The following is a 72089-nucleotide window of genomic DNA, read 5'->3' as shown; positions in this document are numbered from 1 at the left end:
GTTCCACAAAAGTTCTTATAAGGACTGGTAACTTGGTATAGGGTGCTACGGTACATAGGCTTGAGTGCGGTACAGTCTGCTGTTCTGTAAGGACCGCTATCGGTCCACAATAGATAGGGTTGACGTGCACCACTGCTGACCGCTCACCTATACTGCAGCAGTCCTTCAGCGGTATAGGGACTGACGTACAGTCTGCTAATCACTAACACACAACCTGCTTGTTCCACAAAAGTTCTTATAAGGACTGGTAACTTGGTATAGGGTGCTACGGTACATAGGCTTGAGTGCGGTACAGTCTGCTGTTCTGTAAGGACCGCTATCGGTCCACAATAGATAGGGTTGACGTGCACCACTGCTGACCGCTCACCTATACTGCAGCAGTCCTTCAGCGGTATAGGGACTGACGTACAGTCTGCTAAACACTAATACACAACCTGCTTGTTCCACAAAAGTTCTTATAAGGACTGGTAACTTGGTATAGGGTGCTACGGTACATAGGCTTGAGTGCGGTACAGTCTGCTGTTCTGTAAGGACCGCTATCGGTCCACAATAGATAGGGTTGACGTGCACCACTGCTGACCGCTGCCCTATACTGCAGCAGTCCTTCAGCGGTATAGGGACTGACGTACAGTCTGCTAAACACTAATACACAACCTGCTTGGTCCACAAAAGTTCTTATAAGGACTGGTAACTTGGTATAGGGTGCTACGGTACATAGGCTTGAGTGCGGTACAGTCTGCTGTTCTGTAAGGACCGCTATCGGTCCACAATAGATAGGGTTGACGTGCACCACTGCTGACCGCTCACCTATACTGCAGCAGTCCTTCAGCGGTATAGGGACTGACGTACAGTCTGCTAATCACTAACACACAACCTGCTTGTTCCACAAAAGTTCTTATAAGGACTGGTAACTTGGTATAGGGTGCTACGGTACATAGGCTTGAGTGCGGTACAGTCTGCTGTTCTGTAAGGACCGCTATCGGTCCACAATAGATAGGGTTGACGTGCACCACTGCTGACCGCTGCCCTATACTGCAGCAGTCCTTCAGCGGTATAGGGACTGACGTACAGTCTGCTAAACACTAATACACAACCTGCTTGGTCCACAAAAGTTCTTATAAGGACTGGTAACTTGGTATAGGGTGCTACGGTACATAGGCTTGAGTGCGGTACAGTCTGCTGTTCTGTAAGGACCGCTATCGGTCCACAATAGATAGGGTTGACGTGCACCACTGCTGACCGCTGCCCTATACTGCAGCAGTCCTTCAGCGGTATAGGGACTGACGTACAGTCTGCTAAACACTAATACACAACCTGCTTGGTCCACAAAAGTTCTTATAAGGACTGGTAACTTGGTATAGGGTGCTACGGTACATAGGCTTGAGTGCGGTACAGTCTGCTGTTCTGTAAGGACCGCTATCGGTCCACAATAGATAGGGTTGACGTGCACCACTGCTGACCGCTGCCCTATACTGCAGCAGTCCTTCAGCGGTATAGGGACTGACGTACAGTCTGCTAAACACTAATACACAACCTGCTTGGTCCACAAAAGTTCTTATAAGGACTGGTAACTTGGTATAGGGTGCTACGGTACATAGGCTTGAGTGCGGTACAGTCTGCTGTTCTGTAAGGACCGCTATAGGTCCACAATAGATAGGGTTGACGTGCACCACTGCTGACCGCTCACCTATACTGCAGCAGTCCTTCAGCGGTATAGGGACTAAGAGTTTTGTCACAGGGTCATTTAAAAAATGACATGCAGAGGAAGAGGCAGGCCCTTCCGCAGGGGTGGTAGGGGTAGGGCAGGAGCAACAGGCTTGAGCCAAAGTGGGAAGTTGCAGAAGGTGCGTTCAATTACTTTAAAGGATGCACCAGACTTGGTTGAGTGGCTCGCTCAGCCTTACTCTTCTGCACCCTCCTCATCCTCTCGATCTGCACCCTCTTCTTCACTCTCTGCTATGTGCACCCCCAAAGACACTACCACCAACAACACGACCACCACCACCACCACCACATACCTTCCGCTTGAGTCACTGGAATTATTTTCCGATCCATATCAAGAGGACATTTCTGATGCGCAGCCACTCTTGGTATTGGATCAGGAAGAGGAGGTAGCAACAAGCGCTACTCAGCAGTCTGACGCCAGTACCCAGATCAGCCCAAGGAGGAGGTTGGTCCCCGGTGTTGCTGCCTACTCCGAGATCTCTACTTATAGCGGTGGGGAAGGTGACGTTGATGATGACGTGTCTAGTGATGTCACGTGGGTGCCCACAAGAGAGGAAGAGGAGGGGAGTTCAGAGGGAGATATGGACCAGCAGATAGGGAGGAGAAGCAGCAATGACTTACATTGCACAGCAGGGACAAAGCAGACTGCAAATGTATCAGGAGCGAGTCATCGACCATGTACGGTCACATCTGGCGCTCCCAGGACACCGGCACATGGCTCCGCAGTGTGGGCTTTTTTTAACGTGTCCGCTGCTGACAATAGCGTTGCCATCTGCAATCTTTGCAGTCAACGCGTTAGTCGCGGTAAGCCCAATACTCACCTAGGGACGACCGCCTTAAGAAGGCACATGAGCAGCCATCACCGAGCCCAGTGGGAGCAACGGAACACACAAAGCCACACTGCAGGCTCTCACCGTCCAGCCTCGTCTTCTACTTCTCCTTCTCCTCTCTCCTCACAATTGTCCTCCACTCCACCTTCCATCACGCCAAGCTCACATTTTTCTGCAAAAAGGCAGGCTTCCGTGGGCCTAATGTTTGAGCGTAAAAAAATGATGATGCCGGATAACCCTCTTGCCCAACGGTTGGCGGCTGGCTTGTCAGAACTCATAGCCCGCCAACTACTGCCATATAAACTGGTGGACTCGGAGGCCTTTCGCAAATTTGTGGCCATTGGAACACCACAATGGAAGGTCCCAGGAAGGAAGTATTTCTCAGAGAAGGGCATCCCAGAGCTATATGGCCATGTTCAGCGGCAAGTGAATGTATCTCTGGCACACAGTGTCGGTGCCAAGATACATCTGACCACAGACACGTGGTCTAGCAAACACGGGCAGGGAAGGTATATCAGTTTTACTGCCCACTGGGTGAACCTTCTGACGGCCGTCAAGCATGTAACCCGTGGCACCCGTGTAGATTTGGTTTTACCGCCACGGATTGCATGCAGGCCTGACTCTTCTTCTCCTCCTCCTACTCCATCCTCCTCCCTCTCCTCCTCAGCTGCCTCCTCCTTTTCCGCTGCTAGCGTCTCTTCCACTGCACCGCCCAAGCTCCCCAGAACCTATTCCACATGCCAGGTGAGACGTTGCCATGCCGTGCTGCGTCTGTTGTGCCTGGAAGCAAAGAGCCACACTGGCCCGGCACTCCTTTCAGCTTTGCGTTCACAGGCAGATGAGTGGCTAACACCGCTCAATTTGACAGTTGGTAAAGTGGTGTGTGACAACGGTGCCAATCTGCTTAGCGCATTGAAACAGGGCAAAATCACGCACGTGCCGTGCATGGCACACGTCTTAAACTTGGTCGTGCAGCGATTCCTTGTCAAATACCCTGGGGTCCAGGACATCTTGCGGCAGGCAAGGAAAATCTCGGCCCATTTCAGAAGATCTTACACGGCCATGGCTCGCCTTGCTGACATTCAGCGGCGACACCATCTGCCGGTCAGACGTCTTATTTGCGATTGCCCGACGCGATGGAACTCAACCTTCTATATGCTTGATAGGCTGCTCCAGCAGAAACGTGCAGTTAACGTCTACCTGTATGAACTCTGCGAAAGAAACGGTTCTGGGGAGCTGGGTTTTTTTTCACCGCGCCAGTGGCTGCTCATGCGCGACACATGCAGACTTCTGCGGCCATTTGAGGAGATCACCAAACTGGTCAGTCGCAGCCATGGCGCCATCAGTGACATGGTACCTTATGCCTTCTTTCTGGAGCGTGCATTGCGTCGTGTCATTGATCAGGCTGTGGAGGAGCAGGAGCGGGAAGATGAGGAAGTCGCAATGCTGGATGAATTCCCAGGGGGGGCTACTCTATCTGAGACAAGTCAACAACAGGAGTCTGATGAGGAGTCAGAGGAGGATGGTGCCGGGGAGGATGAGCAGGAGCAAGAAGAGCATGCTTTAAACCTTTCTGGGATCCCTGTTGTGCGAGGATGGGGAGAGGAGAATGAAGAGGACGACATTATCCTGGATGATGAGCAGGAGCCAGGCCACCACACCGCTTCCACTTTAGTGCAAATGGGGGCCTTCATGCTCCAGTGTTTTAATAGGGACCCCCGTATAAAAAGCATGAGGGTCAAGGACCAGTACTGGGTGGCAACGTACTTAGACCCCCGGTACAAACACAAAATGGCGGAAATGTTACCGCCGTCGCAGAGGGCTGTCAGAATGCAGCACTTCCAGGCCTTGCTTCGAGAAATGCTGCATTCTGCTTTTGCGTGCGCTGGCAGAGGAGCAATTCCCACTCCCAGAGAAGGATTTGCGGGTACCAATCCAACAGCGCCTGCAAGAAGAGGCCGGTTTGAAGATGTGTTGGTGACTTCGGATATGAGGTCATTCTTTCAGCCGACCCATCGACAGGTGTCATCCGGATCCAGCATCAGGGAACGCCTAGACCGTCAGGTGTCCGACTACATTGGGTTAACGGCCGATGTGGACGCTCTGAGGAGTGATGAACCCCTAGACTACTGGGTGGGCAGGCTTGACCTCTGGCCAGAGCTTGCCCAATTTGCAATCGAACTGTTGGCTTGCCCCTCATCCAGTGTCCTGTCCGAAAGGACGTTCAGCGCAGCAGGGGGGATTGTGACCGATAAGCGTACTCGCCTAGCTCACCACAGTGTTAACTACCTCACATTTCTAAAAATGAATGAGGCATGGATCTCGGAGGAATTCAACACATGTGACCAGTAGACCATGTATATGTCTATAAACTATTTTTTTAATCAAGCACACAGACCTTCTTAATTCATTTGGCTCACTTCCTTGACCCAAAAAAGCACACCGTACTATATGCCCCTACCCTCCTCTTTGAAGAGGTTGAGCGGTGTCATATTTCTACTGGGGCTGCTTATGATATCCCTGTGCTGTGCTGACTTCCTCCTGGGGGTTCTTATTATGAAGGGATCACACTATCCCTGTGCTGTGCTGACTTCCTCCTGGGGGTTCTTATTATGAGGGGATCACACCATCCCTGTGCTGTGCTGACTTCCTCCTGGGGCTGCTTACGGTGCTGCTGTCAGTGCTGTATGTCACGGTGCTGCTGTCAGCGCTGTATGTCACGGTGCTGCTGTCAGCGCTGTATGTCACGGTGCTGCTGTCAGCGCTGTATGTCACGGTGCTGCTGTCAGCGCTGTATGTCACGGTGCTGCTGTCAGCGCTGTATGTCACGGTGCTGCTGTCAGCGCTGTATGTCACGGTGCTGCTGTCAGCGCTGTATGTCACGGTGCTGCTGTCAGCGCTGTATGTCACGGTGCTGCTGTCAGCGCTGTATGTCACGGTGCTGCTGTCAGCGCTGTATGTCACGGTGCTGCTGTCAGTGCTCTGTATTACGGTGCTGCTGTCAGATGCCTCTATCACGGTGCATGTGTCATTCCGGTATGTCACGCTGCTGGTGATCATCTCCTGCACCCTCTTCTTTGCCTACCCTGGTCCCTGACCTTCCCTCTCCTCCATTGCCTTCATTAGCTCCATAGTCCTGAATTGTTAGAACAATTTCCCAAATAAAATAAAAATGCTTGTAGTTATCGATCCCAAATTCACCTCATACATGTATTATGTCATTGTCCAGATGGTGGGACTACGTTTTACCCCCTAATAATTACCACGTGGCCGCAAATTCGACATGAAGGTTTGCAAAGTTCGCCTCCCATTGAAGTCAATGGGGCCCGCGGCGAACGGTCGGTTTCGCGAACGTTTGGGTCCGTTCGCATTTCGCGTTCGCGAAACGTCCCGTCGGAAGTTCGTCCATCACTATACACCAGTATCTACCCTTTAATTCCTGTTCTATAATAAAGGCATCGTGCAGGAGTTAGTGGGTGTTGTGTGCCTCCAGCACAATATACACTACCCAATTGCTGGTTTTCCCATCTCCCTTCAGGCCATTACCATGTCTGGAAGGCCAACAAGGAGAGGCAGACAGACGCGAGCCGATAAAAGAGGGCAAGCAGGCTCTGTGTCTAGAGACAACAGTGCTGGTCATGGACGCGGTGCATCGTCATCATCAGCACGTGGCCATGGGACACGCTTGTCCTTCTTTTCGGCAGCTGGACGCATTGAGCCGCATCATGCCAAAGACTTGGTAGGGTGGATGACCAAGCCCCCTTCATCCTCCTCATCCTCTCTCACCCAGGCTCAGGGTACTAGCAAAGCAGCTGCCAATGCATTGCCTTCCCTCATCTCAATGTCATCATCAGTGACTCCTTCCTTAGACCTACCATGTCCTCCTGAGGAGTCCCCTGAACTCTTTGAGCACAGTGTTGGGTACATGCTCCAGCAGGATGCCCAGTGTTTTGTAGGCTCTGATGATGATACTCAGCTAGAAGAAGGCAGTAGCGTGAGCGCAGAGAGAGGGTATGCTCAAGAAGGACAGCAATCTAGAAGTCATGTTCCACAAGCTGCAGCATACTGCCAGGTTTGCTCCAGCGATGAAGAGGGAGGGGATGATGAGGGCACTGACTCCACGTGGGTGCCTGGTAGGAGAGAGGAGGAGGAGGAGGAGGCACATGTCCAACGAGGCAGGATGCCCTAGGAGGCCAGCTTAGGGGCAGCACACCGACTGAATCCCACCGCAGAGCTCTGCCTGTGCAGGGCGCTGCCTCTGCGCGTTATTCTAAAAGTTCTTTGGTGTGGGCCTTTTTTGAGACGAGTGCATCAGATCGCACCGCTGCTATTTGCAACATATGTCTCAAGCGTATCTCGCGTGGCCAAAACATCAGCCGCTTGGGCACCACATGCTTGACCAGACATATGTTGACCTGCCATGCAGCTTGTTGGCAAGCGTACCTCAAAGACCCACACCAAAGAACAAAGCTGTCAGGGAAATAGGCGCATCCCTATGCGCAACCTCGCAAGGTACGTTCGTGGTAATGCGCGTCAGTGCAATGTGTTTCCATAACGAACGCCCGACGTTGCGTCTGATCGAGCGCGTGTACGCGATGGTGATACGAACGCATAACGTTACACGTCGTAGGCACCTTGCCTATTTAAACGTTCACCTGACAGTGCTGCATCGCTGGATTATCGTCAGCTTCTCCTGTGTACCTGTGTCCGTGATTCCTGCTGTCTGATCTCCTGTGTACCGACCCGGCTTGTTTGACCTGCTCCTGTTGTTCTCCTGGCTCTTACCACTGGCTTGTACCCGACGTCCCTTGTCTGCTCCCTACACCCGATCTCGGCTTGGCTTGGACTCCTATTCTCCGGTCTTCAGCTCAGGACCCGTTGCTCCGACCTCAGGACTGATCTTCTGTGTTTGACCCCCGGCTTGGCCTTGACCCTGCTATTGGACTTTCGTTTATCCCTCTCTTGGACTTTCTAGCACGGTTGCCCCCGGAGACCTGTTTTACTCAGCTCCTGTCATCTGCTGCTGCTACCAGGCAACCTGTGCTACTGTGGGCACTGCATCCCTGTGTCATCTTCAGGGTTGTGCTGCACTCGGCCGCAAGGGGAGCCCTCTCAGCATCTCGGCCTCCCTCCAGATCCTGACAAAAGCAGACCTCTCCTTTCTCCTCATCAGCTGGGATCTCCAACCCCACTAGACCTTCAGTCCTCTCTGAAACCTGCTCTGAGAGGAATGAAGGTGTAGAATTAGGTGTGTCACAGCCAAGTGCTTCCGGGCACTCTGCTAGCAGTACACCCATGTCTGATTATAGCAGGCAAATTTCCCTGCCCCAGCTGCTGGACCGTCAAAAGAAGTTCACTCCCAGCCATCCACATGCCCAGCGGTTGAATGCTAGCTTGGCTAAATTTCTAGCACTTCAACTGCTGCCTTTTCAGTTGGTTGACTCGGCACCCTTCCGTGAGTTTGTACAATGTGCATTTTTTTCTCAGGGAAGGCGATTCCGGCTCTCTACCGGCATGTGGAAGGCAATGTCCTTTCCTCGCTGGACAGGGCGGTCAGCGGTAAGGTGCATATTACCACTGACTCATGGTCCAGCAGGCATGGACAGGGAAGTTACCTGTCTTCCACGGCCCATTGGGTCACTCTTCTGGCAGCTGGGAAGGATGCAGGACAAGGTGCAGTAGTGTTGGAGGTTGTTCCGCCACCACGCCTCCAAAATGCTACTACTGGTTGTGACACACCTCTCTCCTCTTCTTCTTCCTCCATGGCCTCTTCCAGTGCTCTGCCCTCAGAACCAGCGGTGCTCCGTAGGCGTTCAAGGGGCTAAAACGATGCTAAAACGATGCCATGCCGTGCTTGCGCTGGTTTGTTTGGGGGACAGGAGCCACACTGGGGCAGATATTTTGTCAGCTCTGCAGGGGCAGGCCGAGAGGTGGTTGACGCCATGCCAGCTTAAGCCAGGAATGGTGGTTTGCGACAATGGCACCCACCTCCTCTCCGTCCTCCGACAGGAACAACTGACCCATGTGCCCTGTGTGGCTCACTTCCTTAACCTGGTGGTGCAGCGGTTTTTGGGCAGGTACTCGGGCTTACAGGATGTCCTGAAGCAGGCCAGAAAAGTCTGTGTGCATTTCCACTGAACATTTAGTGGCTGTGCTCGGCTGGCTGAGCTCCAAAAGGAGTTGAACCTGCCCAAGAACTGCCTTATATGTGACATGCCCACCAGGTAAACTCAGCGTTGGCCATGCTGCAGCGGCTGCACACGCAGCAGAGGGCCATCAATGAGTACCTGTGCGACTACGGCACCAAGACAGGGTCAGGGGAGCTTGTTTTTTTCTCACCACGCCAGTGGGGCATGATCAGGGATGCATGCACTGTCCTGTCACCGTTTGAGGAGGCCACAAGGATGATTAGCAGTGACAGTGCATGCATCAGTGACACTGTACCTCTTGTCCACCTGTTGGAGCATACGTTGCATGGAATAATGGACAGGGCACTTGAGGCAGAACAGAGGCAGGAAGAGGAGGACTTCCTTGCCTCTCAAGGCCCCCTTTATCCAGACAGTGTTCCTGCTGTCCCACACATCACAAAGGAAGAGGACAAGGAGGAGGAGGACGAGGATGATTGTGTCAGCATGGAGGTGGAGGCTGGCACTCAGCATCAGCAGCAGCAGTCTTGTAGGGATGATTTACAGTCCCAAGAAACCCGTGGACTTGTACGTGGCTGGGAGGAGGTAGCTGCGGATCATGTTGTCCTTAGTGACCCAGAGGACTCCGGACTGAATGCCTCAGCTAACCTATGCTGCATGGCCTCCCTGATCCTGCAAATCCTGCGGAAGGATCCTCGTATTCTTCGGATCAAGGAGAGGGACCATTACTGGCTGGCCAATCTCCTTGATCCACGGTACAAGGGTAAGGTTGCCGACCTTATCTTGCCATCGCAGAGGGAGCAGAGGATGAGACATCTCCAGGAGGCCTTGCAGAAAGGTCTGTGCAAAGCGTTCCCAGAGACTGGGAGGTTATAAACTCCTGGTCCTGGACAATGTGTTGCTGAGGCATCGGTCAGAAGGAGCAGTGGAGAAGGTGGCCTTCTGACCAATGCGTTCAGACAATTTTTTAGTCCACAGCCCCAAGGTATGATCGGTTCCAGCAACCATCGCCAGCGTCTGATTTACATGGTGCAGGAATACCTAGGGGCAAGGTCAGACTTGGACACCTTTCCCACTGAAAATTCTCTGGCTTACTGGGTATTGAGGATGGACCACTGGCGAGAGCTTGCACAGTATGCAATTGAGCTAATGGCCTGTCCTGCATCCAGCGTTCTTTCGGAAAGCACCTTCGGTGCTGCTGGTGGCTTTGTTACCGATCACAGGGTGCGCCTGTCCACCGACTCGGTTAATCGACTGACCTTCATAAAGATGAATCAGTCTTGGATCACCCACAGCTACCAAGCACCTGAAGCTGATGTAACCGAATATTTATTTTTTTGAAATATCACATCCCTTCAAGATTGCCTATGCTGATGCTGAGTGACTGTCCTGTTATGTTGATTTTCTATCCTCTATATGTTGGAAGAACATTTTTGGTTCTGGGTGATGCCACCAGCCCAATTTTTCAGCCCCTGTTTAACAGGGGCATTTAATTACAATTTTTGATGCAATGCTTTGCAGCAGGGCTCATTCCTGCACCACAACTAGAGTATATGGGAGAGGTTGCAGTGTCTTAGCACCAGTGACACCAGCCCAATTTTTCAGCCCCTGTTTAACAGGGGCATTTAATTAAAATTTTTGATACAATGCTTTGCAGCAGGGCTCATTCCTGCACTAAGACTAGAGTATATGGGAGAGGTTGCAGTGTCATGGCACCAGCACCAGTGCTTAATGCCCAATTTTTCAGCCCCTGTTTAACAGGGGCGTTTAATTACAATTGTTGATGCAATGCTTTGCAGCAGGGCTCATTCCTGCACTACAGCTAGAGTATATGGGAGAGGTTGCAGTGTCGTAGCACCAGCACCAGTGCCTAAGGCCCAATTTTTCAGCCCCTGTTTAACAGGGGCATGTAATTACAATTCTTGATATAATATTTCACAGCAGGGCCCGTTCCTTTGCCCACCGAGAGTAACTGTGAGGACTTATAGTGTTGTGGCACCAACACCAGCACCACAACAACCAAAGGCCCAATTTTTCTACCATTGTTCAACAATGATATGTAATTACAATTCTTGATATAATCGTTCACAGCAGGGCGCTCCAGCGCCCACCAAGAGTCACTTTGAGGGCTTACAGTGTTGTGGCAACACCAACACCTTGTTCTGCCATTTCTGCAGAGCATATAGGGCAGGCCCCTACTTTCAAACATTCAACTTACAAACGTCTCCTACTTGCAAACGGAAGGAGACAACAGGAAGTGAGATGAAAGAAGACGGACGGCAAAACAAATTATACAGGTGTGATAATCCTTCCCTATGTTTTCCAAAAAGCTTAAAAATTGATTTTTTTGACTGGAGCTACACTTTAAAAATGTACCAGTTCAAAATTACAAACAGATTCTACTTAACACAACAAACCTACACAGTCCCTGTCTTGTTTGCACCGCCTGTATACTGCTGTTCTGAGTATATAGGGCCTGGGGGCCCCACGTCTTTCCTTTTTTTAATATGGGTACGGGGTTCCCCTTAATATCTGTACAAGACCCAAAGGCGCTGGTAATGGGCAAGGGGGGCTACCCATGCCATTTTTCTCAATGATTTTCATCCATATTGTCGGAACCAGATATTACATTAAAAACGCAAGCAGTTTTAAATGACTTTTTTTCTGTTAAATGTCATTTTGTGCAGGGACTGTTCTAAACACGGGAAACATGTGGCACTTCACAGGCATACTATAGACACCCCCCAGGCACGATATTTAACCACTTTCAGACCGGACCATTTTGCTGGTAAATGACCAGAGGTCTTTTTACACTTTGGCACTGCGCTGCTTTAACTGGTAATTGCGCGGTCATGCAATGTTGTACCCAAACAAAATTTGCGTCCTTTTCTTCCCACAAATAGAGCTTTCTTTTGATGGTATTTGATTGCCTCTGCGATTTTTATTTTTTGCGATATAAACGTAAAAAGACCGCAAATTTTGAAAAAAAATGATATTTTCTACTTTTTGTTATTAGAAAAATCCAATAAACTCAATTTTAGTCATACATTTAGGACAAAATGTATTCAGCCACATGTCTTTGGTAAAAAAAAAGTCAATAATTGTATATTTATTGGTTTGCGCAAAAGTTGTCACATCTACAAACTAAGGTACGTTTTCTGGAATTTACGCAGCTTTTAGTTTACGACTGCCTATCTCATTTCTTGAGGTGCTAAAATGACAGGGCAGTACAAAACCCCCCCAAATGACCCCATTTTGGAAAGTAGACCCCCTAAGGAAATTGATAAGAGGCATGTTGAGCCCATTGAATATTTTATTTTTTTGCCTCAAGCGATTGAATAATGACAAAAAAAAAATTTTTTTTTTTTTTTTACACAAAGTTGTCACTAAATGATATATTGCTCACACATGCTATGGGCGTATGTGAAATGACACCCCAAAATAAATTCTGCTGCTTCTCCTGAGTACGGGGATACCACATATGTGGGACTTTTTGGGAGCCTAGCCGCGTACAGGGCCCCGAAAACCAAGCACCGCCTTCAGGCTTTCTAAGGGCGTAAATTTTTGATTTCACGCCTCACTACCTATTACAGTTTTGAAGGCCATAAAATGCCAAGATGGCACAAAACCCCCACAAATGACCCCATTTTAGAAAGTAGACACCCCAAGCTATTTGCTGAGAGGCATGTTGAGTCCATGGAATATTTTATATTTTGCCACAAGTTGCGGGAAAATTACAAACTTTTTTTTTTTTTTTTCACAAAGTTGTCACTAAATGATATATTGCTCATGCATGCCATGGGCATATGTGAAATGACACCCCAAAATAAATTCTGCTGCTTCTCCTGAGTACGGGGATACCACATATGTGGGACTTTTTGGGAGCCTAGCCGCGTACGGGGCCCCGAAAACCAAGCACCGCCTTCAGGCTTTCTAAGGGCGTAATTTTTTGAGTTCACTTCTCACTACCTATTACAGTTTTGAAGGCCATAAAATGCCAAGATGGCACAAAACCCCCACAAATGACCCCATTTTAGAAAGTAGACACCCCAAGCTATTTGCTGAGAGGCATGTTGAGTCCATGGAATATTTTATATTTTGCCACAAGTTGCGGGAAAATTACAAACTTTTTTTTTTTTTCACAAAGTTGTCACTAAATGATATATTGCTCACGCATGCCATGGGCATATGTGAAATGACACCCCAAAATAAATTCTGCTGCTTCTCCTGAGTACGGGGATACCACATATGTGGGACTTTTTGGGAGCCTAGCCGCGTACGGGGCCCCAAAAACCAAGCACCGCCTTCAGGCTTTCTAAGGGCGTTACAGTTTTGAAGGCCATAAAATGCCAAGATGGCACAAACCCCCCCCCCCAAATGACCCCATTTTAGAAAGTAGACACCCCTAAATTTAGGGGTACACTAGTGAGACTAGGTAATAAATGGCGGGTGCCCTGAAACTATAAAAAAATAACTAACCAACCAGCGTCACCTGTAACAGTTATATGGTGATCACTGGTGAAAGGGTTAACTAGGGGGCAATCAGGGGGCTTTATGCGGTAGTATATGGGGGTCCCTGGCGCTATAAAAAGCTGCGGCGAACCTAAATACCTACCTGCCTAACTAGCGTCACCTGTGACACTAATACAGCGATCAGAAAAACGATCGCTTATTAGGCTGGGTTCACACTGGAGCGATGCGGGAACGCCACGAATGCGCGGCGGGTTCCCGCATCGCATGCCTCCCGGCGGCAGTTCACACTGCCCTATGCGAACTGCTGGGAGTGTCAGTGAAATGTTAATGACACCCCCAGATCAGTTCGCATATCGCAGTGCGATCTGCAAACTTGGATCGCATGGTGTGAACACCCATGCGATCCGATTCTGCTGCGGACCAAAAAAAGGGTCCCGTGCGAGTTTGCGGCGGGTGCGGCGGGTGCGACACGAATTCAGCCATACTATCTGTATAGCTGAACTCGAATCGCACAGAGATCGGATGTGATTTGCACTGCAGTGCGGTGCGAATCACATCCGTTCTCATAAACCGCTGCAATGTGAACCCAGCCTTAGTGACACTGGCAACGGGGGGTGATCACGGGGTTAAACCTTTATTGGGGGGGTTAGGGGGGTACCTTAGAACTAAAGGGGGCTAACCCTAACTGCCCTAACAGTTATTAGTCACAAATGACACCTGCCGGGTGATCAGGGGGTTAAACCTTTATTAGGTAATAAATGGCGGGTGCCCTGAAACTATAAAAAAATAACTAACCAACCAGCGTCACCTGTAACAGTTATATGGTGATCACTGGTGAAAGGGTTAACTAGGGGGCAATCAGGGGGCTTTATGCGGTAGTATATGGGGGTCCCTAGCGCTATAAAAAGCTGCGGCGAACCTAAATACCTACCTGCCTAACTAGCGTCACCTGTGACACTAATACGGCGATCAGAAAAATGATCGCTTATTAGGCTGGGTTCACACTGGAGCGATGCGGAAACGCCGCGAATCCGCGGCGGGTTCCCGCATCGCATGCCTCCCGGCGGCAGTTCACACTGCCCTATGCGAACTGCTGGGAGTGTCAGTGAAATGTTACTGACACCCCCAGATCAGTTCGCATATCGCAGTGCGATCTGCAAACTCGGATCGCATGGTGTGAACACCCATGCGATCCGATTCTGCTGCGGGCCAAAAAAAGGGTCCCGTGCGAATTTGCGGCGGGTGCGGCGGGTGTGGCGGGTGCGGCGGGTGCGGCGAATGGCTGAACTCGAATCGCACAGAGATCGGATGTGATTTGCACTGCAGTGCAGTGCGAATCACATTCGTTCTCATAAACCGCTGCAATGTGAACCCAGCCTTAGTGACACTGGCGACGGGGGGTGATCACGGGGTTAAACCTTTATTGGGGGGGTTAGGGGGGTACATTAGAACTAAAGGGGGCTAACCCTAACTGCCCTAACAGTTATTACAGTCACAAATGACACCAATGCAAAAAAAAAAAAAAAAAAAAAAAAAATGACATTGGTGTCACTGTGACTGGGGGGCAGGGGTAATTGGGGGGGTGATCGGGGGGTAAAGGGGGGGTGTGAGTGTGCCTGGCATGTTCTACTGTGTGTGGGATGTGTTGGTGCAACTCACTGATCCGCTCTCCTCCGTGTCGGAACGAAAAATACCGACACGGAGGAGAGAATACATCACTTCCTCTCCTGTGTTTACATTACAGGAGAGGAAGTGATGTCACCGGGGATTTCCATTCGTCGGGAGCGATCGCGAGGGGGTGGCCATGAATGAATGGCCGTCCCCTCGTCCGGGATCGCTCCCGAACGAAAACCGACCGCCGCAGGCACCGGGCGGGGGCCCGATCGGGCCCCCGACCCGCGGGAGGCAAATCACGTACATCTACGTGCTTATGCCTGCCCGTGCCATTCTGCCGACGTACATCGGCGTGAGGCGGTCGGCAAGTGGTTAAAGGAATATTTCACTTTTTTTTTTCACTTTAATCGTCATTAAAATCAGTGCTCCTGCCAAAACAGCCATTTTTAAAAACATTTTATGCATTGACCCATGTCCCCTGGGGCAGGAGCCAGGTCCCCAAACCCTTTTTAGGACAGTATCTTGCATATTAGCCATTAAAATTAGCACTTTTTATTTCGAACATTCGAGTCCCATAGACTTCATTGGGGTTCTAAAGTTTGTACGAATTTGCGGTTCGTTCGCAAGTTCTGATGCGATCCGAACCGGGGGTGTTCGGCTCATCCCTACTCCACACCAATGATGCACACAAAAACGACAAATCCAGGTGAGAACTCCTTGGACCCCACACCCTCTTGTCTTTACTACTCCTGCGGCTATAGTTTTGCTCTGCTGCATGTTTTTGCAGCAGATACTCTAAAATTTTGTGGTGTGTTATACCCTCAGTGATGAACCCACATGTCTGCTACAGCATGACATGTTGATTCATGCATATAGTTTTACATCTTTTATATTTTTGTGACCTACATTGCCATTTTACAGATTTTGTATTATTTCTCTGTATCAGCTCTGTCTCCCAATCTGTTTGGTCGATCCTTGTGAGCTTTGATGTGTTTTTTGGCGACAGGAACTCTGCATGTTCCAACCATACATATATTGTACTTCCATTGCTCTGTTATGGGGGATCCATGCACTATCAGTGTTGTGAGGCTCTCCTACATAGCCCCATGTGTGGACCCCAGAGCTCCCATATTGTGTGATTGAGCAGGTTCAGAGATGAAAGCCCCTCTTACATGTGAATCCTGATGTGTACTATACTTTAAAAAAGACACAAACTTTGTGAGTACCATTTATTTCCATTTCCTCTCATCATATGCTATTCTATTTCAACTATTGTTTTTTTTTTATACTTATATACTCACCCGTGTATCATGTATTACTTTTGTTCTTTATTTTTTTGTTGTTATTAGAAAAAACAGCTTGCTTTCAATTCAGTCCCTGAAGAAAGAATTAAGTATTTATACCTATATTTCGAAACATGTTGGGAGTATTGTGATTACACACTCCACCTGATCTCGTTTTGAGATGACCTGTGTGTTCCAGAATCTAGCTGCTGCTTATTGACCAAATCAAACCTTATTATCATTTGTACCCAATACATTTTGTACTTTTTTACACAATGTTACGTCTTCAAATTCTGGTTTACCTCCTTTTGCCTGTACCATCCCTGGGGCACCTCTCTGCATTTTCTTTTGAAATTGGGATGTAGCAAAGGTTTCCAGTGTCACACTTACTGGTGGTTTCACGCCATATTCTCTTACCTATACAGATGTGGCATCTGGCTTGAGGCCTTCCACTGTATAGCTGTCTACCTATAGAAGTCTCAGAGTCTTTATCATTGCATCCACTCAAGAGTGTCCTGGCCCTAACCCGCTCTCCCCAGTTCTACGAGGAGACAATAAATCTCTTGTTTGCATTCAAAAAGGGACTGGTGCCCATCATTCTTCTTACATTACAACCACCATGCCTGGTAACCCACTCTACAAGCAAGGATGTCAGCTCTCCCGAAACATTGAGGTCACCATTAGGCCTTTGGGGGCCCGGGACCTTGATACACATTATATATACACAGTGAGTATATATATCTATGAGTAGAGTGTACACAGAGCTATGTGCAGTACAGTATACATTATATATACACACAGTGAGTGTATATATCTATATATGAGTGGCGTGTGCACAGAGCTATGTGCAGTATACATTATATATACACAGTGATTGTATATATATCTATATATGAGTGGAGTGTACACAGCGCTATGTGCAGTATATATTATATATATATATACACACAGTGAGTGTATATATATATATATATATATATATATATATATATATATATATATATATGAGTGGAGTGTACACAGAGCTATGTGTAGTATACATTATATATACACAGTGAGTATATATATCTATATATGAGTGGAGTGTACACAGAGCTATGTGCAGTATACATGATATATACACAGTGAGTGTATATATCTATATATGAGTGGAGAGTACACAGAGCTATGTGCAGTATACATTATATATACACAGTGAGTGTATATATATCTATATATGAGTGGAATGGAGTGTACACAGGCTCCCCATCCCGCCACAAGAGTGTGCCTGTGAGATGTTTGCACACATGCTCGTTGTTCATATATTTTCCTCAGTGTGGAACCAGAATGAGCCGGTATGGTTATGAAGGAGTGTGGAGATGAGAGCGCGGAGCGGGAGCGGAGGATCCGGGGATGAGGGCGGAGGACGAGGATGGAGTGAGGCGGCGGTGTCGGCTCTCCTGCCCCCTGTACACTATGGACTCGTATAGAAGGAGCGGGGCGGCCGGGGCTGTAGCCGGGAAGATGACGGGCACCGGAGCAGCCTGTGTATGGGCGAACATCTAAGGAGCGCGGAGCGGGCACCGGGGAGAAGGTAAAGAACAGGTACAGAGCGGGTATAGAGAAGGCACAGAGCGGGTATCGAGAAGGCACAGAGCGGGTATAGAGAAGGTATGGAGCTGATATAGAGAAGGTACAGAGCGGGTATAGAGAAGGTACAGAGCGGGTATATAGAAGGTACGGAGCTGGTATAGAGAAGGTACAGAGCGGGGTGACTAGTCCGGGCGAGGAGGTGGACACCATGCGTGGATCGGTGTGTGGCACAGTCATCCATGCCACGTACCCGGGGAAGGAAGGTTGCACTGTATATGTGTACACTGATCTCACCTGTATGGAGATCCTTTGTATGTAAGGGCCCTTTGTGTAAATATCAGTGTGTGCTGTAATCAGATCTGCCATATACCGTGCTGGCCTATTGTTTACTAATAATATGTGGATGTTGTTTTCCTCATCCTGCAGCTAGAAGATCCCTCTGGGTAGCAGATGAGGATATGCTTTGTGTGTGCACATATCAGAAATCATTGTACTGTATGTGGTTGTTGTGGATGGAGAGGTTTCCTTCCCCTCTCTGCTGATAGAAGTGCTTGCTCTGATTGTGTACATTGTGGAAGGCTGGATCTTATAGGAAGACTGGATCTCCAGTCCCTGAGCTCTCCACCAATAGGAGCACAGCACTGTGAGGTTACTGTCGGTTAAGGGAAGCTTTGTATACAGATGGCATTGGCACAACTGCCTTTCTTTGTGGATAGAGCAGGTTTTCAGTGCCCTATTGTGTGCAGGGGTTTACCTCCAGGACGTGAGCGGGTCATGTATACCAGGTCATGGCCATGGTCTGTGTCAAGGAGATTTGAGGCAGAAAACTGAGCATCAGCTGGTATCATCCTGCATGCCCCTAACCTACAGCACAACATGCTTAGATAGCCCCATTATTCCATTTATTTTTTTGTGTCCAGAGCTCAGTGTGGAATCTTGAAGAAGTGACACTAAACTCTGGCCCTGTAATCTATCTTCATTTAAATTGTTACTTACTGTGTTTTTCTGCCTCCTGTAACATTCCTCAGTCATCATCTGAACCTCCTGCTTTTCCTCCTCACTTTCATTTGTTTGCAATGCATATTAGCTGCAGTCACATGAACTGCTCTACAAATCCCATAGTCCATCTTTAAGCTGAGCCATGTTTATTAAAAGTCAGCAGCTACAAAAAGTGTTTTAATAAACACCCACTCACCAGCCATCTGAAACCTCCGTTCTCGCCCCCCCCCCGACGGCATTGACATTGCAGTTGTGGGTACCCAGCTGTGACAGCTTGCAGCTTCATAGTGCACGTGAATGGCTGGGAAATCTTCTGGGACCTGTGACGTGTCCAAGAAGACTGCAGGGAGGGAGGAGTCACCTAGGTGGCACAGATAGAAATGGGGGCTGGCTACCCACCCCCCCCCCCCCCAAAAAAAAAAATGACAGGCCAAATGTGGCATTTCAGGGGGTCAGGATACCTTAAAGCGAAAGTTACACTTTCGGGGGGAACTCCGCTTTAAGAGTGAGAAAGAGAGGGATACTGTGTTCTACATACAGTGGGAGCATAGGGAACAGACATAGCCACCCTCTAATAGGAATTTAGATCACAAAAAAAAAGGAATTTGGGGATTTGGAGGGACTGAGAGCAATAGAAGGTAATTTTTTGGTTTAGACTGTTACCCTTAAAAAAAAGAAGAAAAAAAAGGATCCTGTTCCTTTAAAGCATGAACAACTGCTTGTGCTATGTAATTTGGCCCATTGTAAAAAAAACTGGCTGATCCTGCCTGGTTCTGCCCCCCCCCCCATAAACTGACCACAGTTTATCATGGCTGCTGATCCCTGACACCATGGTCAGTTTACTTGCCTTTGTCATTCGCAGATCTTCTGTGTCCTCTCTACTCCCCTCCCTCCCTGCCTGTGAGCTACTGTCAGTGCCCACCCCTCCCCTGCTGCTGAAATAACTTCCTTTTTTGGGCAATCCCCTGTCTTCCATAATGCATAGTCTCCACTGTATATGCTTTATGTAAACAATGCCATTATATATCCTAGCGCTGCTCGGCACTCATGTGACCGGGCGCCTTTCTCCACCTCTTCTCCTCTCCTCTCGGCTGACGTCAGCGTAGGATTCTTGGCCCCTCCCACTGTAGCAGTCAGATCAAGAGAGTAGAGAGGCGGCTGGTCACGTGAATGCACTCTTAAACCTGGGGAAAGCCACCCCCGCCAGGAGATGACAGTAATTATCACTAGGGGCTCTAGCAGCTACTTGCAATAACTGCGAGTCTGGCAGGCTGGTTGCACCCAAGTTAATTGATCAATCAACTTGGTACATTCAGCCTACCCATTAGTGGTTCAAATTTCGTCCAGTTCCTGCTTAACCAACCAAGTTTCGAACAGTCTTTGGCTGTCCTTATGTACTATGCTTATTCAAGTATATTACAAGGAGTCAAAAAGAAAAAAAACATAAAGGAAAGAATTAATGAAAACTAGATTGCAGGGCCATTCAAATGGTTGTAAAGGCATAAGGGTTTTTACCTTCATGCAATCTATGCATGAAGGTAAAACACCTTCTGTGCGCAGCAGCCCCCCCAGCTCCCCTAATACTTACCTGAGCCCCCTCTTGATCCAGTGATATCCATGAGAGCCTTTCCTCTCTGGGGACTTTCACTCCTGATTGGCTTTTGGCAGCAGCGGGAGCCACAGGCTCCTACTGCGGTCAATCACAGCAAGTGAGCCAATCAGGAGACGGAGGGGCGGCTCTGTGTGTGAATGGACTCACAGAGCCAGGGGTCTGGAGTGCTCCTGCTTGGGTGCCCCCATAACAAGCTGCTTGTTGTGGGGACAACTGGCTCGAGGAAGGAACCAGGAGTGTGGGTGTGGGACCTGAGAAGAGGAGGATTGGGGGGTGCTCTGTGCAAAACCATTGCAAAGAGCAGGAAAGTATAACATGTTTGTTATTTATTTTAAACAAGAATTTAACCACTAGGCATCCGCGCTATAGCCGAAAGACGGCTGCAGCGCAGACGCCAATTGCCGGGAGGCCGTCCCTGGACACCCTCCTGTTTACTTCCGTGTTGTGTGCTCCCGCGAGCGCGCATCGGGGAAGTTCTGTGCTGGCCGTGTCCCCTGGACACAGCCAGTCACAGATTGCTGTAAACGGCCAATCACAGCGGCCATTTACAGCGCGATCGCCGTACCATAAACATATGAGATCATCTCTCATCGCTGGCTTTCCCTCCTCACATCTGTGTGAAGAGGGAGAAATTAGCGGCTGCAGCGGCTGCAGCTGCTGTCAGTGCCATTTTCCCCAGTGTCACCTGTCAGTGCCATCTGTCCCCAGTGCCATGTATAAGTGCCATCTGTCATCAGTACCACGTATAATGCCATCTGACATCAGTGCCACATGTCATCAGTGCCACATAGTGCCATCTGTCATCAGTGCCACATAGTGCCATCTGTCATCTGTGCCATATCAGTGTCACGTGTCATCAGTGCCACATATTAGTACCATCTGTCATCAGTGTCACGTATCAGTGCCACCTGTCAGTGTCACGTGCCATCTGTTATCAGTGTCACGTGTCATCAATGCCACATATCAGTGCCATCTGTCATCAGTGTCATGTGTCAGTGCCAGGTATTAGTGCCATCTGTCATCAGTGCCACCTATTAGTGCCATCTGTCAGTGCCACGTGTCATCAATGCCACGTTATAAGTGCCATCTGTCATCAGTGCCACATATTAGTGGCATCTGTCATCAGTGCCATATCAGTGTCACGTGTCATCAGTGCCATGTTTCAGTGGCATCTGTCAGCAGTGCCACGTCAGTGTCACTGTCCTGGTGCTCCAGGGCCTTCAAAAGTGTAATAGGTAGTCAACAAGATAGATGTGTAATTTATGCTCCTAGAACACCCGATGGTGCTCCCTGCATGTTGGGCCTCTCTATGTGGCCAGGTTGTGGAAAAGTCCCACACATGTGGTATTGTAATACTTAGGAGGAGTAGAAGAATTTATTTTGGGGTGTCATCTGTGGTATACACATGCCAAGTGAGAGAAATAACTTATTACAATGACAATTTTGTGAAAAAAAAAATCTTAATTTTGCAAAGAATTGTGGGAAAAAAGGACAACACCAAAAAGCTCACAATGCCTCTTACTAAATAGCTTGTAATGTCTACTTTCCAAAAAGGGGTCATTTGGGGGGTATTTGTACTTTCCTGACTTGTTCGGGTCACAAGAAATGAGATAGACCACCAGTACATCAGATGTGATCAATTTTGTATGATTTGCACCACAACTTGTGGACTCTCTAACTTTCACAAAGACCAAATAATATCCACTAATTTGGGTTATTTTTACCAAAGATATGTAGCAGTATAAACTGTGGCCAAAATTCATGAAAAAAAAATAATAATTTGCAAAATTTTATCACAGAAACAAAGAAAAATGCGTTTTTTTTTCAAAATTTTCGGGCTTTTGTCATTTATAGCGCAAAAAATAAAAACCCCAGAGGTGATCAAATACCACCAAAAGAAAGCTCTATGTGGGAAAAAAAGGACACAAAATTCATTTGAGTACAGTGTTACATGACTGAGTAATTGTCATTCAAAGTGTGAGAGCACTGAAAGCTGAAAATTGGTCTGGTCACGAGGGGGTTTAAGTGCCCAGTTGTCAAGTGGTTAAAATCACTTGTAGAAGACGTGTATGGGTTACTTTTTTAGAATAAAGCCAGCCATAGATGGAGCAATTTTAGTTGCAGGGAAAAAAAATCACTCAATCCTACCCGTGTACCTATTGTGTTCTTCTGGCGGGGAGGTGCAGGTAGCTGTCCCAGCCAGGAGAGCACACAGTGAATATTGTTAGCAGCTATAGCCGCTGACACTGAATCACCTCTCTGCCAATCAGGAAGCACAGGTCTATTACCCATTTCCCGATTGGCTGAAAGGTTAGGCAATCCTATTGGATGCCTAGTAGGAGGGGAGGAGACACACGGCAGAAGCCGCTGTGAATTTAGAAGGGAAGAGGACATGGAAGACGCTGCAAGATGCCTGCTGCAGCCTGTTCCTCTACCAATGATCCCCAACCAGAAGGCAATCACATTCAACATCACCAAATAGCAAATCCTGAAGGCATTACATCGGTACTTTGGGCCTGAGAGCCGAACAGAGCAGCCAGTTTAGTGGATGGGGAGAATGTGCCGCTGAGGAGAGCTACATTAAATTTATTTTTGATATTCTTTATTTTATTTTTAAAAAACAGCTTTTATACAGACAGACATGAAAGAAACAATTACATATATATGCCTTTAAACGTGTTTTTTTTTTCTCGAAATAGCCAAAAATGAAAAACGCCTATAAACAAAACGTGGCTAAACACGAGTTGCCACGTTTAGCCACATTTCATTTACAGGTGTTTTTCATTTTTCATGTTTTTTTTTTTTCAAACGCTTCTAAACGCAAACGCGGCAAAACTGACGTTTTAAACGTGGGTTACTATCTGTCAAGTTAAATCGTTCAGGAGAGGTTGTAAAAACGTCCCGTGTAAATTAAGCCTAAGGCACTGGGGCGGTGGGTGCTTCGGCGGTAAAGTGCTGCTATTTTTAGCGGCGCTTTACCGTAAATTTCGATGCACTATTTGGCTGCTAGTGGGGCACTAGCAGCCAAATAGCGAGAAAGGGTTAAAGCCAGTCGAGAAAGGGTTTAAACCACCTGCAAAGCTCTGCTGCAGCAGCGCTTTGCCCACAGTATAGCCGCGCTACCCATTGATTTTAATGGGCAGGAGCGGTGGAGAAGCGGTATACATACACACAGCTCCTTCACCGCTCCAAAGGTGCTGCTAGCAGGACTTTTTTTCGTGTCCTGCCAGCGCACCGCTCCAGTGTGGAAGCCCTTGGGCTTTCACATTGGAGAGACAGGAGTGGCTCTTTCAGGGCACTTTGCAGGCGCCATTTTTAGCGATGTAGCGCCTGCAAAGCGCCCCAATGTGAAAGTGGTCTTAGGATCAATCACAGTGGCTCTTTACCATGTGACCAGTTTTGTCCAATCACAGCTGATCACAGTGTAAACAGGATTTGCCAGCAATCCTTTCCTCACACTGACAGCGTGTGAGGAGAGGAAAGCCGATAAGTGGCAATCCACAAAGGGGACATCTACACTGATAATCATGGCATTGATCATCAGTGTCCTGATAGTGCAGCCCCAACAGTGCCCACCAGTGCTGCCAATCTGCCTCCTCATCAGTGCTGCCTGTCAGTGCCCATCAGTGATGCCTATCAGTGCCACCTATCAGTGCCTCCTGTCAGTGCCCATCAATGAGGCCTGTCAGTGCCCATCAGTGATGGCTGTCAATACCACCTATCAGTGCCTCCTGTTAGTGCCCATCAATGCCGCCTATCAGTTCCCATCATTGCCGCCTATCAGTGTCGCATATCAGTGCAGCCTCATTAGTGTCTCATCATTAGTGCCCATCAGTGTTGTCTCATCAGTACCCATCAGTGCAGCCTATCAGTGCCCATCAGTGCAGCCTCATCAGAGCACATCAGTGAAGGAGAAAAATTACTTATTTACAAAATGTTATAACAAACTAAAGAAAAAAAAATCAAAATGATTGTTCTCTTTTAGTATGTTTAGCAAAAAATAAAAAACCCAGTGGCGATTAAATACCACCAAAAGCAAGCTCTATCTGTCTAAAAAAAGATAAAAATTTTGTTTGGGTGCAGCGTTGCATGACCGCGCAATTGTCATTCAAAGCGCAACAGGGCTGAAAGCTGAAAATTCACCTTGGCAGGAAGGGGATGAAAGTGCCCAGTAGGCAAGTGGTTAAGGCAATGGTAACAGTCTGAAACCAAGAATCGTTTCTGTCTCACTGCACTATAATTATCATAGTTGTCCCATAGTGTATGCCCTTTGGCTTGGGTCGCATGCACACAACGTCACAGACTGGTAAGATACATCAGCTGTTCTCTATGCTCCAAAATGCTTTGGTTACGGGCAGATTTATCAGTCTTGCTGCAGTAAAAAGGAGATACAGTAGATTATAAAACAGGTTTACTACATGTGAATGATGTATTCCCCCATCTGCTACAGGCTCAAATCTCTTCATAACTGTCACAGTTGTCTGCCCCAGGACTGCAGGCTTAGGTTACAGAAATCCTGCTGCAAACGCTTTTCTAAAATAATCGTATACTAGGAAATCCCCATATCCTGGCTGCAACTTGTCTTATTACTCTGCAGATGGATCAGGAAGAAATAAATAGAAAAAAGAATCTGTTTGCACAGTTAAATTGGACCTTTGAGTTACCAAGTCTGTGTTAAAGTGTCCTGTCTCATTAAAGTTCTAGGTACTAGAAAAGTGTGTGAAAGGTCAGTTTTGTTTTTCTACTTTAAATTGTGTTATAAACATTAATAAATGATTATCAGGGAAAGTTTGTAAGGGCAAGTGAATCATTGGACATTGGATTGCAGTTATGCATTGAACATTGAACATTACTGTCTTCTATAGAACAATGTAGAATATACAGTATTTACAGTATATGGGATTGGAGACAAAAATGTGCAACTCACAGCCCAGACTAGGGATGGACATCGTTGCTAGTAAAGTAGGGTGACCAGACATCCCCGGTTTCCCGGGACAGTCCCCAGATTGAGGACACTGTCCCCGGACCACATCTGTCCCTGGTTTTGTCCCCAGATTGGATTTGAACAGGGACTGGGGCAATTTATAATACAGTCAGTGCACAATAAAAAATAAAAAATCATAATTATACATCGCCACTCCGCCACTCCTACTAGCTTAGGGGGGTGTATTTTTTTCCAATATCTGTGCCCCTTTCTGATGATCATGTGCTGGTCGGAACGGAGGGAATATTTCTTCAGTTTCGGGCGCATGCCCATTCAGCTCTGCTCACATGTTCTTCTGACTTGGCTCAAGTCCCGGCCAGCCACCTGCTTGCTTATCTCCTTGCCTTCCCTGGCAGATCAATCTTCCTCTGCTCCCCACCCAGTAGTTGCCGGGGCCTGGAGAGTAAGACTTGACATGCTGTGAGGCGGGCGGCGGCGGCGATGGGCAGAGAGTCACTGATTGGCGCCATTACCAGTAAAAAAAAAAAAAATGTCCCGAATTTCATTTTAAAAATATGGTCACCTTATAGTAAAGTATAGATCAGAATTGTGGCAGCTGTGGTTTGACAGTTGATTTTGGGCCCCCTGACTGTGGCATGTTTTGTCTGGCGCAGAGAATCCAATGTCATTAGTGTCTTAAGCCGGGCACACACTAACAGTTTTTTTTTCGTGCAAGCCAGCGGGTTGCACAAAAAAATACCTGACAGCTTTGGAGACACTGTACTGACCATGCAAAATTAGTCCAGAGATCTCCCCTGCTTAGCTATTGTGTTCTGAGAGGGGGGCGGCTCCCCTGCCAGAACACTCCGATCAGTGTTCTCTTCCATTGGCAGAGCGCCGAATGGCCAGCTTCTGTCAGACAGACTGACATACACACAGATAGAATGTTGGCCTTTTTTTTTTTTTTTTTTGAACCGGCAGATGTCTCATGACATTATGTAGGGGGCTTTAGAGTAGGGGTCTCCAAACGTTCTAAACAAAGGACCAAACTGCCCTTCAGACTGTGGGGGGGATGGACTGTAGCCATTGGAAGTAGACAATGTCATGGCATCAGTAGGAGTAAACAGTGCTCCACCTTTGGTGTCAGTGAGAGGAATTGTGCCCGATCCTTTGTATCACTGGGTGTTAAGAATCATGCCCCATCATTGGTGTCCCTGGGAGGAACTGTGCCCGATTGTTGGTGTCAGTGGGAGGAACTGTGCCCCCACGGTGGTGTCATTGGGAGGAATTGTGCCTCTTTGTTAAGTGTCAGTGGTGGGAATTATGCCCCATTGTTGGTGTCAGAGGATGAAACATTGTCCCAAGTGCTGGATAAAAGCAAGTAAAGGGCCACATCTTGCCCCCGGGCCACAGCTTGGACATCAGTGTCTTAGAGGAAAATTGTGTCCTGGCCCTGTGATCATTTTCCATACAATTAACATTCATCTAACCCAACTCCTAAATTTAAACGGAACCCTTACCATATCACTTAAAGCCCAACTCCACAGAGCCTCTCTCCGTTTCCATTAAGGATATTTCCTCTTAGTTCCCATCAGGACAGAAAATGCTGGTGATAAACATTTGATAGAGGCTCTAACCCTTCCCCATGCTGTCTAAAACAAAAAAACTATAGAATTGGGCTTTAGGTGGTATGTTAAGTGTTATGCCCCGTACACACGATCGGACTTTCAGCCATCAAGCTCACATCCAACATTTGTTGTCTGAAAATCTGATCGTGTGTATGGGGCATTAGAGTGTTAGGAAAATACCATTAGCAGTGAAAGGTAAAATAATTAGTTACAACTTGTAGTTTAATAAGATATGTGTCTTCTTGTCCCAGCGACAGCCTCTCCCAGGATCAGGAAGAAAGATGAAAAGTTAAAAATACCCCCCCCCCCCCCCCCACAATGAAGTCATGGACAGTAACAGAAGTGATTATTCTTCCCAAATCTACAGTAAAAAATAAATAAAGTAAAAACATTTTTCCTGAAGTTGGCCTTCAAAATCTAAGTTAAAAAAAAAATCAGCAAGGGGTGGTGTATACATTAATGAAGAAACGTCCCTTGGGCTGTTCTTAGTTGTCCATTGAGAAATGTCTGTAGTACTGGTGCTAGTTGTCCTAGATTCTTCTGCCAATTCCACCCCCCCCCCCCCATATCTCACAACGATAATTGTCTAGTACTGAGGGGTTATTACAGCCACCAGATCTGCCATAGCTACTTGTCAAGAGTGTAGACTACAACCATCGATCCCCCATCCACCCATGTCTTGCATTCATAGAGGCTGTACTATAGTACTATAGCTTCCATCAATAAAAATCTATCTATGAATGGAGGAGGCAAACCTTTTACTCTTCCACCTGTCCTCCATTCCATTCATAGACCACTTTTCATTGATGGAAGCTATGGTAAAGCTTCAGTAAATGGAGGAGGGGGGCAGAAATGGCGGGCATAATCAGCACTCTAGACATTTGTTTATGACAGGTCCAGCTAATTACCCCCACAGCAGCAGGGGGTTGGGGGAAGGGTAGGGGACTTTCATCTAGGAAAGCCATAACCAGCACAAAGGAAGCCCCTCATTAAATGCTGAGTTTAAAAAATGACCTAAACTTAGGCTTTAAAAACAAAATACATAATAACTCTTCACCCCCCCCCCCCCCCCCCAAACTTGTAACCCTATTAACCCTACATATCTGCAACAACCACCAAACATTCCTATCATGGCCAATTCCCAGGCCATTCTGACAGGCAAATTTTGGGCACATCCAGATGCTTGTACACTTTCTTCTGCCTCATGTGCATTCCTATTGACCATTGAGACCTTCCTTCATAGTGATGGACCAGTATTATGTTGGGGGGGGGGCTAGCAGCAAGCTCAAACACTACATGAAAGTGTTAGAGCTTTGCCCATGCCTGGAAGGTTTAAGAGGATGCTAGGACACAGCACATGACATTTCCATGCGGGGTTAAATATCACTTCTGTAAATAACACTGCAGAACTTACTTGGTGATTATCCCCTGTCAGGCTTCTGCTTCCACCAGTTACATTTCCATACACTTGTTGGAGCTAAAGAATTGGCTTGGACAACCTACAAAACATCTTTAACCTTACAGAAAAGATCCAGTTAATTGTGACTAACTGCTACTACGTAAGATCTAAAAAGTGACTGGCAATTTACTAAGAAGGGTAACAGCTCTACACACATTGATTTCTTTTAACTGTTTATTGTAAGAACCCCATAGAATTACAATGTAGATAGTGCAACATGGAATAGAATAATGATTCAAGTCTGATTTTCCAGTGACAAGTAATATACTGTATTCTTACCATCACATCAAGATATACTATATAATATAAAGCTGAATAGAATCCTTGCATTTATTCCATCTTAGGCTGTGACCAGCATTGAGCGCAGTACCCTAAGGCAGGGGTAGGCAACCTTTGAGAGGTAGAGATCTACCTGGACAATGTGGAAGAGAGCAAAGATCCCCAGGGTGCAACACTTTAAAAAACAAAAAAACTATCAAGCCCCAATAAAATGATTGCACGAAAAACAGTGTGTCACAATAGTATTCCCTCCCTGCTTCACATCACCGTCCACAGTGGTGTCCTTCACATCATCCCCTACACAATATTGGAGTCTGCCCTCCACAGTAGTGTCCTCTGCCCGCCTTCACATTACCCCCCACAGTAGTATCTTTTGACCGCCCCCTATAATAGTGTCCTCTGCACCCACCCACTCCCCAACAATAGTGACCTCTGCCCCCCTTTCACATCACCCCCAACAGTGGTGTCCTCTGCCCACCCAGTAGGGATCTCTGTCCCCCTTTCACATCACCCCCCCACAGTAGTGTCCTCTGCCCCCTCCCAAAATAGTGCCCTCTGCCCCCCCTACACAGTAGTGTCCTGTGCCCATCACAGTAGTGTCCTGTCCCTCATGCACAGTAGTGTCCCGTGCCCCCAAAGCAGTAACCTCTGCTCCCCCACAGTAGTGTTTCCTACCCACACACAATAATAACCTCTGCCCCCCATAGCAGTGCCCTTTGACCCCCTTCTCACCACCCCCCCCCCCCACAGTAGTGTCCTCTGCCCCTCCCCACCATAGTGTCCTGTGCCCCCACGGTAATGTCCTGTGTTCCCATGGTCCCACAGTAGTATCCTATCACCCCCCCCCCCCCCCAAAGCAGTGTCCTGTGTCCATAGAGCAGGCTTCTACTCTGCTCTATCCTATTCAGGTCTACAGCACAGTGGAGAGCGAAGGATAGCATATTTCTAGATGGAGGGGGGAAGCGGAAGCCAGAGTTAACTTTTCATACTAACTAGCTGGTGATTGGTTACTAGGACCGCCCTGTGTCCTAGCAACCAATAACCTACCAGTCAGTTAACAAAGTTAACTTGGGCAGTTCCTGCCCTCTGTCCTGAGCTGTGCTACCTCCCGCCCCCCGCTCATGGGTATGAAAGTGTAGGAGAAGGCTGGGTGGAAGGAGTGTCATCTAGCACTGGTCAGCAAAGCAGGGATGTGGTTGTAATCTACCCATCACCTGCCTGCGGTCAACGGGTAGATTGCGATCGACAGTTGCCGAACTCTTCCCTAAGGAAACCATTTTTATCAAGAGCGGATTAAACTGTGGTAATAATGTAAAGAGTGATGGAACACAAAAGAACAGCATTTAGAACATAGGTGACACAGAAAACCGAAGCCATAACCATAGCTGCCTGTCTAGCTTTCAGAAATGGGTAAGGAGACCTAATAAAAAGAGAGTAAAATCTTGGGTGCGAGTGGGAACATAGTGGAGCTAAGCAGGTTTGTGGTTGGGAGAGGGAAATCTCAAAGGATCTGTTGCAGATAATTCTTGAAAGCAGTATGCTACCTTAAAATTTTAAAAAATAAAAATCATACTTTGGCAATAATATTACTAAATGATTTAAGTAAATGAAGCGTTTGCCCTAGTGGAAGAGAATGCTGTATGAGGACCATGAATAACAGTGGCCCTCTGTAGCCTTTGCAGTGGTTACCATGTTACATGTGTTTGGGGACAGCTATGTACCCCCCTTTATGTTATTTGCTAAGATCTATGAACAAATGAATTATGTTGTAGAAAAATTGTTTATCAGACAGGTTCTAGATTAGATCATTTTTTCTATACAGAGGCCTTAGAGCTATACAGTAGAATACAAGGTGCCTGAAAGCAGCTTATCTCCAGAGATAAGAGACCATAAAGTCATTTAGCTGTTAGAACCATATAAAAGTTTAGGAAATCATTGTCAATACCTTGTCTTTCACAGAAATGATCCTGTTACAACACAATTCATTTCCCTTTGTCTGGTGGGAGTTTGAACATTAAAATGCCAACATTTAAGACTATTACTGTGGACTTTGTATCTTGCTGACTTTGCCTTGCTAGCATTAATATCTACACCCTGGTACTGCTTCCTCAGACTAATTATACAATGTGTAAATTCCAGCAGAGTGCCTTGTGTCAACTATTGTCCATGTCCATCCCAAAACTGGGAGGATTCTGACATGCTTCATCACAAGCTGCTCACTCTTCAATCAGTACATGTAAGATGACCAGACCAGCCTCTGAGCTCATTCCATATTATGCAGCTTCAGGTAAGTCATTGGTCACAAATGTTCTAATATTTTCAGCAGTAATAGTTCTTAATTTGTTTTTGGTTCAATAGAAAAAGAGCGCTAGGTCCAATCTCTGTTGGCGGCATCTGCTCTGTCCAGGATGATGCTTATTTGCATAAACTGAACACAGTGCTAAGAGAATGCATTACATCATCCAGAGTGATAATTGTCTGTGCGGCGGTCAGTATAGGTGGCAATATTTTATGGAAAGTGTTGGGTCTATTATTGGATTATTGGATTTGCATGGTTGTATGGTTTCATATAGGCAGCATTTCCATAATTCAAGGTGCACTGCTATATACATTAGATAGCTAGATAGATAGCTAGATAGATAGATAGCTAGCTAGCTAGATAGATAGATAGATAGATAGATAGATAGATAGATAGATAGATAGATAGATAGATAGATAGATAGATAGATAGATATTGCTGACATACTGTGCAGAGATGTAGATCTGTTATATATTTGCTCTTCTAGGATTATTGAGCAGTAGTAGAATGTTGTACCATGTTAATTAACCACTTAACCACTTCAGCCCCGGACCATTTTGCTGGCCAAAGACCAGACCACTTTTTGCGATTCGGCATTGCGTCGCTTTAACTGACAGTTGCGCGGTCATGGGACATGGCTCCCAAACAAAATTGACGTCCTTTTTTTCCCCACAAATAGAGCTTTCTTTTGGTGGTATTTGATCACCCATGTGGGTTTTTTTTTTTTTTTGCGCTATAAACAAAAATAGAGCAACAATTTTGAAAAAAACGCATTATTTTTTACTTTTTGTTATAATAAATATCCCCCAAAAATATATTAAAAAAACATTTTTTTCCCTCAGTTTAGGCCGATACGTATTCTTCTACATATTTTTGGTAAAAAAAAATCACAATAAACGATTACTGATTGGTTTGCTCAAAAGTTATAGCGTTTACAAAATAGGGGATAGTTTTATGGCATTTTTATTAATAATTTTTTTTTTTACTAGTAATGGCGGCGATCAGCGATTTTTATTGTGACTGCGACATTATGGCGGACACTACTGACATTTTTGACACATTTTTGGGACCATTGTCATTTATACAGCAATCACTGCTATACAAATGCAGTGATTCCTGTGTAAATGACACTGGCAGTGATGGGGTTAACCAGTGGGTGACAGTGTAGGGGTTAAGTGTTCCTAGGGGTGTGTTACTAACTGTTGGGGGGCTGGGCTTTCATTTATTGAACACTGATCTCTGCTCCAATCACATGGAGCAGAGATCAGCATCACTTGTTGCTAGGCATAGGCTAAGAAGAAAAGTTTGAAGTTTGAAACTGTATTAAACCCAAACCCAAAGGTTTTCTACATAGCAGCTTACCAATACTTAGATGTATTGATTCAGCCAGCAAGTCTGTTATTTTTAAACTTCCTTTAACAGGCTAAGCAATGGTACAAAAGAGGCAGTTAGAGGAATGAGACAAAACATATACAATGGTCAGCTATTTTTCATTACATGAAACCATTATATCTAAAGGAATGAAAAAAAAAAGCTCTAACTGCCTAATACGTGTTAGCTGGAGTTTATTTTTAGTTTGTTAATCAAGTTCATGTAAATGTGTTAGTACGTCTAAGGCCTCTTTCACACGGGGCGGATCAGTAATGATCCGCCCCGTGAAGATCCGCTCGCTCAGCGGGGATCGCTCCCTTGTCCCCGCTGAGCCGGCGGCGGACAGGGCGGTCTCCGCACACTGTGCAGGGACCGCCCTGTCAGATCTCCGCTCTCCTCTATGGGGGATCGGATGAGCACGGACCGTCTGTCCGTGTTCGTCCGATCCGCTCTGCAGATGGATAGAAAAATAGGATTTTCCTCCGTCTGCAGAATCGGACTGTCGCGGAGGCGGACGAAATCGGGTGTCTGCGGATGCTCATCCGCAGACACCCGCTATCCCATAGGGATGAATGTATGTCCGTATTTCATCCGCAAACGGATGGATGAAATACGGACATACCATCCGCATGTGTGAAAGGGGCCTTATACTATCTTCTCCCCAGAATGACAATGCTGCTGTCCAAGGGTATCTCTGTTGCTCCTCCATCCAGAGTGGAGATCATACCAGAAGGGCCTATTCACACCACATGGGGTAAGACTGCATTGCGTGGCTATTCCAGTGCAGTCCTACTGCAAGACAATGCAAAATGCCTTGTCTCCTACCCGGCCAGTTCAAACCACCATGTTGCAATTAAAAATAAGTACAGCATGCAGTATTCTTTTTCGTGCAGTGCAGTGTGAGGCATTCCACGGCCTCACACCATGTTGGAGCCAATATAACTTAAGGAAATGTCACTGTTTGACATTTCAGTAAAGTTTGTTTAAAAAAAGTACACAGTATGATACATTGCGTTCAGCGCATCGACACTTCTGTCATCCAACTGCACAACAGTGGCTGGGTTCTAATGCAGTCGTTGTGAACCAGGCCTAAGACAGGAAATTTGTTACTGACTGAATCACCAGTTGAAAATAAAGGGAAAAAAAGCTTAAAAAATAATACAAATGCAGCCACTGCATTTAAGGACTGTAGGCCCAGTATATTACATGATTGTTTTTGGGTTTAATACCACTTTAAGAAGTTTAAGTGATTCCCTTTATTGGCTAGTTATATATATTTAAGAAGAAAAAAAACAGTAACCTGTAGTGACAATTTCTTTTATTGATTTGCCTGTACTGCTTTGATGAAATGACAATGATATATGTTGTTGCTGTGGGTTACTGTACATTGGAGTTCAGCTTCACTGTGACTGAGGATGAGCTCAGGTGTGTTCGCAAACAGAACGTGCAGAGCCCGCCGGGAAGTCGGCACTGCACAGCACTAATCACAGGCAGTGAGACATTGCCCCAATCTCTGCAGCCGCGCATCGGGAAATGCCTGTGATTAGCGCTCCGCAGTGCCGACTTCCTGCACGTGCTGTTTGTGAACACACCTGAGCTCATCTTACTGAGGAGGCTGTCTCAGAACTGTGCTGAGGATCAATATCATTGTAGTTGCAGGTTTTGGAGCAAGAGTGGTGTAAAGATAACAGGTTCCCTTTAAAGTCCAATGAGATGAAAAATTTTATTAAAGTTGTCTGTCTTTAGCTAATTGTTGGCAGTGTGGGATTTCTTTTGACTCATTCTTTCCTCTTTGCTCTATTTCATCTGCAACAGGTTTCCTAATGTTGTCTGTTATAGCTCCTCCTGATCTTTTACACTGGTAACCAGACATCTTAAGATTGCAGGACAACACACGCTGGTGGCAATGTCTGGTGGCAACACACACTAGGGCAATGTCTTAAACAGGATCTCCAGTCTCCCAAAAACATTTTAAAGTCAGCAGCTACAAATACTGTAGCTGCTGCCCTTTAATATAAGGACATTTACCTGCCCCTGGATCCAGCGCTGCCCTCATCCAAGCCAATTCTTCAATCGGCTTCAGGTGCAGGCACCGGCATCTTCACCACAGCCGGCTTCCAACTGCGTGAGCCACACTGCACTTTGTGATTCGTCCCTCAGTCTACTTGGACCTGTGATATGTCCCAGAAGGAGCAGGGGGCAAACTTCCTCTGAGCTTGCCTTGGCTGCGACTGGATGTAGAGGAACCTGTCACAATCAGGTACCTGCTCCCCCCTTCCCCCCAAAAATGTGCCAAATGTAAAGGAGGAGGGGGGTGGAGAATTATCTTCTCCACCCCCCTCCTCCTTTACATTTGGCACATTTTTTTGCAGAACTTCACCTTTTGAGTGAAGTTCCACTTTTAGGCTGGGTTCACACTGGAGCTGCTACGAGAACCGGATGTGATTCGCACCGCACTGCAGTGCAAATTACATCCGATCTCTGTGCGATGCGAGTTCAGCCATACAGATAGTATGGCTGAATTCGCATCGCACCCGCCGCAAACTCGCACGGGACCCTTTTTTTGGTCCGCAGCAGAATCGGATCGCATGGGTGTTCACACCATGCGATCCGATTCCTGTCCGAGTTTGCAGATCGCACTGCGATATGCGAACTGATCTGGGGGTGTCATTAAGGTTTCACTGACACTCCCAGCAGTCCGCATAGGGCAGTGTGAAATGCCGGCGGGAGGTATGCGATGCAGGAACCCGCCGCGGATTCGCGGCGTTCCCGCATCGCTTCAGTGTGAACCCAGCCTAAGCTGGACATACATTAGTAGGTTTTTGGACAAATGTTTGTACAAATATTTATACAAACATTCACATGAAATTAGTCAGTATATTTGATGATTTGACAAATGTCATTCAATGGCGCTTCAAAATTTTGTTGCTTTTGACATTCGACTTTGGAATGAATGGACTTTCCTGAATGAAAACTATAATCACTGTTACAAACTGGTTAATTTGATTAAAAATTTTTTTCAAAATTTCCATCCTGCTCCTTCCAGTTTTCTTGTTACTGCAGTCAAAAAGGAAATCGATTGGACCCCACTAACAACTGGAAAATCAAACGAGCGTTCTTAAAACAAAAACTTTCAAATGAAATTCTGTTAGTCTATGGCCAGCTTACATCACATACCCTCATCGGCCACTTTATTAGGTACACCTGTTTAATTGCTTGGTAACACAAATTGCTAATCAGCCAGTCACATGGCAGCAACTGATTGCATTTAGGCATCTAGATGTGGTGAAGATGACTTGCGGAAGTTTCAAATCAAGCTTTAGAATGGGGAAGAAAGGGGATTTAAAGGGGCTGTAAAGGGAGAAGTTTTTTTTTTATCTTAATGCATTCTATGCATTAAGATAAAAAATATTTTGTGTGCAGCAGCTCTCCTAATGCCCCGTACACACGAGCGGACTTTTCGACATCCAAACTCCGACGGACTGAGTCCGGCGGACTATCCGATCGTGTGTGGGCTGCAACGGACTTTAGCGAAGCTAAAGTCTGACGGACTTTAGAAATGAAGCATGCTTTAAATTTTCCCGACGGAACTCCGCCGGACCCGGTCCCCTTTGAAAAATCCGCTCGTGTGTATGCTACTCCGACGGACTAAAACCGACGCTAGGGCAGCTATTGGCTACTGTCTATGAACTTCCTACGTCGAATCCAGTCGTACGTCATCACGTTCGACTCCGTCGGAGTTTGGTGTGATGGTGTGTGGTCAAGTCCGTTCGGTCGAAAAGTCCGCCAGAACTCCGTCGGAATTCCAGCGGAACTCCGGCGGAACTCCTTTGGAGGTCTGTCAGACTTAATTCCTCTCGTGTGTACGGGGCATTATACTTACCTGAGCCCCATCTCTATCCAGCGATGTCCACAAGTCCCTCGGGAATCTCCCTCCTGATTGAGACACAGCAGAGCAGCCATTGGCTCCTGCTGCTGTCAAAGTCAGTTAGCCAATCAGGAGAGAGAGGGGTGGGGCCGAACCACAGCTCCATGTCTGAATGGACACAGGGAGCTGCAGTTCGGTTCGGGTGCTCCCATAGCAAGCTGCTTTCTCTGGGGGGCGCTTGACAGTAGGGAGGAGCCTGGAGCAGCAAAGAGGGACCAGAAAAGAGGAGGATCTTGGCTGCCCTGTGCAAAACCACTCCACTGAGCAGGTAAGTATAATATGTTATTAAAAAAAAAAAAAAAGACTTTACAATCACTTTAAGTTAATTTAACCATGGCATAGTTGTTGGTGCCAGACGGGTTAGGTCTGAGTATTTAAAAAATGGGCTACAGCAGCAGAAGACCACACCAGGTGTCACTCCTGTCAGCTAAGAACAGGAAACTCGGGCTACAATTCACACAGGCTCATCAAAATTGGACAATAGAAAATTATTGCCTGGTCTGATTTCAGCTGCAACATTCAGATGGTATGGTCATAATTTGGCGTAAACAACATGAAAGCATGGATCCATCCTGCCTTATATCAACAGTTCAGGCTGGTGGTGGTGGTGTAATGGTGTGGGGGATATTTTCTTGGCACACTTTGGGCCCCTTAGTAAAAATTGAACAATATTTAAACGTCAAGACCTACCTGAGTATTGTTGCTGACCATGTCCATCCCTTTATGACTACAGTGTACCCATCTTCTGGAGAGTCGCATCATGGATGTGCAGCTGACAAATCTGCAGCAACTGCATGATGCTATCATGTCAATATGGACCAATATCTCTGAGGAATGTTCCCAACACCTTGTTGAATCTATGGCACAAATAATTAAGGCAGTTCTGAAGGCAAAAGAGAGTCCAACCCAGTCTAGCAAGGTGTACATAATAAAGTGGCTGGTGAGTGTAAGCTTCCAGTGCTTTCCTGCAATCCCAGGCTTTGCACAAAGCAGAAATAAAGAAGCAAACTAAACAGGGCTGGAGGGCAACATTCTGCAACAATTCCATGCCCTATGTTGCAAGTTATGTTCACTCCTACTTGCTCAAAAGCCAGCCAGATATGGGACTGGGGCAGCGAAAGGACCATTCTCAGTATAGTTGTTTGAATGAGCAAACTCTATTAGGCATTAAATATTGTTCCAGTTTATTATGTAATCTTTATCACATATAATACTGTTGCAGATATCAATAAATATTACAAGTTTTGCTGGTTATTTTGTATTCCAAAAGACTTCCTACAGTTTTTAACTTTGTGTTCTTGTCTTTTATGTGTCTCTGCACAGATAGTTTGTAACAGTTTGCATACTATATACATTTGTTGTATCAATTTGCATACTATGTACTTTTTGACCTTTTGTTGCCTTGCTAATCTGATTGTATTGCTGTACTTTTTGGAAGCGATAAACTGCATGTGTGATCCTGTACGTCCTGTATGTCTGATGTATATATGGACCTATAAGAATGTCAAGCTGGCAAAATTAATATGTGACTGACTGCAGATCTTTGTGGACTTTAATCCTGTTCACTTTTGGAACATTTACACACAGTTCTATAGCTGCCATTATTCCACCTGTTCTTGTCTCGTCTTATAATTATAACAAGAATTATCATTCTTAAAGAGAATTGTTATCTAAAAGGACATTTCACAATTTTATTTGGTCTTAGTGTTCTTGTGTGGATGTACAGGACAATAAACCTATACCATCCAAAAGGAAATTTATCAGGAGAAATCTACAAATAATCTGTTTGAATGTTGACGAGAACACAAGTTTAACAAGACTACGTAATACTTACAATGGCCATAAACAGGCAGATCCGTCTAAAATTATTATTTAAAAGCTAAACACATTTCTTAGTACTTGTAACAACCTCTGCATCTGAGGTTTCTCTATCCAGCTTAGAATCTTCTTCCCAGCACTATTTTTTCCAAAATGATACCATTCATGTAAGGAGAATGATCACATTGTTATATTATCATTATTTTATAGGATTTTTATAGCGCCAACATTTTGCACAGCACTTTACAAAACATAGGCAGACAGTACACTTACAATACAATACAATTCAATCTGAGAGGGATGAGCAGGTCTTGTTTCTGAGAGATTACTATCTAAAGGGGAAGGTAATAACTGTAAAGGATGTGCTGATGAAAATGTAAAAATACAGTTTATTAGGTGAGATTGGATAAACTTCCTTTTTTTTTCTCGTTTTATAAACATTTTATACAAACACATATAAATTCATATACTTTATAGCTATAAATAATGTCCTGTGTCCCTGACAAAAGGCAATAAAAGGATAAACTTCCTTTATGAAAAGGTCTTTCGGTGATTGCTTAAAGGCGAAAAGAGAAGAAGATTATTAAACAAATTGGTGTAGGAGTTCCAGAGGATGGGAGAGGGTCTGGAAAACATTTGAAGGTGAGCATGAGAGTGATGGAGTTAGAGAGCAGGATATTTTGGAAGGAGTCAAGAGGACAGTTTGGTTGATATTTTGAGAGGAGGTTGATGATTTAGCTCAGAGTTACACATTTGTAGTTATTATTGTGGTGTTTACCTTGACCACTTTCTAGTGTTATGATACTTTGACTAACAATTATTCAATCATACAACACTGTGGGGGAGATTTACTAAAACTTGAGTGTGCAAAATCTGGCCCAGCTCCGCCTAGAAACCAAAAAGCTTTCAGGTTTTATTGTCAAAGCTGAATTTAGAAGCTGATTGGCTACCATGCACAGCTGCACCAGATTCTGAGTGTACCAGTTTTAGTACATCTCCCCATGAACTCCAATACATTGAATATCATTCACCAGGTAGAGCTTTCTTTTGGTGCAATTTAGTAATCACTGCCAGGAGAGCACAAGCACCCCCAAAATGGCCCATTTTTGGAAAGTAGACTCCCAAAGGTTAACTCATGACTTTTGACACAATTATTTTGTAAATCAAGAAATAACTCGTTGTCAGGTGACAGACTGGAGTTTTTGTTAATAGATTGAAACCCAGTATGTTTTATGGTTGAATAATTCACATATGGTGACAGAATCTGTAAACACTGCGGAATAAAAAAGTTGCCTTGACATTTGTTAGGATAAGGTATTGGCTGTACAGTGAAATGTTTTCGATGAGAACCATTTCATAGGCTTGCCTTGTGAAAAGGAACAATAACGCACAAATATTGTGTAGCACTGGAAAGCATCAGGCAGGACCTACAAATAATATGAGAAAATATGGTTTAAAAAAAAGCACAAGCGACCTTAGGTCTTTAGATACAAATGAGTAAGCTCACAGCCACCTCATATTCCTCACAATGTTTGTGAATGTTATATAAGGTATGGTCAGCATTACAAACTTTAGTACCATAAATGTCTTCTAGTACAAAATATAAATGTCAGCATTTTATTGGACTACAACAGACCTAGAAAACCAATCCCTTGCTAGCCTACAATCAATACTGTATACACTCATGGATTAGAAAACATATAATAAATGTATCTTTTAAATCACTTATTCTGTGTAAGAAAACGATGCAAAATATTTGTTTCCTGGAAACATGTTCAAACAACTTTGTGGCCTGGTTTGGCATTTAGACTGCACATCTTGGAGACTGTAGATGCTTCCTTTTTGAATCATAGATCATCTACAGCATCCCTGCTACCATATGTGAAACAAGACTACACACAAATAGTATAATAACTACATCCAGGCTTGGACATCCATAGGTAAACACCTGTGTGCGGCTACATGTGAACAGCAGCAGCTGCTGTCAGCATTAGCTTATATATTAGCTTATATAGGCTGCTGCTATTCGCATGACCCAGTCATTCTAGCTGCAAGAATCTGCTGCTAAGATCTGGAGAATGCACCTACCAGGCCTTGTAAAACGGGCCTAATTAGTATGAAACACTCTTTAAAGACGTTAATTACCTGGCACTAAATATAAAAGAAGTAGGCACATAAGTATTCTTTGTGAATTAATAATGTGCCGTTGTATGTTTTTGCCCATTGAAAGTTACACTTTATAGAGTAAAACATTTAATATTTACCATTGAATTGTGTATAAAGCTGTTTTTCACAAAAGAGCATTGTACAAGCTGAGATCCTAAATTAAAACTTGACTTGCAATGGTAAATTTTCCTTATTATTTGAAACTGCTCAAAATAAGTTTCATGCCCTCAGAGTGCTCATATTAAAGTGATTGTAAAGTCTTGTGGTTTTTTCTCCAAAAATAACAAATATGTTATACTTATATGGTCTGTGCACAGAGCCCCGATTCGGCCTGCCTCCTCTCTCTCCTGATTGGCTGACTGACTTTGAATGACAGCAGTGGGAGCCAATGGTGCTAGTGCTGTGTCTCAGCCAATCAAGAGGAGAGTCCCGGATGGCCAAGGCACTTGTGGACATCACTGGCGAGAGATGGGGTTTAGGTAAGTATTGGGGGGTGCTGGGGCGGCAGCTGCACACCGAAGGTTTTTTTATCTTAATGCACAGAATACATTAAGATAAAAAAAACTTCTGCCTTTACAACCACTTAAAATTCCAATGATTATGCCACAAAAAAATAACGCTTTTTGAAGGAATTCTATATAAAGATGTTTTTCTGTGTGTGGCATAGAAGGCATCATCACACAGACTTTTCTGACCCAGAACACAAAAGCAGAGGGCTATTTGTCCTCGGGGCCTCATCGGCCCAGGAATGGTGGTTTTGGCAAGCAAGCAGTGACTGCTGGATGACTTTGGGAAATACAGGCCTGTCATATAAAATGTTATTACCCAAATATACTGGTGGAAAGGGTTATTTAGATTCATTTCCAAGGAAGCATTTCCTGAAGTTTCCCTACCTATACTTTATACTTCAGTCAGGCATGGTTGGCATCCCTCCAGCTTTATCTGAGTTTGCTAGTAACTCATCTGACACATTCCCCTTAAACATTACACTGCTCATTTGTAAAGATAACTTACTGCCAACAAAATGACACATGGAAGTATTTTGCCTTGAATTCTGTAACATTATTAAGATGGCATTCTCCCTAAATATGTATACATTCTATAGAAAGTAGTTGACATCACATTACAGTACAGCGAAAGTTAACATCAAAATAATAAACTTTGGTTCAGACAATTTGGATAACAACCAAACTATTCTGACTTCCTCTTAGCAGGTTATCCTGGTGTGCACATCACATTCTCTTTGCCTTAAAACACCATCCCACTATTGGATTATCCCTTGATACATGTTCTACAGCCCTTACAAAACATGCTATTTCCTCGAATTACCTCCTAAACTCAGTTGTAGTCAATCCAAGTTTCATCCTTGGTTCCCTTACCAGTCTGTTCTGTCCCATCTTCTCAAAAAGAATAATCAGATCCCCATATTTCACACTTTCAGGCTGTTGGCTTACCATAAATGAATTAAAAAAATGAGATGGCCATTACAATCTTGACCTCTGGAAAGCAATCCTGCTCAGACTCCTGTCTGCTCACCCTACCAGACATTAGATTAGACCAATAACCCCTTTTGTACAGCTATGTATTGGTACAGGTCCATTAAGACACTATTTAGCCATACTCTAAACCCATCTGGTACTACCAACACAAGACTAAAAAGCCTCATACTTGACACATTGGGAATGGGATACAGAAGTCTCCTTTAGGCTGCTTTCACACTGGGGCGGTATTCAGGCGTTACAGCACTAAAAATAGCGCCTGTGTAGCGCCTGAAAAAAAACGGCCCCTTTCACTCCAGTGTGAAAGCCGGAGGGCTTTCACACTGGAGCGATGCACTGGCAGGACGGTGAAAAAAGTCCTGCTAGCCGCATCTTTGGAGCGGTGAAGGAGTGGTGTATTCACCGCTCCTAAACCGCTCCTACCCATTGAAATCAATGGGACACCGCGGCAATACCGCCGGCAAAGCACCGCTGCAGCGGCGCTTTGCGGGCGGGTTTAACCCTTTTTCGGCCGCTAGCGGGGGTTAAAACCACCCCGCTAGCGCCCGCAGACCGCCGCTAAAACGACGGTAAAGCGCCGCTAAAAATAGCGGCACTTTACCGCCGCTCCCGCCCCAGTGTGAAAGCAGCCTTACAATGAAACAGTGTTGAAGGATTATATATTTTTCATTAAAATTCTCAATTTGCAATCTTCAGACTTCTAAGAGACAAACTTTTAAATTCTAGTTAGATGTAAAGGACTCTATTAATCTTACATAATTAACATTACCCCAACACTAAAAACCTGCTGGAAGTGAGTTTGAAGTATGGTTAAATTTAAAAAATGTACAGACTACTTGATCCAAGTGGACCCAAACCTCTTCCTCCAACATAGCTCCCAAATCCCCTTCAAATGTTATCTCATATAGTTTCTAAGCACTTACTGAATGAGGCAAAGGCATGCATTCCCACAAAATGGAAAGACTCTTCCCAACCAATGACACCTATGTGGCTTAATAAGGTTGAGGAGACCAGAACGATGGATGACCTCATTCTTTCCCCCAAAAACAACAAAGATATATATCTTCAGATGTGGGTTTACTGGAATGATTTTACCTTCCTGGAAGAAGGTAAAGCCTTATTGCTCAGCAGTACTTAAAAATAGCACTCTCTCCTCCATTCCATGACCCATGACCTAGAAGTGTAACCTACCGACACAATATGCCATATATTGCTCAATCTGCTTCTGGTCCTCACGTACACCTTCCACTCATACACAACTCTTCCACAAATTAAAAATATGCATGCCAGGGACCTTAAACTCTGCATGCTATTCCTACAAGACTGAACTGTTCCTCAAAACGGTAACCTGCTTTTTAAGTGCTCTTGCACATTGATATGTCTAATGTTTTTTTACATTCGTTTTGTCATCTGGAGCATACATTCTCCACTTTCTCACAATTGTTACAGGGGACAAAAGTTGTGTGCCCAGAATTCTTCCATTGTTACTTTCACGCTTACCCCTAACGCAGGTGGTCAGACACTATAGGTAGCTTCTGTGCTCTTCACCTATAGCCCCCTTTCCCATAAGGCAAGCAGGCCTACTAGTACTCGGTTCTCCCGAGGACTTATACACAATGCTATAGTGCCTGGCTACCACGCCAGGGCATGCGTGAACTGGGCAAAGCAAACAGGTATTTGCGATTGGTGGACAGGCAGAGTGGTTCAATGACAGTCCAGGGACAAAGCAGGCAAGATTCAGAATAGTCGGGGTCAGTCCATAGTCAAAAAGCAGGCAGAGTTCAGAGAATAGTCTATTTACGATCCGAGGTTGTCAGCGACGGAATCCAATCTAGCAGAGCAGGTCAGGCAAACAGGGAGCCTGAAACACGTATTACAAACCCTATCACAAGCATGAGACTGAAGGTTTAGCTGGCTTAAAGGGGTTGTAAAGGCAGATGATTTTTAATCTTAATACATTCTATACATTAAAGGGGTTGTAAAGGTAAATGTTTTTTCACCTTAATGCATTCTATGCATTAAGGTGAAAAAACATCTGACAGTCCCGGCACCCCCAACCCCCTCCCGTTTTACTTACCCGACCCCTCGAAAATCCCTCGCTCGTCCCCCCGATGTCCTTTCCACTGTTCAGCCTGGCCGCTGATTGGCTGGAGTGGATGTATGGAAAGCAGTGCAGCCATTGGCTCGCGCTGCTGTCAATCACATCCACTGACGCGGAGCGCCCGGGGGGCGGGGCCGTGTGATACAGCGAGTGGCTATAGCCGCCGGCTGTATCACGGGAGCGCGCCCGCAGATGCTTCTCACCATGCGAGGGAGCTCGCATGAACGTGAGAAGCATCTGCGGGAGGAAGCAGAGACAGCCGCCGAGGGACCCCAGAAGAGCAAGTTCGGGGCCACTCTGTGCAAAACGAGCTGCACAGTGGAGGTAAGTATAACATGTTTGTTATTTTAAATAAATAAAAAAATTCCTTTTACAATCCCTTTAAGATAAAAAGCCTTCTGTGTTCTTCCCCCTAATACTTACCTGAGTCCCATTTCTATCCAGCAATGTCCACGAGTCCCTCAGCTATCTGGGACTCTCCCTCCTTATTACCCGAGACACAGCAGCGTTGCCATTGGCTCCCACTACTGTCATTCAAAGTCAGTTAGCCAATCAGGAGGGAGAGGGGCAGGAGCACAGAAGAGAGAACCGAGAAGAGGAGGATCCAGGTAAGTATAATATATTTGTTATTTTTATTTTTTTTTATGAGATTTTACAATCACTTTAAATCAGGTTTGATCCCCACCCAGAGAAAAAAAAATGTTGGAGTAAACATCATTTCTGGGATAGAGAAAGCTTTCCCCTCATGTTATGGTAACTTATAGCCAATGCCTAGAAGCAGTTGCTGTCAGCTGCCTCTAGTCTGGGTGGCTATGACTCATAGTATCGCAAAACAAGAGATGCTTGCTTTACATTTGTCCTCTACCATCTTTCTTTCTCATCTGATCATTGTCACCCACATTCTGAAATATGTTCTTTTCAGCTTTGTTCATTAAATACACAAATAGAATTGTGAGAACATGCTTCAAGGCAGCACAAAAAATATTATAACAAATGACTAATACATCTTACTGATATAAATCTTAGTATCAGTAATACTGATATTCAATGATTCCCTACCTAACTTAGCTATCAGTATGTTTTTTATTCAATGACAAAGATTACTCCTTTGTTTATTTACAGTATGTAGTTATTTATGTAGGTAGTCATGAGCGTCCGCAGAACTTTTTCCGGGGGTGGGGGGCATCATTTTAAGGCCACCCATGTTATATAAGAGATAATTCATCTTCACTTTGTATTGGAACTGAGGCGACTGTGCACCATGCCCATATAGCCTAGAGATTGTACATCATTTTACATTGAAATACATCTGTTGTGGTCTTATTCTGATCTTCATACTGTCATTGTATAGTTGTTTAGATCAAAATATGGCCACAACAGATGTATTGCAATGTAAAAAGATGTACAATCTCTAGGCTATATGGGCATGGTACGTAGCCGCCTACGTAACCTTGTGGATGCCAATGCTTTCAATCCAATACAAAGAGATGAGTGAAGATGAATTATCTCTTAAACTGTACAAACACATATCTTTCCAGTAAATTGCAATTATAGCTCAGCTCAGCTGTCCCACTTTCCAAGCAAAGCAATATAGTATATATAAAACTGCTCTCCTGAGTATTGCTGTTACCTGTGGTTCTTCACAGTATTTCCTGTCTGTGATGATGATCACCTATGCCCAGGGCAGCACTGGCAGGCGGCGGCGTATCTCTGTGTCAGCCACTTGAGTGGGTGGGGCTGGTGTGGAGCCAGCCGGATCTACACAACACAAGCAGGCTAGCAGCCAATGACTGGTGCGGACATAGGCGTGTGCAGCCTATTGCAATAGGGTATGCACCCCAAAGCTCAAACACATGTGCGTAAATATATATTTATATTTATATATATATATATATATATATATATGTATATATATATATATATATACACAGTGGAGCAAAAAAGTATTTAGTCAGCCACCAATTGTGTAAGTTCTCCCTCTTAAAAAGATGAGAGAGGCCTGTAATTGTCATCATAGGTATACCTCAACTATAAGAGACAAAATGTGGAAACAAATCCAGACAATCACATTGTATGATTTTTGAAAGAATTTATTTGCAAATTATGGTGGAAAATAAGTATTTGTTCACCTACAAACAAGCAAGATTCCTGCCTCTCACAGGCCTGTATCTTCTTCTTTAACCAGTTCCCGACCAGCGCACGCTGATGTACGTCGGCAGAATGGCACGGGCAGGCATATTGGCGTACAGGTATGTCCAATCTTTAATGCCGTCCTGCCATCGCTCGCATGCTGACCGGGACCCCCGTGAGTCCGGTCGCGGGTCCCGCGGACTCGATCGCCGCGGGCATACCCGCAATCGTCTCACGGGGTGGCTGAACGAGGAAATGCCATTGTAAACGGCATTTCCCCATTCTGCCTAGCAACTAGTGACGCTGATCTTTGCTCCATGTGATTGGAGCAGAGATCAGTGTTCACTAAATTAAAGCCCAGCCCCCCACAGTTAGTAACACACCCCTAGGAACACTTAACCCCTACACTGCCACCCACTGGTTAACCCCTTCACTGCCAGTGTCATTTACACAGAAATCACTGCATTTATATAGCAGTGATTGCTGTATAAATGACAGTGGTCCCAAAAATGTCCGATGTGTCCGCCATAATGTCGCAGTCACAATAAAAATCACTGATCGCCACCATTACTAGTAAAAAAAAAAAAGATTAATAAAAATGCCATAAAACTATTCCCTATTTTGTAAACGCTATAACTTTTGCGAAAACCAATCAGTAATCGCTTATTGCGATTTTTTTAACCAAAAATATGTAGAAGAATACATATCGGCCAAAACTGAGGGAAAATTTTTTTTTATATATTTTTGGGGGATATTTATTATAACAAAAAGTAAAAAATAATGCATTTTTTTCAAAATTGTCGCTCTATTTATGTTTATAGCGCAAAAAATAAAAACCGCAGGGGTGATCAAATACCACCAAAAGAAAGCTCTATTTGTGGGAAAAAAAGGACATCAATTTTGTTTGGGAGCCACGTCGCATGACCGCGCAATTGTCAGTTAAAGTGACGCAGTGCAGAATCGCAAAAAGTGGTCTGGTCTTTGACCAGCAAAATGGTCCGGGGCTGAAGTGGTTAAGAGGCTCCTCTGTCCTCCACTCATTACCTGTATTAATGACACCCGTTTGAACTTGTTATCAGTATAAAAGACACCTGGCCACAACCTCAAACAGTCACGCTACAAACTCCACTATGGTGAAGACCAAAGAGCTGTCGAAAGGACACCACAAACGAAATTGTAGACCTGCACCAGGCTGGGAAGACCGAATCTGCAATAGGCAAGCAGCTTGGTGTGAAGAAATCAACTGTGGGAGCAATAATTAGAAAATGGAAGACATACAAGACCACTGATAATCTCCCTCGATCTGGGGCTCCACACAAGAAAGCTGGGACCAATGTAACAAAGGCTACCATCAGTAACACACTACGCCGCCAGGGACTCAGATCCTGCAGTGTCAGACGTGTCCCCCTGCTTAAGCCAGTACATGTCCAGGCCCGTCTGAGGTTTGCTAGAGAGCATTCAGATATCTAGAAGAGAGAGAGATTGGGAGAATGTCATATGGTCAGATGAAACCAAAGTAGAAATGTTTGGTAGAAACATAACTCGTGTTTGGAGGAGAGAGAATGCTGAGTTGCAACCAAAGAACACTACTGTGAAGCATGGGGGTGGCAACATGCTTTGGGCTGTTTCTCTGCAAAGGGAACAGGACAACTGATCCGTGTACATGAAAGAATGAATGGGACCATGTATCGTGAGATTTTGAGTGCAAACCTCCTCCCATCAGCAAGGGCATTGAAGATGAAACGTGGCTGGGTCTTTCAGCATGACAATGATCCCAAACACACCACCCGGGCAATGAAGGAGTGGCTTCGTAAGAAGCATTTCAAGGTCCTGGAGTGGCCTAGCCAGTCTCCAGATCTCAACCCCATAGAAAACCTTTGGAGGGAGTTGAAAGTCTGTGTTGCCCAGTGACAGCCCCAAAACATCACTGCTCTAGAGGAGATCTGCATGGAGGAATGGGCCAACATACCAGCAACAGTGTGTGACAACCTTGTGAAGACTTACAGAAAATGTTTGACCTCTGTCATTACCAACAAAGGATATATAACAAAGTATTGAGATGAACTTTTGATATTGACAAAATACTTATTTTCCACCATAATTTGCAAATAAATTCTTTAAAAAATCAGACAATGTGATTGTCTGGATTTGTTTCCACATTTTGAGGTATACCTATGATGACAATTACAGGTCTCTCTCATCGTTTTAAGTGGGAGAACTTGCACAATTGGTGGCTGACTAAATACTTTTTGCCCCCACTGTATATATATATATATATATATATATATATATATATATTTATTTCCACAAAATTACCATAAGTATTGGGACGTCTGCCTTTACATGCACATGAACTTTAATGGCATCCCAGTCTTAGTCCGTAGAGGGTTCAATATTGAGTTGGTACACTCTTTGCAGCTATAACAGCTTCAACTCTTCTGGGAAGGCTGTCCACAAGGTTTACAAGTGTGTCTATGGGAATGTTTGACTATTCTTCTAGAAGCGCTTTTGTGAGGTCAGATACTGATGTTGGATGAGAAGGCCTGGCTCGCAGTCTCCACTCTAATCTGAAGGCCAGTCACGTTCCTCCATCCACAACTCGCTTATCAATGTCTTTATGGACCTTGCTTTGTGCACTGGTCGTTTGGTGGAGGGGGGATTATGGTGTGGGGTTGTTTTTCAGGGGTAGGGCTTGGCCCCTTAGTTCCAGTGAAGGGAGCTCTTAAGGCATCAGCATACCAAGACAATTTCATGCTCCTAATTTTGTGGGAAGTGTTTGGGGATGGTCTCTTCCTGTTCCAACATGACTGCGCACCAGTGCACAAGCAAGGTCCATAAAGACATGAATGATCGAGTAGAAAATTTACTTCAAGTGCACAAATTCACATTATAATAGTAACTAAAACATATAAAATTAAGTGTAACAATCTAAAAAATAACTCCAAAGTGCTATAATGGTGTGAACCTCCCAACTAAAGTTGTTGCACTTGAAGTTAGTTTGTATTGCAATTATCTGTAGAGGGGTTTCCACCATCCCTGCTAAGTTTATAAAAAAGTATGTCTTATTCTCATTTTTATGTGCATTACATGTGAAATCACATATCACTAAATGATTGCACTTGAAGCTAAACTGTATGGAAAACAACTATACTAGGGGTTTCCACCATCCCTCACTCGTCACTGATAGGTGGCATTGGTTGGCACTGACAGGTGGCACTGATTGGCACTGACAAGTGGCACTGATGGGCACTTTTGGCACTGACAGGTGGCACTGATTGGCACTGATAGGTGGCATTGGTTGGCACTGACAGGTGGCACTGATGGGCATTGATAGGTGGCACTGATTGGCACTGATCTAGGAGAGGGGGGATTTCACATTGAGCAGTCAGTGAGGCATGTAAGAGCCGCTCTGTGCGTGAAACTGTAATATAATGTCACTGCTTGCAGAAATCAGCTGTCAAAACTTGGCGATGATGTTGGGTGTGGGCGGGACAGAACAGCAAGCCTATCAAACACAAGCCAACGGGATGTGGAGCTGGAAGGACTGTGGCCCCACCCCTTTCTATCAGCTATCAAACACCAGCCAATGGAATAAGGTATGGGCGTGCCACTCAGTGTATCTGGCTCCGCCCCCTTTCTTAAGCAGCCCAATCATTGGCTGGTGTTTGATAGCCGATAGAAAGGGGCAGAGCTGCCCAGCCCATATTCCATTGGCTTGTGTTTGATAGGCTAGCTGTTCAGTCCCTCCCACCCCCGACATCAGCACAGAGTTTTGACAGCTGGTCTCTGCAAGCAGTGACATTACATTACAGCAGTGATTCTCAACCAGGGTTCCTCCAGAGGTTGCTAGGGGTTCCGTCAGCATTGGGCAATTTCTGCCTCTCAGATAAGGTCCCGCTCACACCATTGATCTTTTTAGCTATCTGTAAGGAGGTAATTCTTCCCAATGACCACAGGTGTAAGGACCATTCTTCCCACTGACCATCACATTAATGTATCATGAATTGTAGATTTCTAAATTTCAGCAGGGTTTCCCCGAGACCAGAGAACTATTTCAAGGGTTCATTTGTGTTGAAAAGGTTGAGAAAGGATGCATTACAGATTCAAGCTCTTATATGCCTCCCTGACTGCTCAATGTGAAACTATCTCACAGGCAGCATGCTATACAGTCTTTTGCAAGATTTAATAGCAGATCTCAGGCCACACATTAAGGTGTGCCCAGGCACATCCGGCACACCCCGTGTGCATGTCTATGGGTGTGGAGCGATCAAAACGAGCATCGCATTGGATGATCGGGCCAATATGAGGGGGGATGTCAGATGATAGGTCTCAGAGACACAGAGAGCTGCAACACCTTGACGATTCAAGGGGGGGTACATGATGCCCTGGCCCCCTCCTGCAGACACCAATTTTATCAGAAATAATTTCGACCTATCCATCTGAGATGGATAAAAATTGTTGATAGGCATCAATCATGTTTTTCTAGTTTAGCTTCATATAATTATGGACGCAGTGAACATGGATCTGATAGATAAGACCCAGAAAATGCTGCTGGGTAAAGACATACAAAATTCCAAGGTTCCATGCACACTGGCATAAAAAACGTTGCTTCTACAGGAGTTTTGTGTTCTGCCAGTAGAAGCATTTCAAAGTTATCCTATGTGTCCATGCACATTAGGACATTTACAGGCATATTTTGAGATCAACGTTTAGAGGCAGGAAAAAAACCCCCTTCTCATTCACGTTTATGATTGGAGCTCACTGGCAGAAAAAATGTAAAATTAACTAATCTAAACGTTGTACAAAAAAGGCTCTATGTGAGCATTTTCTACTCCAGAGAGATCAGACTTTTTTTTAAGCCCAGTGTGCATGGAGCCCTAAAGTTTAGGAAAAACCAAAACATTTTGTTTTAGGTTTGGGTGGAGTAACAAATGCTTAGAACTCTATTGCGGTTCTTTTTTTTTTTTAACCTGTATCTAATTGAGAAGATTTTTCTATCCTTCTTGTTCCAAAGACTCAGGAGCAAGTAAGAAGAATATCTTTCCAAATTGAAGAAAAATCCCCTCCTAGACAGTTGCCACCTCAACAGGTGTGCCTATTGCAGGGATTCTGCTCTACTTCCGTTTTACGGAAAACTGTAAAATTTTGAATTTTCCATCACTTTGTGTTTTGATGACAATGGTCAGCCGGACAAACAGAGGGCATATCTCCCTAGCATGGACATAGTCCTTTATAAAGAATTATGCTGCCGAAATATGTTTATATATTAACCTGTTTCTTTTAATAAATCTTTAATACAGGCCAGGATGTGCAGTGAAGGAGCAGATATGGAGAAGGATTTGGACAGGAAGCTAAAGGGCCGGGGAGACACACAGAAGGGGAAAACGAATATTGATGGCGGCTGGGCATGGATGGTGGTCTTGTCTTCTTTCCTTGTCCACTTGCTGGTTATGGGATCACAGATGGCACTGGGCATTCTCAACATGGAATGGCTGGAAGAGTTCAATCAAAGCAGAGGTCTGACAGCTTGGGTCAGTTCCCTAACAATGGGCATCACCCTAATCGTAGGTATGACATTCTATTAGAAGGACCTGCCTCTTTTATACATTTCAAGTACACCAAACAATTTTGTCTTTTTTTTTTTTTTTTGCTTGATCTGGCCGACCCCAATTTGGACACATAAAAAAAAAAAACTCAAGTGCTGTTTATGTCCCCTAAGATAAAAGGCCCAAACTTTTCTCTTGATTTTGCCATTGTCATGGCTTGGATAAATCAAGCACTTGTGTCTATGAATAGATCTGCTTTTATAAGTGCCAAAGTATACCTATAGCCTATGTATATGTGCTCCAGTCCTATAAGGATATGTAAACAGAAGTGCTGTTCTTATTCCACTGTATATGTACACTGAAATCACATGTATATACACAGTAAACATAAAAGAGAGGCAAAAGCAAAACAACATTTTTACAGTTAAAGTGTTACTAAATTCAGGAGCCTGCATTCATTATATCTGGTCTCCCACAGTACACAGAACTTGGAAATGCAATAGTTTTAGTGAATATAAACAGCAAAATACCTTTTTCATGAGCAGTTATAGCATGCTTGCCACTTGTATCATTATCTGCTAAAACCTTGTAGGAGGAGTTTTCATTTTCCCCTGATCCTCTGTCTAGACAGTGCTGATTGGCCTTGTGCTGATCACATGCACTCTCCCAAGAAAAAAAAAACTCTCCAGCAATACACACCTAACTGAGCATGGGCGGCCTAACTCTTAATGCCCTGTTCTATCAAGAGATGCATTGAAGTCAGTTAAAGAAGAGGTGGATGAGAGAAGACAGGATCACACAGCCTTTATATACAATGCAGAATATTAACCCCTTAGGTTCCATGGTCAGTATAACAAGCATGCTTTACTGCATATACAGACTGATTTTACTGTTGTGGGTTAAGTGACACTTTACATTTTACTCAGTGCACACTGTTGTTGTTGGTATCCTCTGCATGCTTAAGTCTTGGGTCAGGTTTATTCAGTAAGCATTAAACTGAGATCAGATCAAACATGCTGTGAATACAGGATGAGCACATATGACTTTTGGGTAATGGATGTTGAGACACTTGCTTTTCCAGGATTAAACAATTAATCAATCTCCACATGACAAAGCATTTAAACTTTAGTAACAGTTAAAAAAAAACAAGCTGTTTAAGGCTATTTCCTACTTCAACCAAAGATTTAATTAAAGTGGATCTAAAATTTTCTATTATTTTGAGCTACGGAAGCTGCCATCTTGACCTCTGTTTGATCTTCAACTGCAATGATGCTACACAAGTGATCATTTATGACACCAGGCTTTTGATGGTTTGACAGTTTGGTTTCAAGCACAATCAATGTAACAGTTACATTCCCAGAAGGTGCCAGGAATCTGTTTTTTGAAACTTAAATGGATGAGTTTAGTTCCGCTTTAAACTTTTTGTGAGGTTTTACCTTTAAGCCTCATTCACTCCATACATGTATAAAAACTGAAGGAGAAGCTGAGCAGATTTCACTTACAGAGACATGAGTTTACATCAGTTTTCATGCGCATTTCAGTGAGTTTTTATGCACTTGACAGTTTTCATGTGCATCTTTTATGCACCCTGTTCACACCACAATGTTGGTGTCAGTCAGTTTTTTTTCACACAGAAAATTGCATAAACGTTGCAGATTCCTGCACAGAAAATGATGTGGTGTGAACAGGGCACAGAGAGAACACTTGTATTCTTTAAGCCCTTGTAGAATACGTGCAGAAAAACTGACGTCTGCACACGCATGCTCATTCATTCATGGTGAGAGCAAGGCCTTTGGACCAGCTCATACTAAAATCACACTTCAGATCCGTTCTGGATGCATTGATGCGCTACAGTCGTTTATGTTACATTTTTTATGCATTTCTGGATGCATTCCAGATGCTTTTTTTGTCTTCTTTTTTTCCTGGGGTTTGGTGTGTTTTTGATGCATTACAGCGCAATTTTTATGCATTTTACTGCATTCTAGTACAGTCCAGTGAAGAAAAAATGCAGCATGTTCTACCTTTTTTCTGGAACTGGATGCCCTGGAACCGGGGGAAACTATGCCATTGGAAACCATATAACATGCTTTCCATACATATTTGATGCAGAAAAAATTAACTGGACTATATGTGGTGTAAACTGGCCCTAAGAGTTAACAGATAAAGGTACTAATTCTTGCAGAATATCCAGCCTAACTGGATCTATTAATTAGCTTTTTTGTTCCTCTGCCAGAGGGAGCTTCAGCTCAACATAAATAGATTATAGATATACAGTATACAGGCATGCCTCCCACTACTTGCCAATAGCTACTACCTAGCAATACATACATAAATCTTACCAGGTACCAGGCTGCAATGACCTGTAATGTATCAAAGGCAGTACATTTTTTTATCTTCAGAACATCTCATGCAGATTTACATGGTGCAGCCTTAGTAATACAAATGGGCTCCTTTTGTGTAACTAATTTTATATTTTATTATAGCTTAATTTAACAAACCTAATTTATAATACAGTATATTAGCTCAAGCATGTGGTATTATTTGAAAACAACGTGATTAAAGCTAAAATTCTACTATAAGACAGCAGGAAACAGTTTTGTTGCTTAAAATTACCTGGTTAGTTGTCATGTTGTTTTATTCTCCAGGTCCTTTTATTGGTTTGTTCATTAACACCTGTGGATGTCGGAAAACTGCCATGATTGGAGGGTTCCTGACGTCACTTGGATGGGTGCTGAGTGCTTTTGCCACCAATGTCCATTTTCTGTTCTTTACGTTTGGAGTCATGGCTGGTGAGTGCAATGTTGTCATCTCATAGAACAGCCTTGCTTAACCTTTTAACCATGTAGGGACCCTTAAAATGGTTTCCAGAACTCAGAAAACCCCCACTAAAATGATCAGGCATACAGCTTGTGCTGGATACAATATAGAAAACGGCTGCACCCAGTACCAGTCCAAGACGACTTTTATTCCATGAAGTGCACATTGTTTGTGTGAAATGCGTCAACCTGAAAAACTTGAGTGTGTCTTGGTGTCAGTTTTTTGTACTTTATGGATAAAAATGTTCTTGGACTGGTATTGGAGTGCAGCCATTTTCTGTATTGTATCCAGTCTTCATAGAAGCGAGCCGGGTTCACTCAGTCCAGCTGCAAATGACACTCACCTGGAGCAGCATATTGTCTTGTTTCCTGTGTCTACAGCTTGCGCTACATTAGCGTGATCAGTATTAATAATGGGCAGAAAAGGAACACAGACAGAAAACTGAAGTGACTTGTTAAATTGGTGGTCATTGTAGAAATGACCACTTATATTGGTGATCAGTGAAAAAGTAACACCTTACAGTAGTGGTCAGTGATCAGTGTAAAAGTGAAAAGAAAAGAAAAAAGGGGTGCTAACCTTTAAAAGTGCACTTAGGAAAAAAATATTATTATAGTGATATTGTTGCCTCTTAAAGTGTCAGACAACACTCAAGAAAAATATATCTAATTTATGAAGGTAAAGCACTTCACCAGAAATGTGCCATGACCAATCAACACAAAATACACAATAATAACCACACAATAAGGCTCCATGTACGCTAACAGCTCCTAAACTTGAGTTTTCTTGCTTTTGGTATTTTCTTGCCAAAGCTCGTAAACTCAACTCCATAAAAGCCTATGTGTCTATGTACATATCATTTAGGAGTTGCTGCAGTTAGGGGAGGTTCAACTCCCTAGTAGGGTTCAACCTCCCCTAACCTCTCTCTCCTGAACGCGGAAAGAATGCCATTCAGGATAGGAACATTTTGACCGCAGGCCACAAAACACGATTTTACAGTGATTTTGCGGCGTTTTGTATTTTCCCACGGCCCGTGGTCAAAGTAGTTCAAGTGTACATGAAGCCTAAAAAGCTCTAAATATATAACTGTGTCAACGTCCATTGTTTAAATAAAAAGTTCATAGTGTCCATAATCTGAATTTTCTCCCAACACCATACATATGGTGATAAGAAATGTGTATCTACTTTGTAAATAATCTGTGCTCCACCACGTGACATATGCAATGCATGATTACTAGATAGCAATGGCCAAGAATGACCAAGTTAGCATGTAGCAAAGTAAAACTCTAGAGATATAATGATGAGGGACATAGAGGATCCTGGAACTGATCGCAGCGGCCCTGACTCAACGTGTTTTACACTTAGCATCCTTCGGGAAGCTGTAGGTTTACCTTGTTACATATTTACCAAGTCATTCTTGACCATTGCTGTCCGATATGGTGTTGGGAGAAAATGAATAGGATTATGTACACTTTATGAACTATTCATTTGATCAATGTTGACACAGTTATATATTTAGAGCTTTTTATTGTGTGGTTATTATTGTGGTTTTTATTTTTGTTTATTGGTCAGTGTACATTTCTTTCTGGTGAAGCGCTTTACTGTCATATATAACATACATCAGTGTAAAAGTGACATTCTGCATTGTGGTCTGTGATCTGTGTAAAAGTGACGCTTTACATTGCTGGTCAGTGTTGAAATAACCCCTCACATTGCTGGTCGGTGTAGATATGACTCCTCAGATTGCTGGTCAGTGTAAGCAGGGGAGCAAACACTGCTCTCTTCTGAAGGAACCCCTAACATCCTCTGGAGGAGCCCTGGGCTTTCACAGAACCCTAGTTGTGAAAGGCTGTTTTAGAGACTATTCCTTCAATATGAACAGGAAAATTCACACAAACTAACCATACCCAAGTTTTGACGGTTTAGATCCCATGCTTCTCATTTGTGTTAATATAATGCTCTGTTGTTTTAGAGAGATGGTCATGGAAATATATTCACTGATGCCCAGTGTGCCGAAGCAGAGAGGGGAGAAAGATAAAATTAGCTGAACAGGACATTTACAGTTTTAGGTCTCCTGACATTTATTCAGTGTGTGTCATATGAGAATGAATAAAGTGAATACAAATATGTCAACCTCATCTTATACTTACATCAGGGGCGTACCTAGAGCATTTGGCACCCGGGGCGGATCCTATATCTGGCACCCCCCCCCCCCCACCATAAAATGTAAAAACACCCACCGTGTCCCCTGCATACCTCTGCATCCTTCAATATCTTTTTGTCACTACTGTGTACCCCCCCTCTCCACAACTGCACCTCTGGACCCCTTTAAATTACACAGCACCCTGCACCTCTGGACCCCTTTACATTACACAGGACCTTGCACCTAAGGACCTCTTTACATTACACAGCCCCCTGCACCTCTGGACCCCTTTACATTACACAGCAGCCTGCACCTCTGGACCCCTTTACATTACACAGCTCTTGTACCACTGGACCCCTTTACATAACATAGCACCCTGAACCTCCTGACCCCTTTACATTACACAGCGCCCTGCACCTCTGGACCCCTTTACATTACACAGGACCTTGCGCCTAAGGACCTCTTTACATTACACAGCAGCCTGCACCTCTGGACCCCTTTACATTACACAGCTCTTGTACCTCTGGACCCCTTTACATAACATAGCACCCTGAACCTCCTGACCCCTGTACATTACACAGCCCTTGTACCCATGGATCCCTTTACATTACACAGCACCCTGAACCTCTGGACCCCTTTACATTACACAGCCCTTGTACCTCTGGACCCCTTTACATTACACAGCACCCTGCACCTCTGCACCCCTTTACATTACACAGCCCCTCACAGCTCTGGACCCTCTGCATGTTACACAGATCCCCTACAGTGCAGACCCCCCTCCCTACCATACAGACCCCCATCTACAGTGTAGACCCCCCTACAGTACAGAATCCTCCCCTACAGTGCAGACCCTCCTACAGTACAGACCCCTCCACCCTATAGCGCAGACCCCCCCCTACAGTGCAGACCCTCCTACAGTACAGACCCACCCCCCTACAGCGCAGACCCCCCTACAGTACAGACTCCCCTACAGTACAGAATTCTCACCTACAGTACAGACCCCCCTACAGTGCAGAATCTTCCCCTACAGTACAGACCCCCCCTACAGTGCAGGACCCCTTCTACAGTGCAGGACCCCTTCTACAGTGCAGGAACCCCCTACAGTGCAGGAACCCTTCTACAGTGCAGGACCCCTTCTACAGTGCAGGACCCCTTCTACAGTGCAGACCCCCCCTACAGTGCAGACCCCCTACAGTGCAGACCCCCCTACAGTGCAGGACCCCTTCTACAGTGCAGGACCCCCTACAGTGCAGGACCCCCCCTACAGTGCAGGACCCCCCTACAGTGCAGGACCCCTTCTACAGTGCAGGACCCCCCTACAGTGCAGGACCCCTTCTACAGTGCAGGACCCCCCTACAGTGCAGGACCCCCCTACAGTGCAGATCCCCTACAGTGCAGGACCCCTTCTACAGTGCAGGACCCCCTACAGTGCAGGACCCCTTCTACAGTGCAGGACCCCTACAGTGCAGGACCCCTATAGTGCAGGACCCCTTCTACAGTGCAGGACTCCCCTACAGTGCAGGACCCCTTCTACAGTGCAGGACCCCCCTACAGTGCAGACCCCCCCTACAGTGCAGACCCCCTACAGTGCAGGACCCCCTACAGTGCAGGACCCCCCTACAGTGCAGGACCCCCCCTACAGTGCAGGACCCACCACAATAAAGAACCCCCCTACAGTGCAGGACCCCCCCTACAGTGCAGGACCCCCCTACAGTGCAGGACCCCCCCTGCAGACCCCCTACAGTGCAGGACCCCCCTACAGTGCAGACCCCCTACAGTGCAGGACCCCCCTACAGTGCAGGACCCACCACAGTAAAGAACCCCTAGTGTACCTGGAGCCCAAGGCAGCGGAATTGCAGGGGGGAGGTGCGAGCAGCACCCGAGTGGAGTGTCACCTGTCGGCTCAGTGATCCGGGACCCGGCTCAATAATCCCCTTCTCTCTGTAGTCACGTGACTCACATTGCGCCATTCAGATCAGTCTCGGGCAGCGGCTGTCACTCACAGCCGAGCAGAGTGAAGCCGCCTCCCCCTCCTTGTCTACACAGTGCTGTGAATGGAGGAGGGGGAGGCGGCTTCACTCTGCTCGGCTGTGAGTGACAGCCGCTGCCCGAGACTGATCAGAATGGCAGCGCGACGCGACCACAGAGAGAAGGGGAGCCGGGTCCCGGATCACTGAGCCGGCAGATGTCACTCCACTCGGGTGCTGCTCGCAACCCCCCCCCCCCCTCCCGCAATGCCGCCCACTGCCAGTGCCTCGGGCTCCTCACGGCGCTGTCTGACACTTCAATTGCGGAGAGGGGAGGGGGGGCGCTGGCCTGACACCCCCCCCAGGGTGTGGCACCTGGGGCGGCACGCCCCCCCACTTAGTACGCCCCTGACTTACATTTAGTAGAGAACAACAGTGAAACAGCTAAAAATTGTTTTACTCATAATTAAAATTTCTCACCATTGTGGGTATTAAACAACAATTATCTAATTATTATTTGTAAATTAATTGTGTAGTATAATTAAATGGTGTCCAGCAAACTGCATTCACTGAACAGAAGCTAAATCTTATTAATTAAAGCAGCCCAGGCAAAGAACGAAGAGGCAGAATAGATTTGGGATATGAGTTATGTGCGATTATTAACCCATTACTGGGAATTGGAAGTGGAGCTTACAAACTACCTGAATAATTGAAAAAAAAAAAAAGGGGCAGTGTCTGCCTTTTCCTCCCTCCAGTTGAAAGCTGGTCATAGATGGATTGAAGTTCAGCAGGGACCTCACAAATTATGATGACCAGGACTGTTAGGGATCAGTGGATACAGTCAATTAGCTGCATTGCTGATCAGTGTATTATGACCAGTCTTTGCCCAGCCTTAGAATAGATTTCACTCCTGCACACACATGGAAATGTTTGTTTTAACATGGACACATAAAAGTTACTGTGCATGCTTATTCTTTTCTCAGGTATCGGGAGTGGGATGGTGTACCTGCCTGCAGTGGTAATGGTGGGTCAGTATTTTCAGAAGCGCCGTGCATTGGCACAGGGACTGAGCACCACTGGGACAGGGTTTGGGACATTCCTGATTACGGTGCTGTTGAAGTACTTGTGTGCAGAATTTGGCTGGAGGAATGCCATGATAATCCAGGGAGCCATCACGCTAAACCTGTGTGTGTGTGGAGCCCTCATGAGACCCTTAGACCATATAGAAGAATGCAGAGTGGAGAAGACTGGTGCTCACAAAACAACTAGAGACATTTCCCTGCTGGAGGCTGATGTTGGGAAAGCAAACAGCAACCTACCTGAAGAGGGAGAAGACACTGCAGGATCATGGTGTAAGGAAGACTCCAGCAATGGCATTGTTAAGAAAGATATGAGCAAACTGGGAATCCTGAAGTCACTGACCCGCATGACTGTGACTGTGAGATGTGGATTTTGGGCCTGGTACTCTAGCTACTTTGGGGCAGCCTCCCTCTTCACCAACAAGGTCTTTGTAGCATTTGTGGTTTGGGCACTTCTGGCCTACTGCAGCTTTGTAATTCCCTTTATTCACCTCCCAGAGATTGTGGAGCTCTACGGCATGGCAGAGCAAAACAACATCTTTCCACTCACCTCAATTATTGCCATTGTGCACATATTTGGGAAGATTTTCCTGGGTTATATTGGTGACTTGTCATGTGTCAGTGCCTGGAATATCTTCATTGCTTCCAACTTTACCATGGGTATCTGCATCCTGATCCTCCCACTTATGCAAGTATATGCCGCCCTGGCTGTGGTCTGTGCTCTTATAGGGTTCTCCAGTGGCTACTTCTCCCTCATGCCTGTTGTTACAGAAGATTTAGTGGGCATCAAGCAGCTGGCAAATGCCTATGGGATCATCATATGTGCCAATGGGATATCAGCGCTTCTGGGACCTCCATTTGCAGGTACAGTAACATGACACAAAAGCTAGGTTACCTTATAACATGGGGCTGCTTCACGATTGTAACCTTCTGAAACTAAACATGAGCAAGGAATATGCTTCTATGGCATATACTTGCCTCAATCCAAAGCACCTAGTGTGAAATCTGTCGCGGTCTTCATTTTAAGGGACCTGTGCATCTTTGGTTTCTGATTCAGGTGCGAATTCTGGCAAACATTTGGACCTGATTCGCACCTGAACTGTTGAACAGGGACGCATGCTGTGAACTGTGTCCTCAGCATATGTGAACCCAGCCTCAAGGTGCCCTTAAAGCGGGAGTCCGTCGGGACTCCGCGTTTTTTTTTTTTTTTAAAGCCAGCAGCTACAAATACTGCAGCTGCTGACTTTTAAAATAGTGACACTTACCTGTCCAGCGCGCCCGCGATGTCGGCACCCGAAGCCGATCTCTAGATCGTCTTGTCGGGTGCTGCCGCCGCCATCTTGGGTATGGGAATCAGGAAATGGAGCCTTTCGGCTTCATTTCCCGGTTCCCTACTGCGCATGCGCGAATCGCGCTGCGCAATAAGGATGGTCCCCGCTGCCTCTGGGATCTGTGTGTTTCCCAGCAGGCAGCGGGGCACTTGCGGAAAGGGGCGGGCACTTGCGGAAAGGGGCGTAATCTACGCCCCTTTCCGCAGAGAGCTATCCCGGAAGTGGGTGCAGAATACCTGTACTGTACAGGTATCTGCACCCCCCTCCCCCCTGAAAGGTGCCAATTGTGGCGCCGGAGGGGGGAGGGTTCCGATGAGCGGAGGTCCACTTTAAGGTGGACCTCCGCTTTAAGTTTTTAGTTCTAATTTTGCGCTTCTTGTGCTTCATCCTTGAAAATAGTTGGTCACAAATATAGTTTCTGCCGAAAACTGATGAAATTAATTAGGTGTGTTGGTGAGGAGTGGAATATTTTTTTTTTGGCAAGACAAAACTCCAGTAAAGTGACACTGTAAAATTTTTCTTCAACCTCATGTGTTGGCTAAGTGTAAATGCATTTTTACAAAAAATTCCTCAAAAATGTAAACTTTTGAGTAAGTTTATGATTTTTTGTTGGGCCACATTCATAGCCGTCTTGGGCCACAGATTGGACACCCCTTATCTAGCCCTTTCCTCCGAGCCTGACTGTGCCAGACCTGCCCCTTTCAATCACTGGATTACAGTCATGGAAGCTCAGGATCAAATGTGGGCACTAAAAAACATGTAGTGTACACACTGCTCCAAAGAAACCTGCAGGGAGATCCACAGCTGATAGGAATGCTTGGGTGCCTGCCTGGTCTGCAACCACAAGCAATCAAAGTAAAAAAGTGAAGGTGGCTGCATTCCAAGGATGAACAGCTTATTTATTAACCGCTAGCCGACCAGCCACCGCAATTATAATCGGCGTAGGTATATGTCGCTCCTTTAAGACGATATAGCAAGCGCGCACGCCGCGTGTCCCTGGTGCCGATGAGCATGCTCGGCGGGCACGATGTCTGGCGAGCACCCGCGGACGATCGTAACAGAGCAGGAACGTAGATTTGTGTGTGTAAACACACAGATACGTGTCCTGTCGGGAGAGTAGAGACAGATTGTGTGTTCCTATTATATAGGAACACAGATCTGTCTCTTCCCCTAGTCAATCCCATCCTCCCACAGTTAGAACACACCTAGGGAACACATTTAACCCCTTGATCGCCCCCTAGTGTTAACCCCTTCCCTGCCAGTGACATTTATACAGTAATCGGTGGCTATTTTTAGCTCTAATCGCTGTATAAATGTCCATGGTCTCAAAAAAAGTGTCCAATCTGTCCTCTGCAATGTCGCAGTCCCGATAAAAATTCGCAGATCGTGCCATTACTAGTGAAAAAAATAATAAAAATGCCATAAATCTATCCCCTAACTAATCAATATACGCTTATTGCAATTTTTTTTACCAAAAATATGTAGAAGAATACATATCAGCCTGATGAAGACATTTGTTTATTTTTTGGATATTTATTATAGCAAAAAGTACAAAATATTGTGTTTTTTTTTTTCAAAACTGTTGCTCTTTTTTGTTTATAGTGCAAAAAATAAAAATCACAGAGGTGATCAAATACCACCAAAAGAAAGCTCTATTTGTGGGGAAAAAGGGGCACAAATTTTGTTTGGATATAATGTCTCCTGACCACGCAATTGTCAGTTAAAGCGAAGCAGTGCCGTATCGCAAAAAATTGCCTGGTCAGGAAGGGGAGAGATTCTTCCGGGGCTGAAGTAGTTAACTCACATTATAAAATGAAAGGGAAAGGAAAGGAAGGAAAATATAGAGCTGCACCAACAAACATTAAATGTAACTGTCACAATTATCAGTAAACAGTACTAAATTCAACATAAAGTCTTTCACTTAATTGAATGATGAAAGTCCACAATAAAATACATTTTTATGTTGAAAGACAATCTCTCAGCATCAAATACATGCACCGCGGTGATTCCACACAAGTATCAAAAAGATGTGCCCAGCCACCGACAAAAGATTGCGCTTCCCAGATGGTAAGAACATAAGGAGCGTTATGGTGAAAGCCAATCGCAACCTCTCACTTATACCAGATGTCTTTGCTTTCCCAGGGGCGACACTTCATATACTGCTGGTCACTACAGTGCTCCACATTCCCAGTGAAAAGCAACGAATGTACATTCCATTTGGCAGGTCACATTATGGCAGGTCACATTATAAAATGTAGGATGAAAAAAGACATGTACACAGTCCATGGACAGCTAGTGAACGCATTTCACACAGAGTGCTTATTCATTAAAGAAAACAACAGTACGGTAAAAAAAAAGTCCTGCGAGCAGCATCTTTGGAGCGGTGAAGGAGCGGGGTATTCACCGCTCCTAAACCGCTCCTACCCATTGAAATCAATGGGGCAGCGCGGCTATACCGCCGGCAAAGCAGCGGCGATTTACAGGCGGTTTTAACCGTTTTTCGGCTGCTAGCGGGGGTTAAAACCACCCTGCTTGTGGCCAAATACCGCCTAAAAATAGATTTGATTTACCGCCGATGCCCGCACCGCCCCACTGTGAAAGGGGCCTTACGGTGTCCGCGTGTTCTGACAAATTTTTTGCCTGTTTGTTATGTTCTAGTGTGAACTGAACCGGGGGGTGTTCGGCTCATCCCTACTAAACACATTTTATTTTCTCACATTAATTAGAAAGAAGTTTGTTAAAATTGCAAGAGAAACATGTGGGGTGGTATCAGAATAGGGAAAGGTACATATGTGTTATGATACACACAGTTGTACGGGATAGTGAGAAAAGTTAAACGACATAATGAAAGATTTACCATGACCAAATATCAATACGTGTGAAGCAGTGTGCAAGAGTTTCTCTATTGAAAATCGCCTGATCTGACTTCTATATTATGCAGCCCGGCTGTTATTTGATTGGCCAGTGTTCAGAGACTTTCTTGGCTTGAAATTATACAGGTCTAAACAAGTATGAATGTACCTGTGTGCTGTAGATACAAGGCCAAGATAACTCTGAACTTGGTATACCAGTTTTTTTTTTTTTTATGCATGAATTGAAGCTGAACTCTATGCAGATATAAAATGGCAGATTAACGCAGCTCTGCAATTATTAAAGAAGAAGTGTGGGATATGTAAAAAAACAAAACAAACCTTCATACACACCTCTATGCTACAGTATTAGTGCCGAGGTGCAGCTGTCCCAACATGACAACTTTAAGAGCAAGAAGTGAGTAATCACATGACCGCTAAACGCTCAGTTCTTGATCTGCTCTGAGCAGAAAACAGTGACTGACAGTCACCGCTCTCTGCTCTACTGTTCCAGCACTCACTGGAGCACCAGGCTGGGGAGGGGTTGGGCACATCTAGCTCTCAGCCACCTGCTGAAAGGCGGGGCTAGCTGTCAGTCAGTTGGATCCTGACAAAATTGTCTGGACCCTTCAAGAGTCTGCCCTGGTTCTACCCTGTCAACTGATAATGGGCAACAGTCTGCTATCATCTGACTTTGGGTCACAGGAGAACAAATTAAATGCACTCCCATGACCCAAAAGAGAAGTATGGCCATAAAAGCTTGGCTAATACATGACTGCATGATTATTATTATTATTATACAGGATTCATGTAGTGCCAAAAGTTTGCACAGCACTTTACAACGAGGAGAGGGGGGCAGTACAATTACAAAAAGTTCAATAAAGTAGGAATAGGAGGGTCCTGCTCATGGAGCTTACAGTCTAAAGGGAGAGTGAGGTGGTACAAAAGGTAATATCTGTATTTTTTTTAAATGCAAGCTGTGTAACTACCTGAATTTGACCTGGCACTCCCTCTATAGCAGGGCTGAGGTGTGAGAGGAAAAAGCAGAACAAGGAGCCAATCAGTACATGAAGCATGCTAATAGGAGGAGAAAGCAGAGTGACAGAGATGATCGTGTACTGCTTCTCCTTTCATTGTTCAGGCTGAAGTGGGTCCAAGATGACTTGGACTTAGAGAAGGAGGGGCGAATAATATTGGCCAGACTGAGGACTTATGCCGTGTACACGCAAGTGGAATGTCCGACAGAAAAAGTCAGACGGAATCGTATATTCCAATCGTGTGTATGCCTCATTGGGCTTTTTTTTCATGGAAATTCTGACGGACCTAGAAATAGAACATGTTTTACATTTTTCCGACCAAACCAATTCCCATCGGGAAAACTGCTCATCTGTATGCGGTTCCGACATCCCAAAAACGACGCATGCTCTGAAGCAAGTACGAGACGGAAGCTATTGGCTACTGACTATTGAACTTCCTTTTTCTAGTCCCGTCGTATGTGTTGTACATCACCACATTCTTGACGATCGGAATTTGGTGTGATCATGTGTACGCACAACAGTTTCAGCGGAACTCCATCGGAAAAACCTTCGGAGTTTATTCCGATGGGAAAACCGGTCGTGTGTGCGCGGCATTAGTGGCAGAAATAATTTATTGTGGGAGAAATCTCTGGAATGAAGGAGAATATTGCAGTAAAAGCTACATCTGTTTGATATTTTAAAGGGCTGTTAGGTTTTTGATTTTTTTTTGGCAGGAGTTCTGCTTTAAAAGAGGTTTTCAAATTATCTGAAAAAGTGGGAATTCCTTTAACAGCAGCATGCCATTTATTGTTATGTTTACCTTTGAGAAGAACAAGTTATACTAGCAGACTAGACTAATACACTTATTTTCATTTCCTCAGCCTTAGGGCAGCTTTGCAACTTCAGTTCATAGGTTTATTCTGTTCTGTGCTATATAAAACCTATTTCCTTTCTTGCACATATAAGAGTGCCAGACTGGGGAAGAAAAGCAAACCTTTCTTATAAAGCACACTACTGCAAATTTAGATGGCAGACTTTGTTACACCATACAAATACAAAAACATTTATAGACCGGCATAACTGACAATTCAGTACAATTTTGGGCTCAACGTAAAGAATATGCACATGTATGCACAGTACAGTATGTTTACTGTATATGTCATTGACGAGAGCTGAGCAGTCCCAATAGCTTTATGGCACTAAGTGAAGGGCTAGGCCAGTGATGGCGAACCTTGGCATCCGAGATGTTTTGGAACAACATTGCCTAAGATGCTCAATTACAATGCAGAGTGCATGAGCATCATGGGGAATGTAGTTTCAAAACATCTGGATTGCCAAGGTTTGCCATCACTGGGTTAGGGCTCTGTTCATGGCATATCACTTCAAAGCATCGGTACATACTGATTCTGCAACCCTCATTTCTGGCAGTAGCCAGGTTTCCCACCCACAGGAGGAACGACAGCAAGGCCTAAACTTTACTCAAGTGTATGAGCCCTGCATCAGCAAAATCTTTCAGATTCTCTTAACTTTATCACAATAATTTTTTCAATTTTTTCATTGTGTTAAAATTGCAGGAGTATTAGGAATGCAAACAATCCCTATTCAACAGGATTGCAAAAAGTCTTTATACAATAAGCATAACCTTTCCGAGGGGACTGTGTAAAAACCTTTTGCAATCCTGTTTGTGAACTCTACCTAATACTCCAGCAAGTTTAACACGAAGAGGTTTTTTAAGGGAAAAAAAGTTTTGTGATAATTCACAATGTTGCAGTACTTTAGCACATGTGCATTAATGCATGTTATGCCACGTGCTAACGTGTGTCACGTTTAAGACAGTCCATTCCTAATGCATCAAAAAAGATGCATGTACCATTTCTGGAAGTGAACTGCACCAGTGCACCACAACACATGTTAGTGCATTGCCCCTTATTGCACGTTTATTGGAAAGGTGTGCTGGGGGGATATTCAGAATGAATGACTCCATCGCACCAATGCAAGTAATATGCGTTATCACAATGCAGTAGTCTGAATGGACCCTAAAAGAACTGAAATGCTTTAGGGCATTACATCCTATACAGGTATTTTGCAGTGTGATAGATCTCTTCTAAGCAAAACCTTTCACTTCCCTCTTCCAGGATGGATCTATGACATCACCCAGAAATATGACTACTCCTTCTACGTGTGTGGCTTGCTGTACATGGTGGGAATGATCTGTTTGCTTATGGAGCCCTGTCTGCAACCAAAGGAGAATAACACTAAGAAAACTACAGACATTCCTGAATCCTGAAAATGCAATAAGGATGTTTGCGGACATTTGCTATGTACCCCGAAACCCATATTATAGAAAATATGATCCCATGGCTAGTCAGCCCTGTATAAATACTTCTCCCGGTGTTTCCTGCCTGGCTTGGCATAGCAGGATCTGTATTTTTACACACACCCAGCCATTTGTTGCCTTTCCTATATTTATGTCTCCTACAGTTTTCTGCTTAAAAAATGTAAAGATGACTTAGAATCTCAAAAGAAAATTTGGTTTGTTCAAAAGCTTTACAACCACATATAACTGGTGACTGGTGTAGATGTCTTAATTTTTTAGACATTTACACCAGTCCGCCAGTAAATGAATCTGCCAGTAAATGAAAATCACAGATTGGATCATGTAAAAGTATAGAAACATTCATAAATAAGAAATACAGGTGCCCTTCTAGTACAGTTTATAGTCTTCAGGGAACCTCTGCCCCCAACATTTTGGTAATTTACCTAGCTTTCAGCTCTCTGGTAATTTTTGTTGTCGTCTTAATGGAGATACCCAGATGCTCTTCAAAATCTTTTTAACCATGTACCTCATCTCTGGACCCCAGTGCAATAACTCCTGTAACTTCAGCAAAGGATTCTTTCACACCTTTTTAAGCAGATGAAGGATGATCCTATTAAAGTGAATGAAGTTTGGGGAGATGAAGCTCCAGGGTGCAGGACTGAGAAGATTTGGAGAGTTGTCTTATGGGGACAGAGGCTGCACAGCAAAGATTGCTAGGCAGCTGCATTTTAGGTGTGTTCTATCAAAAGAGAGTTCTTAAATCCTCAGCAGACAGATATACAGTATGTGATAAGTATATATCTGGCAAGCATAATCACATGCTGGCCTCTTAAAGACTTCAGTCATGATAGGCCTACTAGAATTCCAAGCCTGCTTGTCTGCAGTACCTAGTCCATTGCATGATTCTGGTGCCACAATCCTCTGATGGTTTCTACATAATGCAGAAGAAATTGCAAGAGTGTAACATGGCTGTTATTGCCTTCAGGGGTTGGAGGAGAGGCACAAGTTACTGCAGAAAAATGTCACCACTGGCTGTCCAAAAAGCATAGGCTGCTTGCATTAGGCTCCATTCACATCTGTGCACTGCAAGAATGTATGCATTGGAGCTGATCAAAATATTAAAGTGCATGTACTGGGGCTAACTTGAGGCCTGAAGTACATGAATTGGTGTTGATCTCAGGTACATGCATTAGGGCTGAAAATGTTTTTTTCTATTAGGTGTACTGCAAGTGCCATCCCATTCTCAAAGGCACCCCAATGCATCTTGGTAATGCACATGCCTTACAGCGCACTATGACGTTTGATAACCTATTACCATGCGTTATAGTGTGCTGCATTTAAAAAACAAAAGGTACATGCATTTCTTTGGTGAGATGTTGGGCTGTGCATTTAAATGAATGTGCAACAGTGCATGCTTATTACCGTATGATGTAGAGGTGAATCTTGCCATAATTTGCCTCACTATTATTGCCCTTTAAATTCCAACTGAACCAACACTTGAAATACATTTTAACTTCTCTCTCTTTGTAAGCACTGGAGATAGTGGAGTTTTGGATAGTGTTAGCCATTATTTAATGCAGAAATTGGCAGTTAATTTGATGCCTTTTTTTGCCTAACCTAATTTATTAAAGATGCAAGCTTTCAGGACCTTCCTTCTGCCGCGTACACATGATCGCACATTCCAACAACAAAATCCTTTTTTTTTTTTGGACGGATGTTGGCTCAAACTTGTCTTGCATACACATGGTCACACAAATCTTGTTGGAAATTCTGACCGTCAAGAATGCGGTGATGTACGACGAGCCGAGAAAATTGAAGTTCACTAGCCAGTGCAGCCCTTCTGCTTGATTCTGAGCATGCGTGGAACTTTGTGCGTTGGAATTGTGTACACACACAATGGATTTTGTTGTCGGGAAATTTGAGATCCAGATCTCAAATTTTGTTTGTCAGAAATTCGGATGGAAAATGTCCGATGGAGCCTATACACAGTCAGAATTTCCAACAACAAGCTCCCATCGAACATTTCCCGTCAGAAAATCCGACCGTGTGTACGCGGCATTACTGTATGTCTTTGCTCAGGCTTGAGGAAAAGAGGGTGGTTCCTAAAGGACACATCTTTAATAACATAATTTAGGACCAAGGAATAGAGACATGAGTGCTGGTTGGTAGTTTGTAGTGATGTATTTTCCAGATTATTTGTGTATTTTATATTATGAACTATTCATTGAGAGAATGTAACTGGCATCAGTTGACTGTAAAGGCTGCTACAGACAAATGTATTTTTGGTGGAGATTTTGTGCTTCTGGTATTTCTAAAGGGTGGTGAGGAACCAGCAAGCGATTGCCAACAACCACTCACAACTGAGCAGAGGGTGAAATTGACTATTTAACCAGATACTCAAGTAATAATACTTAGTAATTCAGAATCTACTACTTTAAAAAATGGTGCCATTAACTTTACCAGCATTGTGGTGTTGGTGGTCATGTGTTTTTTGTTAAACTGACATGAAAGTCTTGTTCAGGTAGAGGTGAGCCTCCATTTCAGTGAGTACTATGTCACCAATGACCTGAAAATGATCATGTGCCCAGAACTATATATATATATATATATATATATATATATATATATATATATATATATATCCCAATTTCTAAAGCTCTCACTGCCTTTATTAATATATATTAGTGTAACAGGATTTGTGTAGGTCAGAATTTGATTTTTTCCTGTTCCTTTTAAATGTGCAGTGGTCAATGGCCAAATCTCTAAGGCCCCATACACACTATTAGATTTTCTGCAGATTTTTGTCTTCAGATTTACCAAAACCGTGTAGTGGAAGGGCCTGCCTGAGTGCATACAAATTGAAACTCTTAAGATTTGACCTTATATTACATGGTTTTGGAAAATCTGAGGAAAAAAATCTGCAGAAAGTCTAATAGTGTGTATGAGGCTTAAGAGTGTTTCATATTTTCTCAATTCCAATGTATAGAGAAGAATGCTAACTGTGTATGCAAGTTGTTAAAAAAAACTTGCTTCTGGTATAAAAGGGCTACTTAGGAAGTATGTTCTTACAGAATAAAAAGAATTGTATCTACAAATTGAGAGGTGTTTTTTTCTCCTATAAAAGGCTAACAGATTGCAACCAGCCCTTGTGAAACATCTTGCTGCTAGGACAGTTCAAACATTGCACAATGGAATCTGATGCTGTTGCTACATTTTGTACAGGTCAACTAGCAACTGCAATCTAAATGAATAGATTCATGTAGATCATGCAGAATTCTCTGGAGTAATTTTAGAACTCAACTGACATTACTTAACCAATCAGTATCCTTGTTTCAGCCATTTCGCCCCTTTTAAATTTAAATGACCGGTAGCCTGATTTATCAAGGGGGCTAAAAGGGCTGTCTCTGATGTGCCACAACATCAAGTCAATGCAAGATAAACGATCCAGTACAGGTTGAAAACACAAAGAATAGCCCGGTGGTTATGTGATAATACAGCTTTTATTTAAGGCCTTATGCATACGGGCATAAAAATATTCTACTTTTACAGGGGTGCAGCATTTATTTCTTTTTTTCTAATGCCTCAGTGCAGTGCTACAATAGCCTATGTGGCCATGTACATCAGGTGTTTAGATCAGTATTTTAGGAACAGTGTTTAAAGGAATAAAAGTGCACCAAAGCTGCATTCAGAGAGGAGCTTATGAGCATAATTTATACACGTAAGCGCACATAACTGCATACATAAGAGGGTAAATGTATTTTTGATGGCTAGAATAAATGAATATTCTGGCTAGTAATTTCCATACGCCTAGAAACTTGTGTCCATATGTGCATAAATGTGCATGCACACGCATTATTGGAGAATTTTTTTTCTGGCAAATGTTTTTTTTTTTAAAACAGCATATTTTGGAGCATAAATTTAAATGCCTGTGTGCATGAGACTATAAGACCACCTACCAATAAAGTCAGAAAGAGTGTACTAAGATGCTGCATACCTTGACCCCTCCCCCCCCTTCCAAAACACTATCAGGTGACAACGTGATACATTTGTATTAATAAAGCTAGAAAAAAAACTGCAAAGCAGATCTGTTGTGCAAATGCCCATCTTAGTTTTTTTTCTTTTTAGTAATCAGTTTGGCTTTGTTTATAACCCATACATTTTATGCATGAATACTAAGCCAAGCGTCCTATAAAATAAGTATGGATAGGAGCATTCTGGTATTTTGTTTCTTATGCATACCTAGGTCTGGGTGATCTAGCTTTACTGGATCTTCACAAAAGGTTTCATTCCTACATTTTTTTAAGAGAATACATTAAATATATTGCATCCAGGTATAGCCTCCAATCAATGTGTGAACAGCATGTACTATATTGCTAAGCTAAACTATATATAAATTGCCAAGGGGACAAAAGTAGAAAATTATGTATTTCATATTGGATGGGATGAATATTTATGGGTCATTCTATCACTCTTTATCTTGCATATGGTTATGTTCTTGGTTGATGTATTGGACTTTGTATTAACAGTTTGTCACAAAATGGAGCAGATGTTTAAATATTTTCATTATTTTACTGTGACTTCAGTGATAAACAGAAGGCACTCATATCTTTTCAATAATGGTGCATTAATCAGAATGCAAAAAAAAAAACATTTTTTGTTTTGAAAACCTGCTGGTTTTTTTTATTATATTTTATTATATCTTTTCATGTGACAACACTGAAGAAATGACACTTTGCTACAATGTAAAGTAGTGAGTGTACAGCTTGTATAACAATGTAAATTATCTGTCCCCTCAACTCAACACGCAGCCATTAATGTCTAAATCGCTGGCAACAAAAGTCAGTACACCCCTAAGGGAAAATGTCCAAATTGGGCACAAATCGTCAACATTTTGTGTGGCCACCATTATTTTCCAGCACTATCTTAACCCTCTTGGGCATGGAGTTCACCGGTGCTGTGGACTGATGAGTGAAAATGTGAAATATTTGGCTGTAGCAGAGGCAGTTTGTTTGCCAAAGGGCTGGAAAGTGGTACAATAATGAGCATCTGCAGGCAACCGTGAAGCATGGTGAAGTTTCCTTGCACATTTCTGCAAATGGAGTTGGAGATTTGGTCAGGACCAATGGTGTATCAATGCTAATAAATACAGGCAGATATTTATCCATTATGCC

At 44.6% G+C, this 72089-nt stretch overlaps 1 protein-coding gene across 6 annotated transcripts; it reads left to right on the top strand.

The window, feature by feature from the left end:
• Positions 1 to 17362: 17362 nt before the first annotated feature.
• SLC16A14 (solute carrier family 16 member 14) lies at positions 17363 to 70013 on the top strand. 6 transcript variants are annotated; one of them, XM_077488560.1, is made up of 7 exons: positions 17363 to 17644; positions 30684 to 30831; positions 32880 to 32968; positions 51157 to 51424; positions 54048 to 54191; positions 59310 to 60269; positions 66737 to 70013. In XM_077488560.1, the coding sequence occupies exons 4-7, from the start codon at positions 51163 to 51165 to the stop codon at positions 66886 to 66888; spliced, it is 1518 nt and encodes a 505-aa protein (XP_077344686.1). In that variant the 5' UTR covers positions 17363 to 17644; positions 30684 to 30831; positions 32880 to 32968; positions 51157 to 51162; the 3' UTR covers positions 66889 to 70013. The 6 variants fall into 6 exon arrangements, with proteins under 6 accessions (XP_077344686.1, XP_077344683.1, XP_077344680.1 ...); XM_077488557.1 differs by lacking the exon at positions 32880 to 32968 and having other exon boundaries at positions 30687 to 30831; XM_077488554.1 differs by lacking the exon at positions 32880 to 32968.
• Positions 70014 to 72089: the final 2076 nt, after the last annotated feature.

Source organism: Lithobates pipiens, unplaced genomic scaffold (genome assembly GCF_037356315.1).
Source record: "Lithobates pipiens isolate NorthernLeopardFrog02 unplaced genomic scaffold, aLitPip1_a1.2 Scaffold_18, whole genome shotgun sequence".
NCBI classification, from domain to species: Eukaryota; Metazoa; Chordata; class Amphibia; order Anura; family Ranidae; genus Lithobates; species Lithobates pipiens.
This window is presented reverse-complemented; position numbering and strand designations above follow the sequence as displayed.

Bases quoted from the DNA above. Each gene is read 5' to 3' on its own strand.
- SLC16A14 (XM_077488557.1), top strand. The intron at 51,425-54,047 runs GTATGACATTCT...TTTATTCTCCAG, and splicing joins GGGCATCACCCTAATCGTAG to GTCCTTTTATTGGTTTGTTC. The intron at 54,192-59,309 runs GTGAGTGCAATG...TTCTTTTCTCAG, and splicing joins TACGTTTGGAGTCATGGCTG to GTATCGGGAGTGGGATGGTG.